Genomic DNA, 72,089 nt, shown 5'->3' with positions numbered 1-72,089 from the left:
ATTTCTGGGCTTTACATTCTTTGCAAATATTGTAATCTCTTGGTGATAATTGAAATGGGGTGACAAACTCCAATCATTTCCATATCCTTTCTCCTCCTCCTCACCCTGTTACATTTCTGGGTTTTTCATTATTTGCAAATATTGTAATCTCTTGGTGATAATTGAAATGGGGTGAAAACCACCTGACATTTCCATGTCCTCTCTCCTCCTCCTCACCCTGTTACATTTCTGGGCTTTACATTCTTTGCAAATATTGTAATCTCTTGGTGATAATTGAAATGGGGTGACAAATACCAGTCATTTCCATGTCCTCTCTCCTCCTCCTCAACCTCTTACATATCTGGGCTTCTGTTCTTTGTAAATATTGTAATCTCTTGGTGATAATTGAAGTGGGGTGACAGACACCAGTCATTTCCATGTCCTCTCACCTCCTCCTCACCATGTTATATTTCTGGGCTTTACATTCTTTGCAAATATTGTAATCTCTTGGTAATAATTGAAATTGTGTTACAACCACCAGTAATTTCCATGTCCTCTCTTTTCCTCCTCACCCTGTAACATTTCTGTGATTTACATTCTTTGCAAATATTGGAATCTCTTAGTGATAATTGAAATGGTGTGACAAACACCAGTCCTTTCCATGTCCTTTCTCCTCCTCCCCATCCACTTACATTTCTGGGCTTTACATTCTTTGCAAATATTGTAATCTCTTGGTAATAATTGAAATGGGGTGAAAACCACCTGACATTTCCATGTCCTCTCTCCTCCTCCTCACCCTGTTACATTTCTGGGCTTCTGTTCTTTGTAAATATTGTAATCTCTTGGTGATAATTGAAGTGGGGTGACAGACTCCAGTCATTTCCATGTCCTCTCACCTCCTCCTCACCATGTTACATTTCTGGGCTTTACATTCTTTGCAAATATTGTAATCTCTTGGTAATAATTGAAATTGTGTTACAACCACCAGTAATTTCCATGTCCTCTCTTTTCCTCCTCACAATCTTACATTTCTGGGCATTGCATTCTTTGCAAATATTGTAATCTCTTGGTGATAATTGAAATATGTTGACAAACACCAATCATTTCCATGTCCTCTCTCCTCCTCCTCACCCTGTTACATTTCTGGGCTTCTGTTCTTTGTAAATATTGTAATCTCTTGGTGATAATTGAAGTGGGGTGACAGACACCAGTCATTTCCATGTCCTCTCACCTCCTCCTCACCATGTTACATTTCTGGGCTTTACATTCTTTGCAAATATTGTAATCTCTTGGTAATAATTGAAATTGTGTTACAACCACCAGTAATTTCCATGTCCTCTCTTTTCCTCCTCACCCTGTTACATTTCTGTTATTTACATGCTTTGCAAATATTGGAATCTCTTGGTGATAATTGAAATGGTGTGACAAACACCAGTCCTTTCCATGTCCTTTCTCCTCCTCCCCATCCACTTACATTTCTGTGCTTTACATTCTTTGCAAATATTGTAATCTCTTGGTGATAATTGAAATGGGGTGACAAACTCCAATCATTTCCATATCCTTTCTCCTCCTCCTCACCCTGTTACATTTCTGGGCTTTTCATTATTTGCAAATATTGTAATCTCTTGGTGATAATTGAAATGGGGTGAAAACCACCTGACATTTCCATGTCCTCTCTCCTCCTCCTCACCCTGTTACATTTCTGGGCTTTACATTCTTTGCAAATATTGTAATCTCTTGGTGATAATTGAAATGGGGTGAAAACCACCTGACATTTCCATGTCCTCTCTCCTCCTCCTCACCCTGTTACATTTCTGGGCTTTTCATTCTTTGCAAATATTGTAATCTCTTGGTGATAATTGAAATGGGGTGAAAACCACCTGACATTTCCATGTCCTCTCTCCTCCTCCTCACCCTGTTACATTTCTGGGCTTTACATTCTTTGCAAATATTGTAATCTCTTGGTGATAATTGAAATATGTTGACAAACACCAATCATTTCCATATCCTCTCTCCTCCTCCTCACCCTGTTACATTTCTGGGCTTCTATTCTTTGTAAATATTGTAATCTCTTGGTGATAATTGAAGTGGGGTGACAAACACCAGTCATTTCCATGTCCTCTCACCTGCTCCTCACCCTGTTACATTTCTGTGCTTTACATTCTTTGCAAATATTGTAATCTCTTGGTAATAAATGAAATGGTGTTACAAACACCAGTAATTTCCATGTCCTCTAGTTTCCTCCTCACCCTGTTACATTTCTGTGCTTTAAATCCTTTGCAAATATTGGAATCTCTTGGTGATAATTGAAATGGTGTGACAAACACCAGTCCTTTCCATGTCCTTTCTCCTCCTCCCCATCCACTTACATTTCTGGGCTTTACATTCTTTGCAAATATTGTAATCTCTTGGTGATAATTGAAATGGGGTGAAAACCACCAGTCATTTCCATGTCCTCTCACCTCCACCTCACCCTGTTACATTTCTGGGCTTTACATTCTTTGCAAATATTGTAATCTCTTGGTGATAATTGAAATCAGGTGACAAACACCAGTCATTTCCATGTCCTGTCACCTCCTCCTCACCCTGTTACATTTGTGTGCTTTACATTCTTTGCAAATATTGTAATCTCTTGGTGTTCATTGAAATGGGGTGACAAACACCAGTCATTTGCATGTCCTTTCACCTCCTCCTCACCCTCTTACATTTCTGGGCTTTACATTCTTTTATCCTCTCTCCTTCTCCTCACCCTCTTTCATGTCTGGGCTATACATTTTATGCAAATATTGTAATCTCTTGGTTATAATTGAAATGGGTTGACAAACACCAGTATTTTCCATGTCCTCTCTCCTCCTCCTCACACTCTTACATTTCTGGGCATTGCATTCTTTGCAAATATTGTAATCTCTTGGTGATAATTGAAATCGGGTGACAAACACCAGTCATTTCCATTTGCACTCTCCTCCTCCTCACTCTGTTACATTTCTGGGCTTTACATTCTTTGAAATTATTGTAATCTCTTGGTGATAATTGAAGTATGGTGACAAACACCAATCATTGTCATGTCCTCTCTCCTCCTCCTCACAATCTTACATTTCTAGGCATTGCATTCTTTGCAAATATTGTAATCTCTTGGTGATAATTGAAATCGGGTGACAAACACCAGTCATTTACATTTCCTCTCTCCTCCTCCTCACTCTGTTACATTTCTGGGCTTTACATTCTTTGCAAATATTGTAATCTCTTGGTGATAATTGAAATCGGGTGACAAACACCAATCATTTCCATGTCCTCTCTCCTCCTCCTCACACTTTTACATTTCTGGTCATTGCATTCTTTGCAAATATTGTAATCTCTTGGTGATAATTGAAATCGGGTGACAAACATCAGACATTTCCATGTCCTCTCACCTCCTCCTCACGCTCTTACATTTTTGGGCTTTACATTCTTTGCAAATATTGTAATCTCTTGGTGATAATTGAAGTATGGTGACAAACACCAATCATTTTCATGTCCTCTCTCCTGTTCCTCACCCTCTTACATTTCTGGGCTTTACATTCTTTGCAAATATTGTAATATCTTGGTGATAATTGAAATGGGGTGACAAACACCAGTCATTTCCATGTACTCTCTCCTCCTCCTCAACCTCTTACATTTCTGGGCCTTACATTCTTTGCAAATATTATAATTTCTTGGTGATAATTGAAAAGGGGTGACAAATATCAGTCATTTCCATGTCCTCTCTCCTCCTCCTCACAATCTTACATTTCTGGGCATTGCATACTTTGCAAATATTGTAATCTCTTGGTGATAATTGAAATCGGGTGACAAACACCAGTCATTTCCATTTCCTCTCTCCTCCTCCTCACCCTGTTACATTTCTGGGCTTTACAATCTTTGCAAATATTGTAATCTCTTGGTGATAATTGAAGTATGGTGACAAACACCAATCATTTCCATGTCCTCTCTCCTCCTCCTCACAATCTTACATTTCTGGGCATTGCATTCTTTGCAAATATTGTAATCTCTTGGTGATAATTGAAATTGGTTGACAAACACCAGTCATTTCCATTTCCTCTCTCCTCCTCCTCACTCTGTTACATTTCTGGGCTTTACATTCTTTGCAAATATTGTAATCTCTTGGTGATAATTGAAGTATGGTGACAAACACCAATCATTTTCATGTCCTCTCTCCTCCTCCTCACCCTGTTACATTTCTGGACTTTACAATCTTTGCAAATATTGTAATCTTTGGTGATAATTGAAATGGGATGACAAACACCAGTAATTTCCATGTCCTCTGTCCTCCTCCTCACACTTTGACATTTCTGGGCTTTACATTCTTTGCAAATATTGTTATCTCTTGGTAATAATTGAAATAGGGTGTCAAACACCAGTCATTTCAATGTCCTCACTTCTCCTCCTCACCCTGTTAAATTTCTGGGTTTTACATTCTTTGCAAATATTTTAATCTCTTGGTTACAATTGAAATGTGGTGAAAACCACCAGTCATTTCCATGTCCTCTCTCCTCCTCCTCACCCTGTTACATTTCTGGGCTTTTCATTCTTTGCAAATATTGTAATCTCTTGGTGATAATTGAAATGGGGTGAAAACCACCTGACATTTCCATGTCCTCTCACCTCCTCCTCACCCTGTTACATTTCTGGGCTTTACATTCTTTGCAAATATTGTAATCACTTGGTGATAATTGAAATGGGGTGACAAACACCAGTCATTTCCATGTCCTCTCTCCTCTTCCTCATCCTCTTACAATTCTGGGCTTTACGTTCTTTGCAAATATTGTAATCTCTTGGTGATAATTGAAATGGTTGACAAACACCAATCATTTCCATGTTCTCCATCCTCCTCCACACCATCTTACATTTCTGGGCTTTACATTCTTTGCAAATATTGTAATCTCTTGGTGATAATTGAAAAGGGATGACAAATACCAGTCATTTCCATGTCCTTTCTCCTCCTCCTCAACCTCTTACATATCAGGGCTTCTGTTCTTTGTAAATATTGTAATCTCTTGGTGATAATTGAAGTGGGGTGACAGACACCAGTCATTTCCATGTCCTCTCACCTCCTCCTCACCATGTTACATTTCTGGGCTTTACATTCTTTGCAAATATTGTAATCTCTTGGTAATAATTGAAATTGTGTTACAACCACCAGTAATTTCCATGTCCTCTCTTTTCCTCCTCACCCTGTTACATTTCTGTGATTTACATGCTTTGCAAATATTGGAATCTCTTGGTGATAATTGAAATGGTGTGACAAACACCAGTCCTTTCCATGTCCTTTCTCCTCCTCCCCATCCACTTACATTTCTGGGCTTTACATTCTTTGCAAATATTGTAATCTCTTGGTGATAATTGAAATGGGGTGACAAACTCCAATCATTTCCATATCCTTTCTCCTCCTCCTCACCCTGTTAGATTTCTGGGCTTTTCATTATTTGCAAATATTGTAATCTCTTGGTGATAATTGAAATGGGGTGAAAACCACCTGACATTTCCATGTCCTCTCTCCTCCTCCTCACCCTGTTACATTTCTGGGCTTTACATTCTTTGCAAATATTGTAATCACTTGGTGATAATTGAAATGGGGTGACAAACACCAGTCATTTCCATGTCCTCTCTCCTCTTCCTCATCCACTTACATTTCTGGGCTTTACATTCTTTGCAAATATTGTAATCTCTTGGTAATAATTGAAATGGGGTGAAAACCACCTGACATTTCCATGTCCTCTCTCCTCCTCCTCACCCTGTTACATTTCTGGGCTTCTGTTCTTTGTAAATATTGTAATCTCTTGGTGATAATTGAAGTGGGGTGACAGACTCCAGTCATTTCCATGTCCTCTCACCTCCTCCTCACCATGTTACATTTCTGGGTTTTACATTCTTTGCAAATATTGTAATCTCTTGGTAATAATTGAAATTGTGTTACAACCACCAGTAATTTCCATGTCCTCTCTTTTCCTCCTCACAATCTTACATTTCTGGGCATTGCATTCTTTGCAAATATTGTAATCTCTTGGTGATAATTGAAATATGTTGACAAACACCAATCATTTCCATGTCCTCTCTCCTCCTCCTCACCCTGTTACATTTCTGGGCTTCTGTTCTTTGTAAATATTGTAATCTCTTGGTGATAATTGAAGTGGGGTGACAGACACCAGTCATTTCCATGTCCTCTCACCTCCTCCTCACCATGTTACATTTCTGGGCTTTACATTCTTTGCAAATATTGTAATCTCTTGGTAATAATTGAAATTGTGTTACAACCACCAGTAATTTCCATGTCCTCTCTTTTCCTCCTCACCCTGTTACATTTCTGTGATTTACATGCTTTGCAAATATTGGAATCTCTTGGTGATAATTGAAATGGTGTGACAAACACCAGTCCTTTCCATGTCCTTTCTCCTCCTCCCCATCCACTTACATTTCTGGGCTTTACATTCTTTGCAAATATTGTAATCTCTTGGTGATAATTGAAATGGGGTGACAAACTCCAATCATTTCCATGTCCTCTCTCCTCCTCCTCATCCTGTTACATTTCTGGGCTTTACATTCTTTGCAAATATTGTAATCACTTGGTGATAATTGAAATGGGGTGAAAACCACCTGACATTTCCATGTCCACTCTCCTCCTCCTCACCCTGTTACATTTCTGGGCTTTTCATTCTTTGCAAATATTGTAATCTCTTGGTGATAATTGAAATGGGGTGAAAACCACCTGACATTTCCATGTCCTCTCTACTCCTCCTCACCCTGTTACATTTCTGGGCTTTACATTCTTTGCAAATATTGTAATCTCTTGGTGATAATTGAAATATGTTGACAAACACCAATCATTTCCATATCCTCTCTCCTCCTCCTCACCCTGTTACATTTCTGGGCTTCTATTCTTTGTAAATATTGTAATCTCTTGGTGATAATTGAAGTGGGGTGACAAACACCAGTCATTTCCATGTCCTCTCACCTGCTCCTCACCCTGTTACATTTCTGGGCTTTTCATTCTTTGCAAATATTGTAATCTCTTGGTGATAATTGAAATGGGGTGACAAACACCAGTCATTTCCATGTCCTCTCTCCTCTTCCTCATCCTCTTACATTTCTGGGCTTTACGTTCTTTGCAAATATTGTAATCTCTTGGTGATAATTGAAATGGTTGACAAACACCAATCATTTCCATGTTCTCCATCCTCCTCCACACCATCTTACATTTCTGGGCTTTACATTCTTTGCAAATATTGTAATCTCTTGGTGATAATTGAAAAGGGATGACAAATACCAGTCATTTCCATGTCCTCTCTCCTCCTCCTCAACCTCTTACATATCAGGGCTTCTGTTCTTTGTAAATATTGTAATCTCTTGGTGATAATTGAAGTGGGGTGACAGACACCAGTCATTTCCATGTCCTCTCACCTCCTCCTCACTATGTTACATTTCTGGGCTTTACATTCTTTGCAAATATTGTAATCTCTTGGTAATAATTGAAATTGTGTTACAACCACCAGTAATTTCCATGTCCTCTCTTTTCCTCCTCACCCTGTAACATTTCTGTGATTTACATTCTTTGCAAATATTGGAATCTCTTTGTGATAATTGAAATGGTGTGACAAACACCAGTCCTTTCCATGTCCTTTCTCCTCCTCCCCATCCACTTACATTTCTGGGCTTTACATTCTTTGCAAATATTGTAATCTCTTGGTAATAATTGAAATGGGGTGAAAACCACCTGACAATTCCATGTCCTCTCTCCTCCTCCTCACCCTGTTACATTTCTGGGCTTCTGTTCTTTGTAAATATTGTAATCTCTTGGTGATAATTGAAGTGGGGTGACAGACTCCAGTCATTTCCATGTCCTCTCACCTCCTCCTCACCATGTTACATTTCTGGGTTTTACATTCTTTGCAAATATTGTAATCTCTTGGTAATAATTGAAATTGTGTTACAACCACCAGTAATTTCCATGTCCTCTCTTTTCCTCCTCACAATCTTACATTTCTGGGCATTGCATTCTTTGCAAATATTGTAATCTCTTGGTGATAATTGAAATATGTTGACAAACACCAATCATTTCCATGTCCTCTCTCCTCCTCCTCACCCTGTTACATTTCTGGGCTTCTGTTCTTTGTAAATATTGTAATCTCTTGGTGATAATTGAAGTGGGGTGACAGACACCAGTCATTTCCATGTCCTCTCACCTCCTCCTCACCATGTTACATTTCTGGGCTTTATATTCTTTGCAAATATTGTAATCTCTTGGTAATAATTGAAATTGTGTTACAACCACCAGTAATTTCCATGTCCTCTCTTTTCCTCCTCACCCTGTTACATTTCTGTGATTTACATGCTTTGCAAATATTGGAATCTCTTGGTGATAATTGAAATGGTGTGACAAACACCAGTCCTTTCCATGTCCTTTCTCCTCCTCCCCATCCACTTACATTTCTGGGCTTTACATTCTTTGCAAATATTGTAATCTCTTGGTGATAATTGAAATGGGGTGACAAACTCCAATCATTTCCATATCCTTTCTCCTCCTCCTCACCCTGTTACATTTCTGGGCTTTTCATTATTTGCAAATATTGTAATCTCTTGGTGATAATTGAAATGGGGTGAAAACCACCTGACATTTCCATGTCCTCTCTCCTCCTCCTCACCCTGTTACATTTCTGGGCTTTACATTCTTTGCAAATATTGTAATCTCTTGGTGATAATTGAAATGGGGTGAAAACCACCTGACATTTCCATGTCCTCTCTCCTCCTCCTCACCCTGTTACATTTCTGGGCTTTTCATTCTTTGCAAATATTGTAATCTCTTGGTGATAATTGAAATGGGGTGAAAACCACCTGACATTTCCATGTCCTCTCTCCTCCTCCTCACCCTGTTACATTTCTGGGCTTTACATTCTTTGCAAATATTGTAATCTCTTGGTGATAATTGAAATATGTTGACAAACACCAATCATTTCCATATCCTCTCTCCTCCTCCTCACCCTGTTACATTTCTGGGCTTCTATTCTTTGTAAATATTGTAATCTCTTGGTGATAATTGAAGTGGGGTGACAAACACCAGTCATTTCCATGTCCTCTCACCTGCTCCTCACCCTGTTACATTTCTGTGCTTTACATTCTTTGCAAATATTGTAATCTCTTGGTAATGAATGAAATGGTGTTACAAACACCAGTAATTTCCATGTCCTCTCGTTTCCTCCTCACCCTGTTACATTTCTGTGCTTTAAATCCTTTGCAAATATTGTAATCTCTTCGTGATAATTGAAATGGTGTGACAAACACCAGTCCTTTCCATGACCTTTCTCCTCCTCCCCACCCACTTACATTTCTGGGCTTTACATTCTTTGCAAATATTGTAATCTCTTGGTGATAATTGAAATGGGGTGACAAACACCAGTCATTTCCATGTCCTGTCACCTCCTCCTCACACTATTACATTTCTGTGCTTTACATTCTTTGCAAATATTGTAATATCTTGGTGATAATTGAAATGGGGTGACAAACACCAATCATTTACATGTCCTCTCACCTCCTCCTCACCCTCTTACATTTCTGGGCTTTACATTCTTTGCAAATATTGTAATCTCTTGGTGATAATTGAAATCGGGTGACAAACACCAATCATTTCCATGTCCTCTCTCATCCTCCTCAACCTCATACATTTCTGGGCCTTACATTCTTTGCAAATATTGTAATTTCTTGGTGATAATTGAAAAGGGGTGACAAATATCAGTCATTTCCATTTCCACTCTCCTCCTCCTCACTCTGTTACATTTCTGGGCTTTACATTCTTTGCAAATATTGTAATCTCTTGGTGATAATTGAAATCGGGTGACAAACACCAGTCATTTCCATTTCCTCTCTCCTCCTCCTCACACTTTTACATTTCTGGTCATTGCATTCTTTGCAAATATTGTAATCTCTTGGTGATAATTGAAATTGGGTGACAAACATCAGACATTTCCATGTCCTCTCACCTCCTCCTCACGCTCTTACATTTTTGGGCTTTACATTCTTTGCAAATATTGTAATCTCTTGGTGATAATTGAAGTATGGTGACAAACACCAATCATTTTCATGTCCTCTCTCCTGTTCCTCACCCTCTTACATTTCTGGGCTTTACATTCTTTGCAAATATTGTAATATCTTGGTGATAATTGAAATGGGGTGACAAACACCAGTCATTTCCATGTACTCTCTCCTCCTCCTCAACCTCTTACATTTCTGGGCCTTACATTCTTTGCAAATATTATAATTTCTTGGTGATAATTGAAAAGGGGTAACAAATATCAGTCATTTCCATGTCCTCTCTCCTCCTCCTCACAATCTTAAATTTCTGGGCATTGCATACTTTGCAAATATTGTAATCTCTTGGTGATAATTGAAATCGGGTGACAAACACCAGTCATTTCCATTTCCTCTCTCCTCCTCCTCACCCTGTTACATTTCTGGGCTTTACAATCTTTGCAAATATTGTAATCTCTTGGTGATAATTGAAGTATGGTGACAAACGCCAATCATTTCCATGTCCTCTCTCTTCCTCCTCACAATCTTACATTTCTGGGCATTGCATTCTTTGCAAATATTGTAATCTCTTGGTGATAATTGAAATTGGTTGACAAACACCAGTCATTTCCATTTCCTCTCTCCTCCTCCTCACTCTGTTACATTTCTGGGCTTTACATTCTTTGCAAATATTGTAATCTCTTGGTGATAATTGAAGTATGGTGACAAACACCAATCATTTTCATGTCCTCTCTCCTCCTCCTCACCCTGTTACATTTCTGGACTTTACAATCTTTGTAAATATTGTAATCTTTGGTGATAATTGAAATGGGATGACAAACACCAGTAATTTCCATGTCCTCTGTCCTCCTCCTCACACTTTGACATTTCTGGGCTTTACATTCTTTGCAAATATTGTTATCTCTTGGTAATAATTGAAATAGGGTGTCAAACACCAGTCATTTCAATGTCCTCACTTCTCCTCCTCACCCTGTTAAATTTCTGGGTTTTACAATCTTTGCAAATATTTTAATCTCTTGGTTACAATTGAAATGTGGTGAAAACCACCAGTCATTTCCATGTCCTCTCTCCTCCTCCTCACCCTGTTACATTTCTGGGCTTTTCATTCTTTGCAAATATTGTAATCTCTTGGTGATAATTGAAATGGGGTGAAAACCACCTGACATTTCCATGTCCTCTCACCTCCTCCTCACCCTGTTACATTTCTGGGCTTTACATTCTTTGCAAATATTGTAATCACTTGGTGATAATTGAAATGGGGTGACAAACACCAGTCATTTCCATGTCCTCTCTCCTCTTCCTCATCCTCTTACATTTCTGGGCTTTACGTTCTTTGCAAATATTGTAATCTCTTGGTGATAATTGAAATGGTTGACAAACACCAATCATTTCCATGTTCTCCATCCTCCTCCACACCATCTTACATTTCTGGGCTTTACATTCTTTGCAAATATTGTAATCTCTTGGTGATAATTGAAAAGGGATGACAAATACCAGTCATTTCCATGTCCTTTCTCCTCCTCCTCAACCTCTTACATATCAGGGCTTCTGTTCTTTGTAAATATTGTAATCTCTTGGTGATAATTGAAGTGGGGTGACAGACACCAGTCATTTCCATGTCCTCTCACCTCCTCCTCACCATGTTACATTTCTGGGCTTTACATTCTTTGCAAATATTGTAATCTCTTGGTAATAATTGAAATTGTGTTACAACCACCAGTAATTTCCATGTCCTCTCTTTTCCTCCTCACCCTGTAACATTTCTGTGATTTACATTCTTTGCAAATATTGGAATCTCTTAGTGATAATTGAAATGGTGTGACAAACACCAGTCCTTTCCATGTCCTTTCTCCTCCTCCCCATCCACTTACATTTCTGGGCTTTACATTCTTTGCAAATATTGTAATCTCTTGGTAATAATTGAAATGGGGTGAAAACCACCTGACATTTCCATGTCCTCTCTCCTCCTCCTCACCCTGTTACATTTCTGGGCTTCTGTTCTTTGTAAATATTGTAATCTCTTGGTGATAATTGAAGTGGGGTTACAGACTCCAGTCATTTCCATGTCCTCTCACCTCCTCCTCACCATGTTACATTTCTGGGTTTTACATTCTTTGCAAATATTGTAATCTCTTGGTAATAATTGAAATTGTGTTACAACCACCAGTAATTTCCATGTCCTCTCTTTTCCTCCTCACAATCTTACATTTCTGGGCATTGCATTCTTTGCAAATATTGTAATCTCTTGGTGATAATTGAAATATGTTGACAAACACCAATCATTTCCATGTCCTCTCTCCTCCTCCTCACCCTGTTACATTTCTGGGCTTCTGTTCTTTGTAAATATTGTAATCTCTTGGTGATAATTGAAGTGGGGTGACAGACACCAGTCATTTCCATGTCCTCTCACCTCCTCCTCACCATGTTACATTTCTGGGCTTTACATTCTTTGCAAATATTGTAATCTCTTGGTAATAATTGAAATTGTGTTACAACCACCAGTAATTTCCATGTCCTCTCTTTTCCTCCTCACCCTGTTACATTTCTGTGATTTACATGCTTTGCAAATATTGGAATCTCTTGGTGATAATTGAAATGGTGTGACAAACACCAGTCCTTTCCATGTCCTTTCTCCTCCTCCCCATCCACTTACATTTCTGGGCTTTACATTCTTTGCAAATATTGTAATCTCTTGGTGATAATTGAAATGGGGTGACAAACTCCAATCATTTCCATATCCTTTCTCCTCCTCGTCACCCTGTTACATTTCTGGGCTTTTCATTATTTGCAAATATTGTAATCTCTTGGTGATAATTGAAATGGGGTTAAAACCACCTGACATTTCCATGTCCTCTCTCCTCCTCCTCACCCTGTTACATTTCTGGGCTTTACATTCTTTGCAAATATTGTAATCACTTGGTGATAATTGAAATGGGGTGAAAACCACCTGACATTTCCATGTCCTCTCTCCTCCTCCTCACCCTGTTACATTTCTGGGCTTTTCATTCTTTGCAAATATTGTAATCTCTTGGTGATAATTGAAATGGGGTGAAAACCACCTGACATTTCCATGTCCTCTCTACTCCTCCTCACCCTGTTACATTTCTGGGCTTTACATTCTTTGCAAATATTGTAATCTCTTGGTGATAATTGAAATATGTTGACAAACACCAATCATTTCCATATCCTCTCTCCTCCTCCTCACCCTGTTACATTTCTGGGCTTCTATTCTTTGTAAATATTGTAATCTCTTGGTGATAATTGAAGTGGGGTGACAAACACCAGTCATTTCCATGTCCTCTCACCTGCTCCTCACCCTGTTACATTTCTGGGCTTTTCATTCTTTGCAAATATTGTAATCTCTTGGTGATAATTGAAATGGGGTGAAAACCACCTGACATTTCCATGTCCTCTCACCTCCTCCTCACCCTGTTACATTTCTGGGCTTTACATTCTTTGCAAATATTGTAATCACTTGGTGATAATTGAAATGGGGTGACAAACACCAGTCATTTCCATGTCCTCTCTCCTCTTCCTCATCCTCTTACATTTCTGGGCTTTACGTTCTTTGCAAATATTGTAATCTCTTGGTGATAATTGAAATGGTTGACAAACACCAATCATTTCCATGTTCTCCATCCTCCTCCACACCATCTTACATTTCTGGGCTTTACATTCTTTGCAAATATTGTAATCTCTTGGTGATAATTGAAAAGGGATGACAAATACCAGTCATTTCCATGTCCTCTCTCCTCCTCCTCAACCTCTTACATATCAGGGCTTCTGTTCTTTGTAAATATTGTAATCTCTTGGTGATATTTGAAGTGGGGTGACAGACACCAGTCATTTCCATGTCCTCTCACCTCCTCCTCACCATGTTACATTTCTGGGCTTTACATTCTTTGCAAATATTGTAATCTCTTGGTAATAATTGAAATTGTGTTACAACCACCAGTAATTTCCATGTCCTCTCTTTTCCTCCTCACCCTGTAACATTTCTGTGATTTACATTCTTTTCAAATATTGGAATCTCTTTGTGATAATTGAAATGGTGTGACAAACACCAGTCCTTTCCATGTCCTTTCTCCTCCTCCCCATCCACTTACATTTCTGGGCTTTACATTCTTTGCAAATATTGTAATCTCTTGGTAATAATTGAAATGGGGTGAAAACCACCTGACATTTCCATGTCCTCTCTTTTCCTCCTCACCCTGTTACATTTCTGGGCTTCTGTTCTTTGTAAATATTGTAATCTCTTGGTGATAATTGAAGTTGGGTGACAGACTCCAGTCATTTCCATGTCCTCTCACCTCCGTCTCACCATGTTACATTTCTGGGTTTTACATTCTTTGCAAATATTGTAATCTCTTGGTAATAATTGAAATTGTGTTACAACCACCAGTAATTTCCATGTCCTCTCTTTTCCTCCTCACAATCTTACATTTCTGGGCATTGCATTCTTTGCAAATATTGTAATCTCTTGGTGATAATTGAAATATGTTGACAAACACCAATCATTTCCATGTCCTCTCTCCTCCTCCTCACCCTGTTACATTTCAGGGCTTCTGTTCTTTGTAAATATTGTAATCTCTTGGTGATAATTGAAGTGGGGTGACAGACACCAGTCATTTCCATGTCCTCTCACCTCCTCCTCACCATGTTACATTTCTGGGCTTTACATTCTTTGCAAATATTGTAATCTCTTGGTAATAATTGAAATTGTGTTACAACCACCAGTAATTTCCATGTCCTCTCTTTTCCTCCTCACCCTGTTACATTTCTGTGATTTACATGCTTTGCAAATATTGGAATCTCTTGGTGATAATTGAAATGGTGTGACAAACACCAGTCCTTTCCATGTCCTTTCTCCTCCTCCCCATCCACTTACATTTCTGGGCTTTACATTCTTTGCAAATATTGTAATCTCTTGGTGATAATTGAAACGGGGTGACAAACTCCAATCATTTCCATATCCTTTCTCCTCCTCCTCACCCTGTTACATTTCTGGGCTTTTCATTATTTGCAAATATTGTAATCTCTTGGTGATAATTGAAATGGGGTGAAAACCACCTGACATTTCCATGTCCTCTCTCCTCCTCCTCACCCTGTTACATTTCTGGGCTTTACATTCTTTGCAAATATTGTAATCTCTTGGTGATAATTGAAATGGGGTGAAAACCACCTGACATTTCCATGTCCTCTCTCCTCCTCCTCACCCTGTTACATTTCTGGGCTTTTCATTCTTTGCAAATATTGTAATCTCTTGGTGATAATTGAAATGGGGTGAAAACCACCTGACATTTCCATGTCCTCTCTCCTCCTCCTCACCCTGTTACATTTCTGGGCTTTACATTCTTTGCAAATATTGTAATCTCTTGGTGATAATTGAAATATGTTGACAAACACCAATCATTTCCATATCCTCTCTCCTCCTCCTCACCCTGTTACATTTCTGGGCTTCTATTCTTTGTAAATATTGTAATCTCTTGGTGATAATTGAAGTGGGGTGACAAACACCAGTCATTTCCATGTCCTCTCGTTTCCTCCTCACACTGTTACATTTCTGTGCTTTAAATCCTTTGCAAATATTGTAATCTCTTCGTGATAATTGAAATGGTGTGACAAACACCAGTCCTTTCCATGACCTTTCTCCTCCTCCCCACCCACTTACATTTCTGGGCTTTACATTCTTTGCAAATATTGTAATCTCTTGGTGATAATTGAAATGGGGTGACAAACACCAGTCATTTCCATGTCCTGTCACCTCCTCCTCACACTATTACATTTCTGTGCTTTACATTCTTTGCAAATATTGTAATATCTTGGTGATAATTGAAATGGGGTGACAAACACCAATCATTTACATGTCCTCTCACCTCCTCCTCACCCTCTTACATTTCTGGGCTTTACATTCTTTGCAAATATTGTAATCTCTTGGTGATAATTGAAATCGGGTGACAAACACCAATCATTTCCATGTCCTCTCTCATCCTCCTCAACCTCATACATTTCTGGGCCTTACATTCTTTGCAAATATTGTAATTTCTTGGTGATAATTGAAAAGGGGTGACAAATATCAGTCATTTCCATTTCCACTCTCCTCCTCCTCACTCTGTTACATTTCTGGGCTTTACATTCTTTGCAAATATTGTAATCTCTTGGTTATAATTGAAGTATGGTGACAAACACCAATCATTTTCATGTCCTCTCTCCTCCTCCTCACAATCTTACATTTCTGGGCATTGCATTCTTTGCAAATATTGTAAACACTTGGTGATAATTGAAATCGGGTGACAATCACCAGTCATTTCCATTTCCTCTCTCCTCCTCCTCCTCAACCTCTTACATTTCTGGGCTTTACATTCTTTGCAAATATTGTAATCTCTTGGTGATAATTGAAATCGGGTGACAAACACCAGTCATTTCTATGTCCTCTCACCTCCTCCTCACCCTCTTACATTTCTGGGCATTACATTCTTTGCAAATATTGTAATCTCTTGGTGATAATTGAAATAGGGTGACAAACACCAGTCATTTCCATGTCCTCTCAACTCCTCCTCACCCTCTTACATTTCTGGGCTTTACATTCTTTTATCCTCTCTCCTCCTCCTCACCCTGTTACATTTCTGGGCTTTACATTCTTTGCAAATATTGTAATATCTTGGTGATAATTGAAATTGTGTTACAACCACCAGTAATTTCCATGTCCTCTCTTTTCCTCCTCACCCTGTAACATTTCTGTGATTTACATTCTTTGCAAATATTGGAATCTCTTAGTGATAATTGAAATGGTGTGACAAACACCAGTCCTTTCCATGTCCTTTCTCCTCCTCCCCATCCACTTACATTTCTGGGCTTTACATTCTTTGCAAATATTGTAATCTCTTGGTAATAATTGAAATGGGGTGAAAACCACCTGACATTTCCATGTCCTCTCTCCTCCTCCTCACCCTGTTACATTTCTGGGCTTCTGTTCTTTGTAAATATTGTAATCTCTTGGTGATAATTGAAGTGGGGTGACAGACTCCAGTCATTTCCATGTCCTCTCACCTCCTCCTCACCATGTTACATTTCTGGGTTTTACATTCTTTGCAAATATTGTAATCTCTTGGTAATAATTGAAATTGTGTTACAACCACCAGTAATTTCCATGTCCTCTCTTTTCCTCCTCACAATCTTACATTTCTGGGCATTGCATTCTTTGCAAATATTGTAATCTCTTGGTGATAATTGAAATATGTTGACAAACACCAATCATTTCCATGTCCTCTCTCCTCCTCCTCACCCTGTTACATTTCTGGGCTTCTGTTCTTTGTAAATATTGTAATCTCTTGGTGATAATTGAAGTGGGGTGACAGACACCAGTCATTTCCATGTCCTCTCACCTCCTCCTCACCATGTTACATTTCTGGGCTTTACATTCTTTGCAAATATTGTAATCTCTTGGTAATAATTGAAATTGTGTTACAACCACCAGTAATTTCCATGTCCTCTCTTTTCCTCCTCACCCTGTTACATTTCTGTGATTTACATGCTTTGCAAATATTGGAATCTCTTGGTGATAATTGAAATGGTGTGACAAACACCAGTCCTTTCCATGTCCTTTCTCCTCCTCCCCATCCACTTACATTTCTGGGCTTTACATTCTTTGCAAATATTGTAATCTCTTGGTGATAATTGAAATGGGGTGACAAACTCCAATCATTTCCATATCCTTTCTCCTCCTCCTCACCCTGTTACATTTCTGGGCTTTTCATTATTTGCAAATATTGTAATCTCTTGGTGATAATTGAAATGGGGTGAAAACCACCTGACATTTCCATGTCCTCTCTCCTCCTCCTCACCCTGTTACATTTCTGGGCTTTACATTCTTTGCAAATATTGTAATCTCTTGGTGATAATTGAAATGGGGTGAAAACCACCTGACATTTCCATGTCCTCTCTCCTCCTCCTCACCCTGTTACATTTCTGGGCTTTTCATTCTTTGCAAATATTGTAATCTCTTGGTGATAATTGAAATGGGGTGAAAACCACCTGACATTTCCATGTCCTCTCTCCTCCTCCTCACCCTGTTACATTTCTGGGCTTTACATTCTTTGCAAATATTGTAATCTCTTGGTGATAATTGAAATATGTTGACAAACACCAATCATTTCCATATCCTCTCTCCTCCTCCTCACCCTGTTACATTTCTGGGCTTCTATTCTTTGTAAATATTGTAATCTCTTGGTGATAATTGAAGTGGGGTGACAAACACCAGTCATTTCCATGTCCTCTCACCTGCTCCTCACCCTGTTACATTTCTGTGCTTTACATTCTTTGCAAATATTGTAATCTCTTGGTAATGAATGAAATGGTGTTACAAACACCAGTAATTTCCATGTCCTCTCGTTTCCTCCTCACCCTGTTACATTTCTGTGCTTTAAATCCTTTGCAAATATTGTAATCTCTTCGTGATAATTGAAATGGTGTGACAAACACCAGTCCTTTCCATGACCTTTCTCCTCCTCCCCACCCACTTACATTTCTGGGCTTTACATTCTTTGCAAATATTGTAATCTCTTGGTGATAATTGAAATGGGGTGACAAACACCAGTCATTTCCATGTCCTGTCACCTCCTCCTCACACTATTACATTTCTGTGCTTTACATTCTTTGCAAATATTGTAATATCTTGGTGATAATTGAAATGGGGTGACAAACACCAATCATTTACATGTCCTCTCACCTCCTCCACACCCTCTTACATTTCTGGGCTTTACATTCTTTGCAAATATTGTAATCTCTTGGTGATAATTGAAATCGGGTGACAAACACCAATCATTTCCATGTCCTCTCTCATCCTCCTCAACCTCATACATTTCTGGGCCTTACATTCTTTGCAAATATTGTAATTTCTTTGTGATAATTGAAAAGGGGTGACAAATATCAGTCATTTCCATTTCCACTCTCCTCCTCCTCACTCTGTTACATTTCTGGGCTTTACATTCTTTGCAAATATTGTAATCTCTTGGTTATAATTGAAGTATGGTTACAAACACCAATCATTTTCATGTCCTCTCTCCTCCTCCTCACAATCTTACATTTCTGGGCATTGCCTTCTTTGCAAATATTGTAAACACTTGGTGATAATTGAAATCGGGTGACAATCACCAGTCATTTCCATTTCCTCTCTCCTCCTCCTCCTCAACCTCTTACATTTCTGGGCTTTACATTCTTTTCAAATATTGTAATCTCTTGGTGATAATTGAAATCGGGTGACAAACACCAGTCATTTCTATGTCCTCTCACCTCCTCCTCACCCTCTTACATTTCTGGGCATTACATTCTTTGCAAATATTGTAATCTCTTGGTGATAATTGAAATAGGGTGACAAACACCAGTCATTTCCATGTCCTCTCACCTCCTCCTCACCCTCTTACATTTCTGGGCTTTACATTCTTTTATCCTCTCTCCTCCTCCTCACCCTGTTACATTTCTGGGCTTTACATTCTTTGCAAATATTGTAATATCTTGGTGATAATTGAAATGGGGTAACAAACACCAATCATTTCCATGTCCTCTCACCTCCTCCTCACCCTCTTACATTTCTGGGTTTTACATTCTTTTATCCTTTCTCCTCCTCCTCACCCTCTTTCATTTCTGGGCTTTATATTCTTAGCAAATATTGTAATCTCTTGGTGATAATTGAAATGGGGTGACAAACACCAGTCATTTCCATGTCCTCTCTCCTCCTCCTCACCCTGTTACATGTCTGGGCTTTACATTCTTTGCAAATATTGTAATCTCTTGGTGATAATTGAAATGCGGTGACAAATACCAGTCATTTCCATGTCCTCTCTCATCCTCCTCAACCTCTTACATTTCTGGGCCTTACATTCTTTGCAAATATTATAATTTCTTGGTGATAATTGAAAAGGGGTGACAAATATCAGTCATTTCCATGTCCTCCCTCCTCCTCCTCACAATCTTACATTTCTGGGCATTGCATACTTTGCAAATATTGAAATCTCTTGGTGATAATTGAAATCGGGTGACAAACACCAGTCATTTCCATTTCCTCTCTCCTCCTCCTCACCCTGTTACATTTCTGGGCTTTACAATCTTTGCAAATATTGTAATCTCTTGGTGATAATTGAAGTATGGTGACAAACACCAATCATTTCCATGTCCTCTCTCCTCCTCCTCACAATCTTACATTTCTGGGCATTGCATTCTTTGCAAATATTGTAATCTCTTGGTGATAATTGAAATTGGTTGACAAACACCAGTCATTTCCATTTCCTCTCTCCTCCTCCTCACTCTGTTACATTTCTGGGCTTTACATTCTTTGCAAATATTGTAATCTCTTGGTGATAATTGAAGTATGGTGACAAACACCAATCATTTTCATGTCCTCTCTCCTCCTCCTCACCCTGTTACATTTCTGGACTTTACAATCTTTGCAAATATTGTAATCTTTGGTGATAATTGAAATGGGATGACAAACACCAGTAATTTCCATGTCCTCTGTCCTCCTCCTCACACTTTGACATTTCTGGGCTTTACATTCTTTGCAAATATTGTTATCTCTTGGTAATAATTGAAATAGGGTGTCAAACACCAGTCATTTCAATGTCCTCACTTCTCCTCCTCACCCTGTTAAATTTCTGGGTTTTACATTCTTTGCAAATATTTTAATCTCTTGGTTACAATTGAAATGGGGTGAAAACCACCAGTCATTTCCATGTCCTCTCTCCTCCTCCTCACCCTGTTACATTTCTGGGCTTTTCATTCTTTGCAAATATTGTAATCTCTTGGTGATAATTGAAATGGGGTGAAAACCACCTGACATTTCCATGTCCTCTCTCCTCTTCCTCATCCTCTTACATTTCTGGGCTTTACGTTCTTTGCAAATATTGTAAACTCTTGGTGATAATTGAAATGGTTGACAAACACCAATCATTTCCATGTTCTCCATCCTCCTCCACACCATCTTACATTTCTGGGCTTTACATTCTTTGCAAATATTGTAATCTCTTGGTGATAATTGAAAAGGGATGACAAATACCAGTCATTTCCATGTCCTCTCTCCTCCTCCTCAACCTCTTACATATCTGGGCTTCTGTTCTTTGTAAATATTGTAATCTCTTGGTGATAATTGAAGTGGGGTGACAGACACCAGTCATTTCCATGTCCTCTCACCTCCTCCTCACCATGTTACATTTCTGGGCTTTACATTCTTTGCAAATATTGTAATCTCTTGGTAATAATTGAAATTGTGTTACAACCACCAGTAATTTCCATGTCCTCTCTTTTCCTCCTCACCCTGTAACATTTCTGTGATTTACATTCTTTGCAAATATTGGAATCTCTTAGTGATAATTGAAATGGTGTGACAAACACCAGTCCTTTCCATGTCCTTTCTCCTCCTCCCCATCCACTTACATTTCTGGGCTTTACATTCTTTGCAAATATTGTAATCTCTTGGTAATAATTGAAATGGGGTGAAAACCACCTGACATTTCCATGTCCTCTCTCCTCCTCCTCACCCTGTTACATTTCTGGGCTTCTGTTCTTTGTAAATATTGTAATCTCTTGGTGATAATTGAAGTGGGGTGACAGACTCCAGTCATTTCCATGTCCTCTCACCTCCTCCTCACCATGTTACATTTCTGGGTTTTACATTCTTTGCAAATATTGTAATCTCTTGGTAATAATTGAAATTGTGTTACAACCACCAGTAATTTCCATGTCCTCTCTTTTCCTCCTCACAATCTTACATTTCTGGGCATTGCATTCTTTGCAAATATTGTAATCTCTTGGTGATAATTGAAATATGTTGACAAACACCAATCATTTCCATGTCCTCTCTCCTCCTCCTCACCCTGTTACATTTCTGGGCTTCTGTTCTTTGTAAATATTGTAATCTCTTGGTGATAATTGAAGTGGGGTGACAGACACCAGTCATTTCCATGTCCTCTCACCTCCTCCTCACCATGTTACATTTCTGGGCTTTACATTCTTTGCAAATATTGTAATCTCTTGGTAAAAATTGAAATTGTGTTACAACCACCAGTAATTTCCATGTCCTCTCTTTTCCTCCTCACCCTGTTACATTTCTGTGATTTACATGCTTTGCAAATATTGGAATCTCTTGGTGATAACTGAAATGGTGTGACAAACACCAGTCCTTTCCATGACCTTTCTCCTCCTCCCCACCCACTTACATTTCTGGGCTTTACATTCTTTGCAAATATTGTAATCTCTTGGTGATAATTGAAATGGGGTGACAAACACCAGTCATTTCCATGTCCTGTCACCTCCTCCTCACACTATTACATTTCTGTGCTTTACATTCTTTGAAAATATTGTAATATCTTGGTGATAATTGAAATGGGGTGACAAACACCAATCATTTACATGTCCTCTCACCTCCTCCTCACCCTCTTACATTTCTGGGCTTTACATTCTTTGCAAATATTGTAATCTCTTGGTGATAATTGAAATCGGGTGACAAACACCAATCATTTCCATGTCCTCTCTCATCCTCCTCAACCTCATACATTTCTGGGCCTTACATTCTTTGCAAATATTGTAATTTCTTGGTGATAATTGAAAAGGGGTGACAAATATCAGTCATTTCCATGTCCTCTCTCCTCCTCCTCACACTCTTACATTTCTGGGCATTGCATTATTTGCAAATATTGTAATCTCTTGGTGATAGTTGAAATCGGTTAACAAACACCAGTCATTTCCATTTCCACTCTCCTCCTCCTCACACTGTTACATTTCTGGGCTTTACATTCTTTGCAAATATTGTAATCTCTTGGTGATAATTGAAATGGGGTGACAAACACCAATCATTTCCATGTCCTCTCACCTCCTCCTCACCCTCTTACATTTCTGGGTTTTACATTCTTTTATCCTTTCTCCTCCTCCTCACCCTCTTTCATTTCTGGGCTTTATATTCTTAGCAAATATTGTAATCTCTTGGTGATAATTGAAATGGGGTGACAAACACCAGTCATTTCCATGTCCTCTCTCCTCCTCCTCACCCTGTTACATGTCTGGGCTTTACATTCTTTGCAAATATTGTAATCTCTTGGTGATAATTGAAATGCGGTGACAAATACCAGTCATTTCCATGTCCTCTCTCATCCTCCTCAACCTCTTACATTTCTGGGCCTTACATTCTTTGCAAATATTATAATTTCTTGGTGATAATTGAAAAGGGGTGACAAATATCAGTCATTTCCATGTCCTCCCTCCTCCTCCTCACAATCTTACATTTCTGGGCATTGCATACTTTGCAAATATTGAAATCTCTTGGTGATAATTGAAATCGGGTGACAAACACCAGTCATTTCCATTTCCTCTCTCCTCCTCCTCACCCTGTTACATTTCTGGGCTTTACAATCTTTGCAAATATTGTAATCTCTTGGTGATAATTGAAGTATGGTGACAAACACCAATCATTTCCATGTCCTCTCTCCTCCTCCTCACAATCTTACATTTCTGGGCATTGCATTCTTTGCAAATATTGTAATCTCTTGGTGATAATTGAAATTGGTTGACAAACACCAGTCATTTCCATTTCCTCTCTCCTCCTCCTCACTCTGTTACATTTCTGGGCTTTACATTCTTTGCAAATATTGTAATCTCTTGGTGATAATTGAAGTATGGTGACAAACACCAATCATTTTCATGTCCTCTCTCCTCCTCCTCACCCTGTTACATTTCTGGACTTTACAATCTTTGCAAATATTGTAATCTTTGGTGATAATTGAAATGGGATGACAAACACCAGTAATTTCCATGTCCTCTGTCCTCCTCCTCACACTTTGACATTTCTGGGCTTTACATTCTTTGCAAATATTGTTATCTCTTGGTAATAATTGAAATAGGGTGTCAAACACCAGTCATTTCAATGTCCTCACTTCTCCTCCTCACCCTGTTAAATTTCTGGGTTTTACATTCTTTGCAAATATTTTAATCTCTTGGTTACAATTGAAATGGGGTGAAAACCACCAGTCATTTCCATGTCCTCTCTCCTCCTCCTCACCCTGTTACATTTCTGGGCTTTTCATTCTTTGCAAATATTGTAATCTCTTGGTGATAATTGAAATGGGGTGAAAACCACCTGACATTTCCATGTCCTCTCTCCTCTTCCTCATCCTCTTACATTTCTGGGCTTTACGTTCTTTGCAAATATTGTAAACTCTTGGTGATAATTGAAATGGTTGACAAACACCAATCATTTCCATGTTCTCCATCCTCCTCCACACCATCTTACATTTCTGGGCTTTACATTCTTTGCAAATATTGTAATCTCTTGGTGATAATTGAAAAGGGATGACAAATACCAGTCATTTCCATGTCCTCTCTCCTCCTCCTCAACCTCTTACATATCTGGGCTTCTGTTCTTTGTAAATATTGTAATCTCTTGGTGATAATTGAAGTGGGGTGACAGACACCAGTCATTTCCATGTCCTCTCACCTCCTCCTCACCATGTTACATTTCTGGGCTTTACATTCTTTGCAAATATTGTAATCTCTTGGTAATAATTGAAATTGTGTTACAACCACCAGTAATTTCCATGTCCTCTCTTTTCCTCCTCACCCTGTAACATTTCTGTGATTTACATTCTTTGCAAATATTGGAATCTCTTAGTGATAATTGAAATGGTGTGACAAACACCAGTCCTTTCCATGTCCTTTCTCCTCCTCCCCATCCACTTACATTTCTGGGCTTTACATTCTTTGCAAATATTGTAATCTCTTGGTAATAATTGAAATGGGGTGAAAACCACCTGACATTTCCATGTCCTCTCTCCTCCTCCTCACCCTGTTACATTTCTGGGCTTCTGTTCTTTGTAAATATTGTAATCTCTTGGTGATAATTGAAGTGGGGTGACAGACTCCAGTCATTTCCATGTCCTCTCACCTCCTCCTCACCATGTTACATTTCTGGGTTTTACATTCTTTGCAAATATTGTAATCTCTTGGTAATAATTGAAATTGTGTTACAACCACCAGTAATTTCCATGTCCTCTCTTTTCCTCCTCACAATCTTACATTTCTGGGCATTGCATTCTTTGCAAATATTGTAATCTCTTGGTGATAATTGAAATATGTTGACAAACACCAATCATTTCCATGTCCTCTCTCCTCCTCCTCACCCTGTTACATTTCTGGGCTTCTGTTCTTTGTAAATATTGTAATCTCTTGGTGATAATTGAAGTGGGGTGACAGACACCAGTCATTTCCATGTCCTCTCACCTCCTCCTCACCATGTTACATTTCTGGGCTTTACATTCTTTGCAAATATTGTAATCTCTTGGTAATAATTGAAATTGTGTTACAACCACCAGTAATTTCCATGTCCTCTCTTTTCCTCCTCACCCTGTTACATTTCTGTGATTTACATGCTTTGCAAATATTGGAATCTCTTGGTGATAATTGAAATGGTGTGACAAACACCAGTCCTTTCCATGACCTTTCTCCTCCTCCCCACCCACTTACATTTCTGGGCTTTACATTCTTTGCAAATATTGTAATCTCTTGGTGATAATTGAAATGGGGTGACAAACACCAGTCATTTCCATGTCCTGTCACCTCCTCCTCACACTATTACATTTCTGTGCTTTACATTCTTTGCAAATATTGTAATATCTTGGTGATAATTGAAATGGGGTGACAAACACCAATCATTTACATGTCCTCTCACCTCCTCCTCACCCTCTTACATTTCTGGGCTTTACATTCTTTGCAAATATTGTAATCTCTTGGTGATAATTGAAATCGGGTGACAAACACCAATCATTTCCATGTCCTCTCTCATCCTCCTCACACTCTTACACTTCTGGGCCTTACATTCTTTGCAAATATTGTAATCTCTTGGTTATAATTGAAATGGGTTGACAAACACCAGTATTTTCCATGTCCTCTCTCCTCCTCCTCACACTCTTACACTTCTGGGCCTTACATTCTTTGCAAATATTGTAATTTCTTGGTGATAATTGAAAAGGGGTGATAAATATCAGTCATTTCCATGTCCTCTCTCCTCCTCCTCACACTCTTACATATCTGGGCATTGCATTCTTTGCAAATATTGTAATCTCTTGGTGATAATTGAAATCGGGTGACAATCACCAGTCATTTCCATTTCTTCTCTCCTCCTCCTCACTCTGTTACATTTCTGGGCTTTACATTCTTTGCAAATATTGTAATCTCTTGGTGATAATTGAAGTATGGTGACAAACACCAATCATTTCCATGTCCTCTCTCCTCCTCCTCACACTCTTACATTTCTGGGCATTGCATTCTTTGCAAATATTGTAATCTCTTGGTGATAATTGAAATCGGGCGACAAACACCAGTCATTTCCATGTCCTCTCTCCTCCTCCTCCTCAACCTCTTACATTTCTGTGCTTTACATTCTTTGCAAATATTGTAATTTCTTGGTGATAATTGAAATCGGGTGACAAACACCAGTCATTTCCATGACCTCTCACCTCCTCCTCACACTCTTACGTTTCTGGGCTTTACATTCTTTGCAAATATTGTAATCTCTTGGTGATAATTGAAATGGGGTGACAAACACCAGTCATTTCCATGTCCTCTCACCTCCTCCTCACCCTCTTACATTTCTGGGCTTTACATTCTTTTATCCTCTCTCCTCCTCCTCACCCTGTTACATTTCTGTGCTTTATATTCTTTGCAAATATTGTAATATCTTGGTGATAATTGAAGTATGGTGACAAACACCAATCATTTCCATGTCCTCTCTCCTCCTCCTCACAATCTTACATTTCTGGGCATTGCATTCTTTGCAAATATTGTAATCTCTTGGTGATAATTGAAATCGGGTGACAAACACCAGTCATTTCCATTTCCTCTCTCCTCCTCCTAACTCTGTTACATTTCTGTGCTTTACATTCTTTGCAAATATTGTAATCTCTTGGTGATAATTGAAGTATGGTGACAAACACCAATCATTTCCATGTCCTCTCTCCTCTACCTCACACTCTTACATTTCTGGGCATTGCATTCTTTGCAAATATTGTAATCTCTTGGTGTTAATTGAAATCGGGTGACAAACACCAGTCATTTCCATTTCCTCTCTCCTCCTCCTCCTCACTCTGTTACATTTCTGGGCTTTACATTCTTTGCAAATATTGTAATCTCTTGGTGATAATTGAAGTATGGTGACAAACACCAATCATTTTCATGTCCTCTCTCCTCCTCCTCACCCTGTTACATTTCTGGACTTTACAATCTTTGCAAATATTGTAATCTTTGGTGATAATTGAAATGGGATGACAAACACCAGTAATTTCCATGTCCTCTGTCCTCCTCCTCACACTTTGACATTTCTGGGCTTTACATTCTTTGCAAATATTGTTATCTCTTGGTAATAATTGAAATAGGGTGTCAAACACCAGTCATTTCAATGTCCTCACTTCTCCTCCTCACCCTGTTAAATTTCTGGGTTTTACATTCTTTGCAAATATTTTAATCTCTTGGTTACAATTGAAATGGGGTGAAAACCACCAGTCATTTCCATGTCCTCTCTCCTCCTCCTCACCCTGTTACATTTCTGGGCTTTTCATTCTTTGCAAATATTGTAATCTCTTGGTGATAATTGAAATGGGGTGAAAACCACCTGACATTTCCATGTCCTCTCTCCTCTTCCTCATCCTCTTACATTTCTGGGCTTTACGTTCTTTGCAAATATTGTAAACTCTTGGTGATAATTGAAATGGTTGACAAACACCAATCATTTCCATGTTCTCCATCCTCCTCCACACCATCTTACATTTCTGGGCTTTACATTCTTTGCAAATATTGTAATCTCTTGGTGATAATTGAAAAGGGATGACAAATACCAGTCATTTCCATGTCCTCTCTCCTCCTCCTCAACCTCTTACATATCTGGGCTTCTGTTCTTTGTAAATATTGTAATCTCTTGGTGATAATTGAAGTGGGGTGACAGACACCAGTCATTTCCATGTCCTCTCACCTCCTCCTCACCATGTTACATTTCTGGGCTTTACATTCTTTGCAAATATTGTAATCTCTTGGTAATAATTGAAATTGTGTTACAACCACCAGTAATTTCCATGTCCTCTCTTTTCCTCCTCACCCTGTAACATTTCTGTGATTTACATTCTTTGCAAATATTGGAATCTCTTAGTGATAATTGAAATGGTGTGACAAACACCAGTCCTTTCCATGTCCTTTCTCCTCCTCCCCATCCACTTACATTTCTGGGCTTTACTTTCTTTGCAAATATTGTAATCTCTTGGTAATAATTGAAATGGGGTGAAAACCACCTGACATTTCCATGTCCTCTCTCCTCCTCCTCACCCTGTTACATTTCTGGGCTTCTGTTCTTTGTAAATATTGTAATCTCTTGGTGATAATTGAAGTGGGGTGACAGACTCCAGTCATTTCCATGTCCTCTCACCTCCTCCTCACCATGTTACATTTCTGGGTTTTACATTCTTTGCAAATATTGTAATCTCTTGGTAATAATTGAAATTGTGTTACAACCACCAGTAATTTCCATGTCCTCTCTTTTCCTCCTCACAATCTTACATTTCTGGGCATTGCATTCTTTGCAAATATTGTAATCTCTTGGTGATAATTGAAATATGTTGACAAACACCAATCATTTCCATGTCCTCTCTCCTCCTCCTCACCCTGTTACATTTCTGGGCTTCTGTTCTTTGTAAATATTGTAATCTCTTGGTGATAATTGAAGTGGGGTGACAGACACCAGTCATTTCCATGTCCTCTCACCTCCTCCTCACCATGTTACATTTCTGGGCTTTACATTCTTTGCAAATATTGTAATCTCTTGGTAATAATTGAAATTGTGTTACAACCACCAGTAATTTCCATGTCCTCTCTTTTCCTCCTCACCCTGTTACATTTCTGTGATTTACATGCTTTGCAAATATTGGAATCTCTTGGTGATAATTGAAATGGTGTGACAAACACCAGTCCTTTCCATGACCTTTCTCCTCCTCCCCACCCACTTACATTTCTGGGCTTTACATTCTTTGCAAATATTGTAATCTCTTGGTGATAATTGAAATGGGGTGACAAACACCAGTCATTTCCATGTCCTGTCACCTCCTCCTCACACTATTACATTTCTGTGCTTTACATTCTTTGCAAATATTGTAATATCTTGGTGATAATTGAAATGGGGTGACAAACACCAATCATTTACATGTCCTCTCACCTCCTCCTCACCCTCTTACATTTCTGGGCTTTACATTCTTTGCAAATATTGTAATCTCTTGGTGATAATTGAAATCGGGTGACAAACACCAATCATTTCCATGTCCTCTCTCATCCTCCTCACACTCTTACACTTCTGGGCCTTACATTCTTTGCAAATATTGTAATCTCTTGGTTATAATTGAAATGGGTTGACAAACACCAGTATTTTCCATGTCCTCTCTCCTCCTCCTCACACTCTTACACTTCTGGGCCTTACATTCTTTGCAAATATTGTAATTTCTTGGTGATAATTGAAAAGGGGTGATAAATATCAGTCATTTCCATGTCCTCTCTCCTCCTCCTCACACTCTTACATATCTGGGCATTGCATTCTTTGCAAATATTGTAATCTCTTGGTGATAATTGAAATCGGGTGACAATCACCAGTCATTTCCATTTCTTCTCTCCTCCTCCTCACTCTGTTACATTTCTGGGCTTTACATTCTTTGCAAATATTGTAATCTCTTGGTGATAATTGAAGTATGGTGACAAACACCAATCATTTCCATGTCCTCTCTCCTCCTCCTCACACTCTTACATTTCTGGGCATTGCATTCTTTGCAAATATTGTAATCTCTTGGTGATAATTGAAATCGGGCGACAAACACCAGTCATTTCCATGTCCTCTCTCCTCCTCCTCCTCAACCTCTTACATTTCTGTGCTTTACATTCTTTGCAAATATTGTAATTTCTTGGTGATAATTGAAATCGGGTGACAAACACCAGTCATTTCCATGACCTCTCACCTCCTCCTCACACTCTTACGTTTCTGGGCTTTACATTCTTTGCAAATATTGTAATCTCTTGGTGATAATTGAAATGGGGTGACAAACACCAGTCATTTCCATGTCCTCTCACCTCCTCCTCACCCTCTTACATTTCTGGGCTTTACATTCTTTTATCCTCTCTCCTCCTCCTCACCCTGTTACATTTCTGTGCTTTATATTCTTTGCAAATATTGTAATATCTTGGTGATAATTGAAGTATGGTGACAAACACCAATCATTTCCATGTCCTCTCTCCTCCTCCTCACAATCTTACATTTCTGGGCATTGCATTCTTTGCAAATATTGTAATCTCTTGGTGATAATTGAAATCGGGTGACAAACACCAGTCATTTCCATTTCCTCTCTCCTCCTCCTAACTCTGTTACATTTCTGTGCTTTACATTCTTTGCAAATATTGTAATCTCTTGGTGATAATTGAAGTATGGTGACAAACACCAATCATTTCCATGTCCTCTCTCCTCTACCTCACACTCTTACATTTCTGGGCATTGCATTCTTTGCAAATATTGTAATCTCTTGGTGTTAATTGAAATCGGGTGACAAACACCAGTCATTTCCATTTCCTCTCTCCTCCTCCTCCTCACTCTGTTACATTTCTGGGCTTTACATTCTTTGCAAATATTGTAATCTCTTGGTGATAATTGAAGTATGGTGACAAACACCAATCATTTTCATGTCCTCTCTCCTCCTCCTCACCCTGTTACATTTCTGGACTTTACATTCTTTGCAAATATTGTAATCTTTGGTGATAATTGAAATGGGATGACAAACACCAGTAATTTCCATGTCCTCTGTCCTCCTCCTCACACTTTGAAATTTCTCAGCTTTACATTCTTTGCAAATATTGTAATCTCTTGGTAATAATTGAAATAGGGTGTCAAACACCAGTCATTTCAATGTCCTCTCTTCTCCTCCTCACCCTGTTAAATTTCTGGGCTTTACATTCATTGCAAATATTTTAATCTCTTGGTGATAATTGAAATGGGGTGAAAACCACCTGACATTTCCATGTCCTTTCTCCTCCTCCCCACCCACTTACATTTCTGGGCTTTACATTCTTTGCAAATATTGTAATCTCTTGTTGATAATTGAAATGGGTTGACAAACACCAGTCATTTCCATGTCCTTTCTCCTCCTCGCCACCCACTTACATTTCTGGGATTTACATTCTTTGCAAATATTGTAATCTCTTGGTGATAATTGAAATCGGGTGACAAACACCAGTCATTTCCATGTCCTCTCACCTCCTCCTCACCCTTTTTACAATTCTGGGCTTTACATTCTTTGCAAATATTGTAATCTCTTGGTGTTAATTGAAATGGGGTGACAAATACCAGTCATTTCAATGTCCTCCCTTCTCCTCCTCAATCTGATACATTTCTGGGCTTTACATTCTTTGCAAGTATTGTAATCTCTTGGTGATAATTGAAAAGGGATGACAAATACCAGTCATGTCCATGTCCTCTCTCCTCCTCCTCAACCTCTTACATTTCTGGGCATTGCATTCTTTGCAAATATTGTAATCTCTTGGTGATAATTGAAATATGTTGACAAACACCAATCATTTCCATTTCCTCTCTCCTCCTCCTCACCCTGTTATATTTCTGGGCTTCTGTTCTTTGTAAATATTGTAATCTCTTGGTGATAATTGAAGTATGGTGACAAACACCAATCATTTTCATGTCCTCTCTCCTCCTCCTCACAATCTTAAATTTCTGGGCATTGCATTCTTTGCAAATATTGTAAACTCTTGGTGATAATTGAAATCGGGTGACAATCACCAGTCATTTCCATTTCCTCTCTCCTCCTCCTCCTCAACCTCTTACATTTCTGGGCTTTACATTCTTTGCAAATATTGTAATCTCTTGGTGATAATTGAAATCGGGTGACAAACACCAGTCATTTCCATGTCCTCTCACCTCCTCCTCACCCTCTTACATTTCTGGGCTTTACATTCTTTTATCCTCTCTCCTCCTCCTCACCCCGTTACATTTCTGGGCTTTACATTCTTTGCAAATATTGTAATATCTTGGTGATAATTGAAATGGGGTGACAAACACCAATCATTTCCAAGTCCTCTCACCTCCTCCTCACCCTCTTTCATTTCTGGGCTTTACATTCTTTAATCCTCTCTCCTCCTCCTCACCCTGTTACATGTCTGGCTTTACATTCTTTGCAAATATTGTAATCTCTTGGTGATAATTGAAATGCGTTGACAAATACCAGTCATTTCCATGTCCTCTCTCCTCCTCCTCACACTCTTACATTTCTGGGCTTTACATTCTTTAATCCTCTCTCCTCCTCCTCACCCTCTTTCATTTCTGGGCTTTACATTCTTTGCAAATATTGTAATCTCTTGGTGATAATTGAAATGGGGTGACAAACACCAGTCATTTCCATGTCCTCTCACCTCCTCCTCACCCTCTTACATTTCTGGGCTTTACATTCTTTTATCCTCTCTCCTCCTCCTCACCCTGTTACATTTCTGTGCTTTATATTCTTTGCAAATATTGTAATATCTTGGTGATAATTGAAGTATGGTGACAAACACCAATCATTTCCATGTCCTCTCTCCTCCTCCTCACAATCTTACATTTCTGGGCATTGCATTCTTTGCAAATATTGTAATCTCTTGGTGATAATTGAAATCGGGTGACAAACACCAGTCATTTCCATTTCCTCTCTCCTCCTCCTCACTCTGTTACATTTCTGGGCTTTACATTCTTTGCAAATATTGTAATCTCTTGGTGATAATTGAAGTATGGTGACAAACACCAATCATTTCCATGTCCTCTCTCCTCCACCTCACACTCTTACATTTCTGGGCATTGCATTCTTTGCAAATATTGTAATCTCTTGGTGTTAATTGAAATCGGGTGACAAACACCAGTCATTTCCATTTCCTCTCTCCTCCTCCTCACTCTGTTACATTTCTGGGCTTTACATTCTTTGCAAATATTGTAATCTCTTGGTGATAATTGAAGTATGGTGACAAACACCAATCATTTTCATGTCCTCTCTCCTCCTCCTCACCCTGTTACATTTCTGGACTTTACATTCTTTGCAAATATTGTAATCTTTGGTGATAATTGAAATGGGATGACAAACACCAGTAATTTCCATGTCCTCTGTCCTCCTCCTCACACTTTGACATTTCTCAGCTTTACATTCTTTGCAAATATTGTAATCTCTTGGTAATAATTGAAATAGGGTGTCAAACACCAGTCATTTCAATTTCCTCTCTTCTCCTCCTCACCCTGTTAAATTTCTGGGCTTTACATTCATTGCAAATATTTTAATCTCTTGGTGATAATTGAAATGGGGTGAAAACCACCTGACATTTCCATGTCCTTTCTCCTCCTCCCCACCCACTTACATTTCTGGGCTTTACATTCTTTGCAAATATTGTAATCTCTTGTTGATAATTGAAATGGGTTGACAAACACCAGTCATTTCCATGTCCTTTCTCCTCCTCCCCACCCACTTACATTTCTGGGATTTACATTCTTTGCAAATATTGTAATCTCTTGGTGATAATTGAAATCGGGTGACAAACACCAGTCATTTCCATGTCCTCTCACCTCCTCCTCACCCTTTTTACAATTCTGGGCTTTACATTCTTTGCAAATATTGTAATCTCTTGGTAATAATTGAAATGGGGTGAAAACCACCTGACATTTCCATGTCCTCTCTCCTCCTCCTCACCCTGTTACATTTCTGGGCTTCTGTTCTTTGTAAATATTGTAATCTCTTGGTGATAATTGAAGTGGGGTGACAGACTCCAGTCATTTCCATGTCCTCTCACCTCCTCCTCACCATGTTACATTTCTGGGTTTTACATTCTTTGCAAATATTGTAATCTCTTGGTAATAATTGAAATTGTGTTACAACCGCCAGTAATTTCCATGTCCTCTCTTTTCCTCCTCACAATCTTACATTTCTGGGCATTGCATTCTTTGCAAATATTGTAATCTCTTGGTGATAATTGAAATATGTTGACAAACACCAATCATTTCCATGTCCTCTCTCCTCCTCCTCACCCTGTTACATTTCTGGGCTTCTGTTCTTTGTAAATATTGTAATCTCTTGGTGATAATTGAAGTGGGGTGACAGACACCAGTCATTTCCATGTCCTCTCACCTCCTCCTCACCATGTTACATTTCTGGGCTTTACATTCTTTGCAAATATTGTAATCTCTTGGTAATAATTGAAATTGTGTTACAACCACCAGTAATTTCCATGTCCTCTCTTTTCCTCCTCACCCTGTTACATTTCTGTGATTTACATGCTTTGCAAATATTGGAATCTCTTGGTGATAATTGAAATGGTGTGACAAACACCAGTCCTTTCCATGACCTTTCTCCTCCTCCCCACCCACTTACATTTCTGGGCTTTACATTCTTTGCAAATATTGTAATCTCTTGGTGATAATTGAAATGGGGTGACAAACACCAGTCATTTCCATGTCCTGTCACCTCCTCCTCACACTATTACATTTCTGTGCTTTACATTCTTTGCAAATATTGTAATATCTTGGTGATAATTGAAATGGGGTGACAAACACCAATCATTTACATGTCCTCTCACCTCCTCCTCACCCTCTTACATTTCTGGGCTTTACATTCTTTGCAAATATTGTAATCTCTTGGTGATAATTGAAATCGGGTGACAAACACCAATCATTTCCATGTCCTCTCTCATCCTCCTCACACTCTTACACTTCTGGGCCTTACATTCTTTGCAAATATTGTAATCTCTTGGTTATAATTGAAATGGGTTGACAAACACCAGTATTTTCCATGTCCTCTCTCCTCCTCCTCACACTCTTACACTTCTGGGCCTTACATTCTTTGCAAATATTGTAATTTCTTGGTGATAATTGAAAAGGGGTGATAAATATCAGTCATTTCCATGTCCTCTCTCCTCCTCCTCACACTCTTACATTTCTGGGCATTGCATTCTTTGCAAATATTGTAATCTCTTGGTGATAATTGAAATCGGGTGACAATCACCAGTCATTTCCATTTCTTCTCTCCTCCTCCTCACTCTGTTACATTTCTGGGCTTTACATTCTTTGCAAATATTGTAATCTCTTGGTGATAATTGAAGTATGGTGACAAACACCAATCATTTCCATGTCCTCTCTCCTCCTCCTCACACTCTTACATTTCTGGGCATTGCATTCTTTGCAAATATTGTAATCTCTTGGTGATAATTGAAATCGGGCGACAAACACCAGTCATTTCCATGTCCTCTCTCCTCCTCCTCCTCAACCTCTTACATTTCTGTGCTTTACATTCTTTGCAAATATTGTAATTTCTTGGTGATAATTGAAATCGGGTGACAAACACCAGTCATTTCCATGACCTCTCACCTCCTCCTCACACTCTTACGTTTCTGGGCTTTACATTCTTTGCAAATATTGTAATCTCTTGGTGATAATTGAAATGGGGTGACAAACACCAGTCATTTCCATGTCCTCTCACCTCCTCCTCACCCTCTTACATTTCTGGGCTTTACATTCTTTTATCCTCTCTCCTCCTCCTCACCCTGTTACATTTCTGTGCTTTATATTCTTTGCAAATATTGTAATATCTTGGTGATAATTGAAGTATGGTGACAAACACCAATCATTTCCATGTCCTCTCTCCTCCTCCTCACAATCTTACATTTCTGGGCATTGCATTCTTTGCAAATATTGTAATCTCTTGGTGATAATTGAAATCGGGTGACAAACACCAGTCATTTCCATTTCCTCTCTCCTCCTCCTAACTCTGTTACATTTCTGTGCTTTACATTCTTTGCAAATATTGTAATCTCTTGGTGATAATTGAAGTATGGTGACAAACACCAATCATTTCCATGTCCTCTCTCCTCTACCTCACACTCTTACATTTCTGGGCATTGCATTCTTTGCAAATATTGTAATCTCTTGGTGTTAATTGAAATCGGGTGACAAACACCAGTCATTTCCATTTCCTCTCTCCTCCTCCTCCTCACTCTGTTACATTTCTGGGCTTTACATTCTTTGCAAATATTGTAATCTCTTGGTGATAATTGAAGTATGGTGACAAACACCAATCATTTTCATGTCCTCTCTCCTCCTCCTCACCCTGTTACATTTCTGGACTTTACATTCTTTGCAAATATTGTAATCTTTGGTGATAATTGAAATGGGATGACAAACACCAGTAATTTCCATGTCCTCTGTCCTCCTCCTCACACTTTGAAATTTCTCAGCTTTACATTCTTTGCAAATATTGTAATCTCTTGGTAATAATTGAAATAGGGTGTCAAACACCAGTCATTTCAATGTCCTCTCTTCTCCTCCTCACCCTGTTAAATTTCTGGGCTTTACATTCATTGCAAATATTTTAATCTCTTGGTGATAATTGAAATGGGGTGAAAACCACCTGACATTTCCATGTCCTTTCTCCTCCTCCCCACCCACTTACATTTCTGGGCTTTACATTCTTTGCAAATATTGTAATCTCTTGTTGATAATTGAAATGGGTTGACAAACACCAGTCATTTCCATGTCCTTTCTCCTCCTCGCCACCCACTTACATTTCTGGGATTTACATTCTTTGCAAATATTGTAATCTCTTGGTGATAATTGAAATCGGGTGACAAACACCAGTCATTTCCATGTCCTCTCACCTCCTCCTCACCCTTTTTACAATTCTGGGCTTTACATTCTTTGCAAATATTGTAATCTCTTGGTGTTAATTGAAATGGGGTGACAAATACCAGTCATTTCAATGTCCTCCCTTCTCCTCCTCAATCTGATACATTTCTGGGCTTTACATTCTTTGCAAGTATTGTAATCTCTTGGTGATAATTGAAAAGGGATGACAAATACCAGTCATGTCCATGTCCTCTCTCCTCCTCCTCAACCTCTTACATTTCTGGGCATTGCATTCTTTGCAAATATTGTAATCTCTTGGTGATAATTGAAATATGTTGACAAACACCAATCATTTCCATTTCCTCTCTCCTCCTCCTCACCCTGTTATATTTCTGGGCTTCTGTTCTTTGTAAATATTGTAATCTCTTGGTGATAATTGAAGTATGGTGACAAACACCAATCATTTTCATGTCCTCTCTCCTCCTCCTCACAATCTTAAATTTCTGGGCATTGCATTCTTTGCAAATATTGTAAACTCTTGGTGATAATTGAAATCGGGTGACAATCACCAGTCATTTCCATTTCCTCTCTCCTCCTCCTCCTCAACCTCTTACATTTCTGGGCTTTACATTCTTTGCAAATATTGTAATCTCTTGGTGATAATTGAAATCGGGTGACAAACACCAGTCATTTCCATGTCCTCTCACCTCCTCCTCACCCTCTTACATTTCTGGGCTTTACATTCTTTTATCCTCTCTCCTCCTCCTCACCCCGTTACATTTCTGGGCTTTACATTCTTTGCAAATATTGTAATATCTTGGTGATAATTGAAATGGGGTGACAAACACCAATCATTTCCAAGTCCTCTCACCTCCTCCTCACCCTCTTTCATTTCTGGGCTTTACATTCTTTAATCCTCTCTCCTCCTCCTCACCCTGTTACATGTCTGGCTTTACATTCTTTGCAAATATTGTAATCTCTTGGTGATAATTGAAATGCGTTGACAAATACCAGTCATTTCCATGTCCTCTCTCCTCCTCCTCACACTCTTACATTTTTGGGCTTTACATTCTTTAATCCTCTCTCCTCCTCCTCACCCTCTTTCATTTCTGGGCTTTACATTCTTTGCAAATATTGTAATCTCTTGGTGATAATTGAAATGGGGTGACAAACACCAGTCATTTCCATGTCCTCTCACCTCCTCCTCACCCTCTTACATTTCTGGGCTTTACATTCTTTTATCCTCTCTCCTCCTCCTCACCCTGTTACATTTCTGTGCTTTATATTCTTTGCAAATATTGTAATATCTTGGTGATAATTGAAGTATGGTGACAAACACCAATCATTTCCATGTCCTCTCTCCTCCTCCTCACAATCTTACATTTCTGGGCATTGCATTCTTTGCAAATATTGTAATCTCTTGGTGATAATTGAAATCGGGTGACAAACACCAGTCATTTCCATTTCCTCTCTCCTCCTCCTCACTCTGTTACATTTCTGGGCTTTACATTCTTTGCAAATATTGAAATCTCTTGGTGATAATTGAAGTATGGTGACAAACACCAATCATTTCTATGTCCTCTCTCCTCCACCTCACACTCTTACATTTCTGGGCATTGCATTCTTTGCAAATATTGTAATCTCTTGGTGTTAATTGAAATCGGGTGACAAACACCAGTCATTTCCATTTCCTCTCTCCTCCTCCTCACTCTGTTACATTTCTGGGCTTTACATTCTTTGCAAATATTGTAATCTCTTGGTGATAATTGAAGTATGGTGACAAACACCAATCATTTTCATGTCCTCTCTCCTCCTCCTCACCCTGTTACATTTCTGGACTTTACATTCTTTGCAAATATTGTAATCTTTGGTGATAATTGAAATGGGATGACAAACACCAGTAATTTCCATGTCCTCTGTCCTCCTCCTCACACTTTGACATTTCTCAGCTTTACATTCTTTGCAAATATTGTAATCTCTTGGTAATAATTGAAATAGGGTGTCAAACACCAGTCATTTCAATTTCCTCTCTTCTCCTCCTCACCCTGTTAAATTTCTGGGCTTTACATTCATTGCAAATATTTTAATCTCTTGGTGATAATTGAAATGGGGTGAAAACCACCTGACATTTCCATGTCCTTTCTCCTCCTCCCCACCCACTTACATTTCTGGGCTTTACATTCTTTGCAAATATTGTAATCTCTTGTTGATAATTGAAATGGGTTGACAAACACCAGTCATTTCCATGTCCTTTCTCCTCCTCCCCACCCACTTACATTTCTGGGATTTACATTCTTTGCAAATATTGTAATCTCTTGGTGATAATTGAAATCGGGTGACAAACACCAGTCATTTCCATGTCCTCTCACCTCCTCCTCACCCTTTTTACAATTCTGGGCTTTACATTCTTTGCAAATATTGTAATCTCTTGGTGTTAATTGAAATGGGGTGACAAATACCAGTCATTTCCATGTCCTCTCTCCTCCTCCTCAACCTCTTACATATCTGGGCTTCTGTTCTTTGTAAATATTGTAATCTCTTGGTGATAATTGAAGTGGGGTGACAGACACCAGTCATTTCCATGTCCTCTCACCTCCTCCTCACCATGTTACATTTCTGGGCTTTACATTCTTTGCAAATATTGTAATCTCTTGGTAATAATTGAAATTGTGTTACAACCACCAGTAATTTCCATGTCCTCTCTTTTCCTCCTCACCCTGTAACATTTCTGTGATTTACATTCTTTGCAAATATTGGAATCTCTTAGTGATAATTGAAATGGTGTGACAAACACCAGTCCTTTCCATGTCCTTTCTCCTCCTCCCCATCCACTTACATTTCTGGGCTTTACATTCTTTGCAAATATTGTAATCTCTTGGTAATAATTGAAATGGGGTGAAAACCACCTGACATTTCCATGTCCTCTCTCCTCCTCCTCACCCTGTTACATTTCTGGGCTTCTGTTCTTTGTAAATATTGTAATCTCTTGGTGATAATTGAAGTGGGGTGACAGACTCCAGTCATTTCCATGTCCTCTCACCTCCTCCTCACCATGTTACATTTCTGGGTTTTACATTCTTTGCAAATATTGTAATCTCTTGGTAATAATTGAAATTGTGTTACAACCACCAGTAATTTCCATGTCCTCTCTTTTCCTCCTCACAATCTTACATTTCTGGGCATTGCATTCTTTGCAAATATTGTAATCTCTTGGTGATAATTGAAATATGTTGACAAACACCAATCATTTCCATGTCCTCTCTCCTCCTCCTCACCCTGTTACATTTCTGGGCTTCTGTTCTTTGTAAATATTGTAATCTCTTGGTGATAATTGAAGTGGGGTGACAGACACCAGTCATTTCCATGTCCTCTCACCTCCTCCTCACCATGTTACATTTCTGGGCTTTACATTCTTTGCAAATATTGTAATCCCTTGGTAATAAATCAAATTGTGTTACAACCACCAGTAATTTCCATGTCCTCTCTTTTCCTCCTCACCCTATTACATTTCTGTGATTTACATGCTTTGCAAATATTGGAATCTCTTGGTGATAATTGAAATGGTGTGACAAACACCAGTCCTTTCCATGTCCTTTCTCCTCCTCCCCATCCACTTAAATTTCTAGGCTTTACATTCTTTGCAAATATTGTAATCTCTTGGTGATAATTGAAATGGGGTGACAAACTCCAATCATTTCCATATCCTTTCTCCTCCTCCTCACCCTGTTACATTTCTGGGCTTTTTATTATTTGCAAATATTGTAATCTCTTGGTGATAATTGAAATGGGGTGAAAACCACCTGACATTTCCATGTCCTCTCTCCTCCTCCTCACCCTGTTACATTTCTGGGCTTTTCATTCTTTGCAAATATTGTAATCTCTTGGTGATAATTGAAATGGGGTGAAAACCACCTGACATTTCCATGTCCTCTCTCCTCCTCCTCACCCTGTTACATTTCTGGGCTTTACATTCTTTGCAAATATTGTAATCTCTTGGTGATAATTGAAATATGTTGACAAACACCAATCATTTCCATATCCTCTCTCCTCCTCCTCACCCTGTTACATTTCTGGGCTTCTATTCTTTGTAAATATTGTAATCTCTTGGTGATAATTGAAGTGGGGTGACAAACACCAGTCATTTCCATGTCCTCTCACCTCCTCCTCACCCTTTTTACAATTCTGGGCTTTACATTCTTTGCAAATATTGTAATCTCTTGGTGTTAATTGAAATGGGGTGACAAATACCAGTCATTTCAATGTCCTCCCTTCTCCTCCTCAATCTGATACATTTCTGGGCTTTACATTCTTTGCAAGTATTGTAATCTCTTGGTGATAATTGAAAAGGGATGACAAATACCAGTCATTTCCATGTCCTCTCTCCTCCTCCTCAACCTCTTACATATCTGGGCTTCTGTTCTTTGTAAATATTGTAATCTCTTGGTGATAATTGAAGTGGGGTGACAGACACCAGTCATTTCCATGTCCTCTCACCTCCTCCTCACCATGTTACATTTCTGGGCTTTACATTCTTTGCAAATATTGTAATCTCTTGGTAATAATTGAAATTGTGTTACAACCACCAGTAATTTCCATGTCCTCTCTTTTCCTCCTCACCCTGTAACATTTCTGTGATTTACATTCTTTGCAAATATTGGAATCTCTTAGTGATAATTGAAATGGTGTGACAAACACCAGTCCTTTACATGTCCTTTCTCCTCCTCCCCATCCACTTACATTTCTGGGCTTTACATTCTTTGCAAATATTGTAATCTCTTGGTAATAATTGAAATGGGGTGAAAACCACCTGACATTTCCATGTCCTCTCTCCTCCTCCTCACCCTGTTACATTTCTGGGCTTCTGTTCTTTGTAAATATTGTAATCTCTTGGTGATAATTGAAGTGGGGTGACAGACTCCAGTCATTTCCATGTCCTCTCACCTCCTCCTCACCATGTTACATTTCTGGGTTTTACATTCTTTGCAAATATTGTAATCTCTTGGTAATAATTGAAATTGTGTTACAACCACCAGTAATTTCCATGTCCTCTCTTTTCCTCCTCACAATCTTACATTTCTGGGCATTGCATTCTTTGCAAATATTGTAATCTCTTGGTGATAATTGAAATATGTTGACAAACACCAATCATTTCCATGTCCTCTCTCCTCCTCCTCACCCTGTTACATTTCTGGGCTTCTGTTCTTTGTAAATATTGTAATCTCTTGGTGATAATTGAAGTGGGGTGACAGACACCAGTCATTTCCATGTCCTCTCACCTCCTCCTCACCATGTTACATTTCTGGGCTTTACATTCTTTGCAAATATTGTAATCTCTTGGTAATAATTGAAATTGTGTTACAACCACCAGTAATTTCCATGTCCTCTCTTTTCCTCCTCACCCTGTTACATTTCTGTGATTTACATGCTTTACAAATATTGGAATCTCTTGGTGATAATTGAAATGGTGTGACAAACACCAGTCCTTTCCATGTCCTTTCTCCTCCTCCCCATCCACTTACATTTCTAGGCTTTACATTCTTTGCAAATATTGTAATCTCTTGGTGATAATTGAAATGGGGTGACAAACTCCAATCATTTCCATATCCTTTCTCCTCCTCCTCACCCTGTTACATTTCTGGGCTTTTCATTATTTGCAAATATTGTAATCTCTTGGTGATAATTGAAATGGGGTGAAAACCACCTGACATTTCCATGTCCTCTCTCCTCCTCCTCACCCTGTTACATTTCTGGGCTTTTCATTCTTTGCAAATATTGTAATCTCTTGGTGATAATTGAAATGGGGTGAAAACCACCTGACATTTCCATGTCCTCTCTCCTCCTCCTCACCCTGTTACATTTCTGGGCTTTACATTCTTTGCAAATATTGTAATCTCTTGGTGATAATTGAAATATGTTGACAAACACCAATGATTTCCATATCCTCTCTCCTCCTCCTCACCCTGTTACATTTGTGGGCTTCTATTCTTTGTAAATATTGTAATCTCTTGGTGATAATTGAAGTGGGGTGACAAACACCAGTCATTTCCATGTCCTCTCACCTGCTCCTCACCCTGTTACATTTCTGTGCTTTACATTCTTTGCAAATATTGTAATCTCTTGGTAATGAATGAAATGGTGTTACAAACACCAGTAATTTCCATGTCCTCTCGTTTCCTCCTCACCCTGTTACATTTCAGTGCTTTAAATCCTTTGCAAATATTGTAATCTCTTCGTGATAATTGAAATGGTGTGACAAACACCAGTCCTTTCCATGACCTTTCTCCTCCTCCCCACCCACTTACATTTCTGGGCTTTACATTCTTTGCAAATATTGTAATCTCTTGGTGATAATTGAAATGGGGTGACAAACACCAGTCATTTCCATGTCCTGTCACCTCCTCCTCACACTATTACATTTCTGTGCTTTACATTCTTTGCAAATATTGTAATATCTTGGTGATAATTGAAATGGGGTGACAAACACCAATCATTTACATGTCCTCTCACCTCCTCCTCACCCTCTTACATTTCTGGGCTTTACATTCTTTGCAAATATTGTAATCTCTTGGTGATAATTGAAATCGGGTGACAAACACCAATCATTTCCATGTCCTCTCTCATCCTCCTCAACCTCATACATTTCTGGGCCTTACATTCTTTGCAAATATTGTAATTTCTTGGTGATAATTGAAAAGGGGTGACAAATATCAGTCATTTCCATGTCCTCTCTCCTCCTCCTCACACTCTTACATTTCTGGGCACTGCATTATTTGCAAATATTGTAATCTCTTGGTGATAGTTGAAATCGGTTAACAAACACCAGTCATTTCCATTTCCACTCTCCTCCTCCTCACTCTGTTACATTTCTGGGCTTTACATTCTTTGCAAATATTGTAATCTCTTGGTTATAATTGAAGTATGGTGACAAACACCAATCATTTTCATGTCCTCTCTCCTCCTCCTCACAATCTTACATTTCTGGGCATTGCTTTCTTTGCAAATATTGTAAACACTTGGTGATAATTGAAATCGGGTGACAATCACCAGTCATTTCCATTTCCTCTCTCCTCCTCCTCCTCAACCTCTTACATTTCTGGGCTTTACATTCTTTGCAAATATTGTAATCTCTTGGTGATAATTGAAATCGGGTGACAAACACCAGTCATTTCTATGTCCTCTCACCTCCTCCTCACCCTCTTACATTTCTGGGCATTACATTCTTTGCAAATATTGTAATCTCTTGGTGATAATTGAAATAGGGTGACAAACACCAGTCATTTCCATGTCCTCTCACCTCCTCCTCACCCTCTTACATTTCTGGGCTTTACATTCTTTTATCCTCTCTCCTCCTCCTCACCCTGTTACATTTCTGGGCTTTACATTCTTTGCAAATATTGTAATATCTTGGTGATAATTGAAATGGGGTGACAAACACCAATCATTTCCAAGTCCTCTCACCTCCTCCTCACCCTCTTTCATTTCTGGGCTTTACATTCTTTAATCCTCTCTCCTCCTCCTCACCCTCTTTCATTTCTGGGCTTTACATTCTTTGCAAATATTGTAATCTCTTGGTGATAATTGAAATGGGGTGACAAACACCAGTCATTTCCATGTCCTCTCTCCTCCTCCTCACCCTGTTACATGTCTGGCTTTACATTCTTTGCAAATATTGTAATCTCTTGGTGATAATTGAAATGCGTTGACAAATACCAGTCATTCCCATGTCCTCTCTCCTCCTCCTCACACTCTTACATTTCTGGGCATTCCATTCTTTGCAAATATTGAAATCTCTTGGTGATAATTGAAATCGGGTGACAAACACCAGTCATTTCCATTTCCACTCTCCTCCTCCTCACTCTGTTACATTTCTGGGCTTTACATTCTTTCAAAATATTGTAATCTCTTGGTGATAATTGAAGTATGGTGACAAACACCAATCATTTTCATGTCCTCTCTCCTCCTCCTCACAATCTTACATTTCTGGGCATTGCATTCTTTGCAAATATTGTAATCTCTTGGTGATAATTGAAATCGGGTGACAAACACCAGTCATTTCCATTTCCTCTCTCCTCCTCCTCACTCTGTTACATTTCTGGGCTTTACATTCTTTGCAAATATTGTAATCTCTTGGTGATAATTGAAGTATGGTGACAAACACCAATCATTTCCATGTCCTCCCTCCTCCACCTCACACTCTTACATTTCTGGGCATTGCATTCTTTGCAAATATTGTAATCTCTTGGTGATAATTGAAATCGGGTGAAAAACACCAGTCATTACCATTTACTCTCACCTCCTCCTCACTCTGTTACATTTCTGGGCTTTACATTCTTTGCAAATATTGTAATCTCTTGGTGATAATTGAAGTATGGTGACAAACACCAATCATTTCCATGTCCTCTCTCCTCCTCACAATCTTACATTTCTGGGCATTGCATTCTTTGCAAATATTGTAATCTCTTGGTGATAATTGAAGTGTGGTGACAAACACCAATCATTTCCATGTCCTCTCTCCTCCTCCTCACACTCTTACATTTCTGGGCATTGCATTCTTTGCAAACATTGTAATCTCTTGGTGATAATTGAAATCGGGTGACAAACACCAGTCATTTCCATTTCCTCTCTCCTCCTCCTCACTCTGTTACATTTCTGGGCTTTACATTCTTTGCAAATATTGTAATCTCTTGGTGATAATTGAAGTATGGTGACAAACACCAATCATTTTCATGTCCTCTCTCCTCCTCCTCACCCTGTTACATTTCTGGACTTTACATTCTTTGCAAATATTGTAATCTTTGGTGATAATTGAAATGGGATGACAAACACCAGTAATTTCCATGTCCTCTGTCCTCCTCCTCACACTTTGACATTTCTCGGCTTTACATTCTTTGCAAATATTGTAATCTCTTGGTAATAATTGAAATAGGGTGTCAAACACCAGTCATTTCTATGTCCTCTCTTCTCCTCCTCACCCTGTTAAATTTCTGGGCTTTACATTCATTGCAAATATTTTAATCTCTTGGTGATAATTGAAATGGGGTGAAAACCACCTGACATTTCCATGACCTTTCTCCTCCTCCCCACCCACTTACATTTCTGGGCTTTACATTCTTTGCAAATATTGTAATCTCTTGTTGATAATTGAAATGGGTTGACAAACACCAGTCATTTCCATGTCCTTTCTCCTCCTCCCCACCCACTTACATTTCTGGGATTTACATTCTTTGCAAATATTGTAATCTCTTGTAGATAATTGAAGTGGGGTGACAAACACCAGTCATTTCCATGTCCTCTCACCTCCTCCTCACCCTTTTACAATTCTGGGCTTTACATTCTTTGCAAATATTGTAATCTCTTGGTGTTAATTGAAATGGGGTGATAAATACCAGTCATTTCAATGTCCTCCCTTCTCCTCCTCAATCTGATACATTTCTGGGCTTTACATTCTTTGCAAGTATTGTAATCTCTTGGTGATAATTGAAAAGGGATGACAAATACCAGTCATGTCCATGTCCTCTCTCCTCCTCCTCAACCTCTTACATTTCTGGGCATTGCATTCTTTGCAAATATTGTAATCTCTTGGTGATAATTGAAATATGTTGACAAACACCAATCATTTCCAAGTCCTCTCTCCTCCTCCTCACCCTGTTATATTTCTGGGCTTCTATTCTTTGTAAATATTGTAATCTCTTGGTGATAATAGAAGTGGGGTGACAAACACCAGTCATTTCCATGTCCTCTCACCTCCTCCTCACCCTGTTACATTTCTGGGCTTTTCATTCTTTGCAAATATTGTAATCTCTTGGTGATAATTGAAATCGGGTGACAAACACCAGTCATTTCCATGTCCTCTCACCTCCTCCTCACCCTCTTACATTTCTGGGCTTTACATTCTTTTATCCTCTCTCCTTCTCCTCACCCTCTTTCATTTCTGGGCTTTACATTTTTTGCAAATATTGTAATCTCTTGGTTATAATTGAAATGGGTTGACAAACACCAGTATTTTCCATGTCCTCTCTCCTCCTCCTCACACTCTTACACTTCTGGGCCTTACATTCTTTGCAAATATTGTAATTTCTTGGTGATAATTGAAAAGGGGTGATAAATATCAGTCATTTCCATGTCCTCTCTCCTCCTCCTCACACTCTTACATTTCTGGGCATTGCATTCTTTGCAAATATTGTAATCTCTTGGTGATAATTGAAATCGGGTGACAATCACCAGTCATTTCCATTTCTTCTCTCCTCCTCCTCACTCTGTTACATTTCTGGGCTTTACATTCTTTGCAAATATTGTAATCTCTTGGTGATAATTGAAGTATGGTGACAAACACCAATCATTTCCATGTCCTCTCTCCTCCTCCTCACACTCTTACATTTCTGGGCATTGCATTCTTTGCAAATATTGTAATCTCTTGGTGATAATTGAAATCGGGCGACAAACACCAGTCATTTCCATGTCCGCTCTCCTCCTCCTCCTCAACCTCTTACATTTCTGTGCTTTACATTCTTTGCAAATATTGTAATTTCTTGGTGATAATTGAAATCGGGTGACAAACACCAGTCATTTCCATGACCTCTCACCTCCTCCTCACACTCTTACGTTTCTGGGCTTTACATTCTTTGCAAATATTGTAATCTCTTGGTGATAATTGAAATGGGGTGAAAACCACCTGACATTTCCATGTCCTCTCTCCTCCTCCTCACCCTGTTACATTTCTGGGCTTTTCATTCTTTGCAAATATTGTAATCTCTTGGTGATAATTGAAATGGGGTGAAAACCACCTGACATTTCCATGTCCTCTCTCCTCCTCCTCACCCTGTTACATTTCTGGGCTTTACATTCTTTGCAAATATTGTAATCTCTTGGTGATAATTGAAATATGTTGACAAACACCAATGATTTCCATATCCTCTCTCCTCCTCCTCACCCTGTTACATTTGTGGGCTTCTATTCTTTGTAAATATTGTAATCTCTTGGTGATAATTGAAGTGGGGTGACAAACACCAGTCATTTCCATGTCCTCTCACCTGCTCCTCACCCTGTTACATTTCTGTGCTTTACATTCTTTGCAAATATTGTAATCTCTTGGTAATGAATGAAATGGTGTTACAAACACCAGTAATTTCCATGTCCTCTCGTTTCCTCCTCACCCTGTTACATTTCAGTGCTTTAAATCCTTTGCAAATATTGTAATCTCTTCGTGATAATTGAAATGGTGTGACAAACACCAGTCCTTTCCATGACCTTTCTCCTCCTCCCCACCCACTTACATTTCTGGGCTTTACATTCTTTGCAAATATTGTAATCTCTTGGTGATAATTGAAATGGGGTGACAAACACCAGTCATTTCCATGTCCTGTCACCTCCTCCTCACACTATTACATTTCTGTGCTTTACATTCTTTGCAAATATTGTAATATCTTGGTGATAATTGAAATGGGGTGACAAACACCAATCATTTACATGTCCTCTCACCTCCTCCTCACCCTCTTACATTTCTGGGCTTTACATTCTTTGCAAATATTGTAATCTCTTGGTGATAATTGAAATCGGGTGACAAACACCAATCATTTCCATGTCCTCTCTCATCCTCCTCAACCTCATACATTTCTGGGCCTTACATTCTTTGCAAATATTGTAATTTCTTGGTGATAATTGAAAAGGGGTGACAAATATCAGTCATTTCCATGTCCTCTCTCCTCCTCCTCACACTCTTACATTTCTGGGCACTGCATTATTTGCAAATATTGTAATCTCTTGGTGATAGTTGAAATCGGTTAACAAACACCAGTCATTTCCATTTCCACTCTCCTCCTCCTCACTCTGTTACATTTCTGGGCTTTACATTCTTTGCAAATATTGTAATCTCTTGGTTATAATTGAAGTATGGTGACAAACACCAATCATTTTCATGTCCTCTCTCCTCCTCCTCACAATCTTACATTTCTGGGCATTGCTTTCTTTGCAAATATTGTAAACACTTGGTGATAATTGAAATCGGGTGACAATCACCAGTCATTTCCATTTCCTCTCTCCTCCTCCTCCTCAACCTCTTACATTTCTGGGCTTTACATTCTTTGCAAATATTGTAATCTCTTGGTGATAATTGAAATCGGGTGACAAACACCAGTCATTTCTATGTCCTCTCACCTCCTCCTCACCCTCTTACATTTCTGGGCATTACATTCTTTGCAAATATTGTAATCTCTTGGTGATAATTGAAATAGGGTGACAAACACCAGTCATTTCCATGTCCTCTCACCTCCTCCTCACCCTCTTACATTTCTGGGCTTTACATTCTTTTATCCTCTCTCCTCCTCCTCACCCTGTTACATTTCTGGGCTTTACATTCTTTGCAAATATTGTAATATCTTGGTGATAATTGAAATGGGGTGACAAACACCAATCATTTCCAAGTCCTCTCACCTCCTCCTCACCCTCTTTCATTTCTGGGCTTTACATTCTTTAATCCTCTCTCCTCCTCCTCACCCTCTTTCATTTCTGGGCTTTACATTCTTTGCAAATATTGTAATCTCTTGGTGATAATTGAAATGGGGTGACAAACACCAGTCATTTCCATGTCCTCTCTCCTCCTCCTCACCCTGTTACATGTCTGGCTTTACATTCTTTGCAAATATTGTAATCTCTTGGTGATAATTGAAATGCGTTGACAAATACCAGTCATTCCCATGTCCTCTCTCCTCCTCCTCACACTCTTACATTTCTGGGCATTCCATTCTTTGCAAATATGTAATCTCTTGGTGATAATTGAAATCGGGTGACAAACACCAGTCATTTCCATTTCCACTCTCCTCCTCCTCACTCTGTTACATTTCTGGGCTTTACATTCTTTCAAAATATTGTAATCTCTTGGTGATAATTGAAGTATGGTGACAAACACCAATCATTTTCATGTCCTCTCTCCTCCTCCTCACAATCTTACATTTCTGGGCATTGCATTCTTTGCAAATATTGTAATCTCTTGGTGATAATTGAAATCGGGTGACAAACACCAGTCATTTCCATTTCCTCTCTCCTCCTCCTCACTCTGTTACATTTCTGGGCTTTACATTCTTTGCAAATATTGTAATCTCTTGGTGATAATTGAAGTATGGTGACAAACACCAATCATTTCCATGTCCTCCCTCCTCCACCTCACACTCTTACATTTCTGGGCATTGCATTCTTTGCAAATATTGTAATCTCTTGGTGATAATTGAAATCGGGTGAAAAACACCAGTCATTACCATTTACTCTCACCTCCTCCTCACTCTGTTACATTTCTGGGCTTTACATTCTTTGCAAATATTGTAATCTCTTGGTGATAATTGAAGTATGGTGACAAACACCAATCATTTCCATGTCCTCTCTCCTCCTCACAATCTTACATTTCTGGGCATTGCATTCTTTGCAAATATTGTAATCTCTTGGTGATAATTGAAGTGTGGTGACAAACACCAATCATTTCCATGTCCTCTCTCCTCCTCCTCACACTCTTACATTTCTGGGCATTGCATTCTTTGCAAACATTGTAATCTCTTGGTGATAATTGAAATCGGGTGACAAACACCAGTCATTTCCATTTCCTCTCTCCTCCTCCTCACTCTGTTACATTTCTGGGCTTTACATTCTTTGCAAATATTGTAATCTCTTGGTGATAATTGAAGTATGGTGACAAACACCAATCATTTTCATGTCCTCTCTCCTCCTCCTCACCCTGTTACATTTCTGGACTTTACATTCTTTGCAAATATTGTAATCTTTGGTGATAATTGAAATGGGATGACAAACACCAGTAATTTCCATGTCCTCTGTCCTCCTCCTCACACTTTGACATTTCTCGGCTTTACATTCTTTGCAAATATTGTAATCTCTTGGTAATAATTGAAATAGGGTGTCAAACACCAGTCATTTCTATGTCCTCTCTTCTCCTCCTCACCCTGTTAAATTTCTGGGCTTTACATTCATTGCAAATATTTTAATCTCTTGGTGATAATTGAAATGGGGTGAAAACCACCTGACATTTCCATGACCTTTCTCCTCCTCCCCACCCACTTACATTTCTGGGCTTTACATTCTTTGCAAATATTGTAATCTCTTGTTGATAATTGAAATGGGTTGACAAACACCAGTCATTTCCATGTCCTTTCTCCTCCTCCCCACCCACTTACATTTCTGGGATTTACATTCTTTGCAAATATTGTAATCTCTTGTAGATAATTGAAGTGGGGTGACAAACACCAGTCATTTCCATGTCCTCTCACCTCCTCCTCACCCTTTTACAATTCTGGGCTTTACATTCTTTGCAAATATTGTAATCTCTTGGTGTTAATTGAAATGGGGTGACAAATACCAGTCATTTCAATGTCCTCCCTTCTCCTCCTCAATCTGATACATTTCTGGGCTTTACATTCTTTGCAAGTATTGTAATCTCTTGGTGATAATTGAAAAGGGATGACAAATACCAGTCATGTCCATGTCCTCTCTCCTCCTCCTCAACCTCTTACATTTCTGGGCATTGCATTCTTTGCAAATATTGTAATCTCTTGGTGATAATTGAAATATGTTGACAAACACCAATCATTTCCAAGTCCTCTCTCCTCCTCCTCACCCTGTTATATTTCTGGGCTTCTATTCTTTGTAAATATTGTAATCTCTTGGTGATAATAGAAGTGGGGTGACAAACACCAGTCATTTCCATGTCCTCTCACCTCCTCCTCACCCTGTTACATTTCTGGGCTTTTCATTCTTTGCAAATATTGTAATCTCTTGGTGATAATTGAAATCGGGTGACAAACACCAGTCATTTCCATGTCCTCTCACCTCCTCCTCACCCTCTTACATTTCTGGGCTTTACATTCTTTTATCCTCTCTCCTTCTCCTCACCCTCTTTCATTTCTGGGCTTTACATTTTTTGCAAATATTGTAATCTCTTGGTTATAATTGAAATGGGTTGACAAACACCAGTATTTTCCATGTCCTCTCTCCTCCTCCTCACACTCTTACACTTCTGGGCCTTACATTCTTTGCAAATATTGTAATTTCTTGGTGATAATTGAAAAGGGGTGATAAATATCAGTCATTTCCATGTCCTCTCTCCTCCTCCTCACACTCTTACATTTCTGGGCATTGCATTCTTTGCAAATATTGTAATCTCTTGGTGATAATTGAAATCGGGTGACAATCACCAGTCATTTCCATTTCTTCTCTCCTCCTCCTCACTCTGTTACATTTCTGGGCTTTACATTCTTTGCAAATATTGTAATCTCTTGGTGATAATTGAAGTATGGTGACAAACACCAATCATTTCCATGTCCTCTCTCCTCCTCCTCACACTCTTACATTTCTGGGCATTGCATTCTTTGCAAATATTGTAATCTCTTGGTGATAATTGAAATCGGGCGACAAACACCAGTCATTTCCATGTCCGCTCTCCTCCTCCTCCTCAACCTCTTACATTTCTGTGCTTTACATTCTTTGCAAATATTGTAATTTCTTGGTGATAATTGAAATCGGGTGACAAACACCAGTCATTTCCATGACCTCTCACCTCCTCCTCACACTCTTACGTTTCTGGGCTTTACATTCTTTGCAAATATTGTAATCTCTTGGTGATAATTGAAATGGGGTGACAAACACCAGTCATTTCCATGTCCTCTCACCTCCTCCTCACCCTCTTACATTTCTGGGCTTTACATTCTTTTATCCTCTCTCCTCCTCCTCACCCTGTTACATTTCTGTGCTTTATATTCTTTGCAAATATTGTAATATCTTGGTGATAATTGAAGTATGGTGACAAACACCAATCATTTCCATGTCCTCTCTCCTCCTCCTCACAATCTTACATTTCTGGGCATTGCATTCTTTGCAAATATTGTAATCTCTTGGTGATTATTGAAATCGGGTGACAAACACCAGTCATTTCCATTTCCTCTCTCCTCCTCCTCACTCTGTTACATTTCTGGGCTTTACATTCTTTGCAAATATTGTAATCTCTTGGTGATAATTGAAGTATGGTGACAAACACCAATCATTTCCATGTCCTCTCTCCTCCACCTCACACTCTTACATTTCTGGGCATTGCATTCTTTGCAAATATTGTAATCTCTTGGTGTTAATTGAAATCGGGTGACAAACACCAGTCATTTCCATTTCCTCTCTCCTCCTCCTCACTCTGTTACATTTCTGGGCTTTACATTCTTTGCAAATATTGTAATCTCTTGGTGATAATTGAAGTATGGTTACAAACACCAATCATTTTCATGTCCTCTCTCCTCTTCCTCACCCTGTTACATTTCTGGACTTTACATTCTTTGCAAATATTGTAATCTTTGGTGATAATTGAAATGGGATGACAAACAGCAGTAATTTCCATGTCCTCTGTCCTCCTCCTCACACTTTGACATTTCTCAGCTTTACATTCTTTGCAAATATTGTAATCTCTTGGTAATAATTGAAATAGGGTGTCAAACACCAGTCATTTCAAAGTCCTCTCTTCTCCTCCTCACCCTGTTAAATTTCTGGGCTTTACATTCATTGCAAATATTTTAATCTCTTGGTGATAATTGAAATGGGGTGAAAACCACCTGACATTTCCATGTCCTTTCTCCTCCTCCCCACCCACTTACATTTCTGGGCTTTACATTCTTTGCAAATATTGTAATCTCTTGTTGATAATTGAAATGGGTTGACAAACACCAGTCATTTCCATGTCCTTTCTCCTCCTCCCCACCCACTTACATTTCTGGGATTTACATTATTTGCAAATATTGTAATCTCTTGGTGATAATTGAAATCGGGTGACAAACACCAGTCATTTCCATGTCCTCTCACCTCCTCCTCACCCTTTTTACAATTCTGGGCTTTACATTCTTTGCAAATATTGTAATCTCTTGGTGTTAATTGAAATGGGGTGACAAATACCAGTCATTTCAATGTCCTCCCTTCTCCTCCTCAATCTGATACATTTCTGGGCTTTACATTCTTTGCAAGTATTGTAATCTCTTGGTGATAATTGAAAAGGGATGACAAATACCAGTCATGTCCATGTCCTCTCTCCTCCTCCTCAACCTCTTACATTTCTGGGCATTGCATTCTTTGCAAATATTGTAATCTCTTGGTGATAATTGAAATATGTTGACAAACACCAATCATTTCCATTTCCTCTCTCCTCCTCCTCACCCTGTTATATTTCTGGGCTTCTGTTCTTTGTAAATATTGTAATCTCTTGGTGATAATTGAAGTATGGTGACAAACACCAATCATTTTCATGTCCTCTCTCCTCCTCCTCACAATCTTACATTTCTGGGCATTGCATTCTTTGCAAATATTGTAATCTCTTGGTGATAATTGAAATCGGGTGACAATCACCAGTCATTTCCATTTCCTCTCTCCTCCTCCTCCTCAACCTCTTACATTTCTGGGCTTTACATTCTTTGCAAATATTGTAATCTCTTGGTGATAATTGAAATCGGGTGACAAACACCAGTCATTTCCATGTCCTCTCACCTCCTCCTCACCCTCTTACATTTCTGGGCTTTACATTCTTTTATCCTCTCTCCTCCTCCTTACCCCGTTACATTTCTTGGCTTTACATTCTTTGCAAATATTGTAATATCTTGGTGATAATTGAAATGGGGTGACAAACACCAATCATTTCCAAGTCCTCTCACCTCCTCCTCACCCTCTTTCATTTCTGGGCTTTACATTCTTTAATCCTCTCTCCTCCTCCTCACCCTCTTTCATTTCTGGGCTTTACATTCTTTGCAAATATTGTAATCTCTTGGTGATAATTTAAATGGGGTGACAAACACCTGTCATTTCCATGTCCTCTCTCCTCCTCCTCACCCTGTTACATGTCTGGCTTTACATTCTTTGCAAATATTGTAATCTCTTGGTGATAATTGAAATGCGTTGACAAATACCAGTCATTTCCATGTCCTCTCTCCTCCTCATCACACTCTTACATTTCTGGGCATTGCATTCTTTGCAAATATTGTAATCTCTTGGTGATAATTGAAATCGGGTGACAAACACCAGTCATTTCCATTTCCACTCTCCTCCTCCTCACTCTGTTACATTTCTGGGCTTTACATTCTTTCAAAATATTGTAATCTCTTGGTGATAATTGAAGTATGGTGACAAACAGCAATCATTTTCATGTCCTCTCTCCTCCTCCTCAGAATCTTACATTTCTGGGCATTGCATTCTTTGCAAATATTGTAATCTCTTGGTGATAATTGAAATCGGGTGACAAACACCAGTCATTTCCATTTCCTCTCTCCTCCTCCTCACTCTGTTACATTTCTGGGCTTTACATTCTTTGCAAATATTGTAATCTCTTGGTGATAATTGAAGTATGGTGACAAACACCAATCATTTCCATGTCCTCTCTCCTCCACCTCACACTCTTACATTTCTGGGCATTGCATTCTTTGCAAATATTGTAATCTCTTGGTGATAATTGAAATCGGGTGACAAACACCAGTCATTACCATTTCCTCTCACCTCCTCCTCACTCTGTTACATTTCTGGGCTTTACATTCTTTGCAAATATTGTAATCTCTTGGTGATAATTGAAGTATGGTGACAAACACCAATCATTTCCATGTCCTCTCTCCTCCTCCTCACAATCTTACATTTCTGGGCATTGCATTCTTTGCAAATATTGTAATCTCTTGGTGATAATTGAAGTATGGTGACAAACACCAATCATTTCCATGTCCTCTCTCCTCCTCCTCACACTCTTACATTTCTGGGCATTGCATTCTTTGCAAACATTGTAATCTCTTGGAGATAATTGAAATCGGGTGACAAACACCAGTCATTTCCATTTCCTCTCTCCTCCTCCTCACTCTGTTACATTTCTGGGCTTTACATTCTTTGCAAATATTGTAATCTCTTGGTGGTAATTGAAGTATGGTGACAAACACCAATCATTTTCATGTCCTCTCTCCTCCTCCTCACCCTGTTACATTTCTGGACTTTACATTCTTTGCAAATATTGTAATCTTTGGTGATAATTGAAATGGGATGACAAACACCAGTAATTTCCATGTCCTCTGTCCTCCTCCTCACACTTTGACATTTCTCGGCTTTACATTCTTTGCAAATATTGTAATCTCTTGGTAATAATTGAAATCGGGTGACAAACACCAGTCATTTCCATTTCCTCTCTCCTCCTCCTCACCCTGTTAAATTTCTGGGCTTTACATTCATTGCAAATATTTTAATCTCTTGGTGATAATTGAAATGGGGTGAAAACCACCTGACATTTCCATGTCCTTTCTCCTCCTCCCCACCCACTTACATTTCTGGGCTTTACATTCTTTGCAAATATTGTAATCTCTTGTTGATAATTGAAATGGGTTGACAAACACCAGTCATTTCCATGTCCTTTCTCCTCCTCCCCACCCACTTACATTTCTGAGATTTACATTCTTTGCAAATATTGTAATCTCTTGGTGATAATTGAAGTGGGGTGACAAACACCAGTCATTTCCATGTCCTCTCACCTCCTCCTCACCCTTTTACAATTCTGGGCTTTACATTCTTTGCAAATATTGCAATCTCTTGGTGTTAATTGAAATGGGGTGACAAATACCAGTCATTTCAATGTCCTCCCTTCTCCTCCTCAATCTGATACATTTCTGGGCTTTACATTCTTTTCAAGTATTGTAATCTGTTGGTGATAATTGAAAAGGTATGACAAATACCAGTCATGTCCATGTCCTCTCTCCTCCTCCTCAACCTCTTACATTTCTGGGCATTGCATTCTTTGCAAATATTGTAATATCTTGGTGATAATTGAAATATGTTGACAAACACCAATCATTTCCATGTCCTCTCTCCTCCTCCTCACCCTGTTATATTTCTGGGCTTCTATTCTTTGTAAATATTGTAATCTCTTGGTGATAATTGAAGTGGGGTGACAAACACCAGTCATTTCCATGTCCTCTCACCTCCTCCTCACCCTGTTACATTTCTGGGCTTTTCATTCTTTGCAAATATTGTAATCTCTTGGTGATAATTGAAATTTGGTGACAAACACCAGTCATTTCCATGTCCTCTCACCTCCTCCTCACCCTCTTACATTTCTGGGCTTTACATTCTTTTATCCTCTCTCCTTCTCCTCACCCTCTTTCATTTCTGGGCTTTACATTTTTTCCAAATATTGTAATCTCTTGGTTATAATTGAAATGGGTTGACAAACACCAGTAATTTCCATGTCCTCTGTCCTCCTCCTCACACTTTGAAATTTCTCAGCTTTACATTCTTTGCAAATATTGTAATCTCTTGGTAATAATTGAAATAGGGTGTCAAACACCAGTCATTTCAATGTCCTCTCTTCTCCTCCTCACCCTGTTAAATTTCTGGGCTTTACATTCATTGCAAATATTTTAATCTCTTGGTGATAATTGAAATGGGTTGACAAACACCAGTCATTTCCATGTCCTTTCTCCTCCTCCCCACCCACTTATATTTCTGGGATTTACATTCTTTGCAAATATTGTAATCTCTTGGTGATAATTGAAATCGGGTGACAAACACCAGTCATTTCCATGTCCTCTCACCTCCTCCTCACCCTTTTTACAATTCTGGGCTTTACATTCTTTGCAAATATTGTAATCTCTTGGTGTTAATTGAAATGGGGTGACAAATACCAGTCATTTCAATGTCCACCCTTCTCCTCCTCAATCTGATACATTTCTGGGCTTTACATTCTTTGCAAGTATTGTAATCTCTTGGTGATAATTGAAAAGGGATGACAAATACCAGTCATGTCCATGTCCTCTCTCCTCCTCCTCAACCTCTTACATTTCTGGGCTTTACATTCTTTTATACTCTCTCCTCCTCCTCACCCTGTTACATTTCTGTGCTTTATATTCTTTGCAAATATTGTAATATCTTGGTGATAATTGAAGTATGGTGACAAACACCAATCATTTCCATGTCCTCTCTCCTCCTCCTCACACTCTTACACTTCTGGGCCTTACATTCTTTGCAAATATTGTAATTTCTTGGTGATAATTGAAAAGGGGTGATAAATATCAGTCATTTCCATGTCCTCTCTCCTCCTCCTCACACTCTTACATTTCTGGGCATTGCATTCTTTGCAAATATTGTAATCTCTTGGTGATAATTGAAATCGGGTGACAATCACCAGTCATTTCCATTTCTTCTCTCCTCCTCCTCACTCTGTTACATTTCTGGGCTTTACATTCTTTGCAAATATTGTAATCTCTTGGTGATAATTGAAGTATGGTGACAAACACCAATCATTTCCATGTCCTCTCTCCTCCTCCTCACACTCTTACATTTCTGGGCATTGCATTCTTTGCAAATATTGTAATCTCTTGGTGATAATTGAAATCGGGCGACAAACACCAGTCATTTCCATGTCCGCTCTCCTCCTCCTCCTCAACCTCTTACATTTCTGTGCTTTACATTCTTTGCAAATATTGTAATTTCTTGGTGATAATTGAAATCGGGTGACAAACACCAGTCATTTCCATGACCTCTCACCTCCTCCTCACACTCTTACGTTTCTGGGCTTTACATTCTTTGCAAATATTGTAATCTCTTGGTGATAATTGAAATGGGGTGACAAACACCAGTCATTTCCATGTCCTCTCACCTCCTCCTCACCCTCTTACATTTCTGGGCTTTACATTCTTTTATCCTCTCTCCTCCTCCTCACCCTGTTACATTTCTGTGCTTTATATTCTTTGCAAATATTGTAATATCTTGGTGATAATTGAAGTATGGTGACAAACACCAATCATTTCCATGTCCTCTCTCCTCCTCCTCACAATCTTACATTTCTGGGCATTGCATTCTTTGCAAATATTGTAATCTCTTGGTGATTATTGAAATCGGGTGACAAACACCAGTCATTTCCATTTCCTCTCTCCTCCTCCTCACTCTGTTACATTTCTGGGCTTTACATTCTTTGCAAATATTGTAATCTCTTGATGATAATTGAAGTATGGTGACAAACACCAATCATTTCCATGTCCTCTCTCCTCCACCTCACACTCTTACATTTCTGGGCATTGCATTCTTTGCAAATATTGTAATCTCTTGGTGTTAATTGAAATCGGGTGACAAACACCAGTCATTTCCATTTCCTCTCTCCTCCTCCTCACTCTGTTACATTTCTGGGCTTTACATTCTTTGCAAATATTGTAATCTCTTGGTCATAATTGAAGTATGGTTACAAACACCAATCATTTTCATGTCCTCTCTCCTCTTCCTCACCCTGTTACATTTCTGGACTTTACATTCTTTGCAAATATTGTAATCTTTGGTGATAATTGAAATGGGATGACAAACAGCAGTAATTTCCATGTCCTCTGTCCTCCTCCTCACACTTTGACATTTCTCAGCTTTACATTCTTTGCAAATATTGTAATCTCTTGGTAATAATTGAAATAGGGTGTCAAACACCAGTCATTTCAAAGTCCTCTCTTCTCCTCCTCACCCTGTTAAATTTCTGGGCTTTACATTCATTGCAAATATTTTAATCTCTTGGTGATAATTGAAATGGGGTGAAAACCACCTGACATTTCCATGTCCTTTCTCCTCCTCCCCACCCACTTACATTTCTGGGCTTTACATTCTTTGCAAATATTGTAATCTCTTGTTGATAATTGAAATGGGTTGACAAACACCAGTCATTTCCATGTCCTTTCTCCTCCTCCCCACCCACTTACATTTCTGGGATTTACATTCTTTGCAAATATTGTAATCACTTGGTGATAATTGAAATCGGGTGACAAACACCAGTCATTTCCATGTCCTCTCACCTCCTCCTCACCCTTTTTACAATTCTGGGCTTTACATTCTTTGCAAATATTGTAATCTCTTGGTGTTAATTGAAATGGGGTGACAAATACCAGTCATTTCAATGTCCTCCCTTCTCCTCCTCAATCTGATACATTTCTGGGCTTTACATACTTTGCAAGTATTGTAATCTCTTGGTGATAATTGAAAAGGGATGACAAATACCAGTCATGTCCATGTCCTCTCTCCTCCTCCTCAACCTCTTACATTTCTGGGCATTGCATTCTTTGCAAATATTGTAATCTCTTGGTGATAATTGAAATATGTTGACAAACACCAATCATTTCCATTTCCTCTCTCCTCCTCCTCACCCTGTTATATTTCTGGGCTTCTGTTCTTTGTAAATATTGTAATCTCTTGGTGATAATTGAAGTATGGTGACAAACACCAATCATTTTCATGTCCTCTCTCCTCCTCCTCACAATCTTACATTTCTGGGCATTGCATTCTTTGCAAATATTGTAAACTCTTGGTGATAATTGAAATCGGGTGACAATCACCAGTCATTTCCATTTCCTCTCTCCTCCTCCTCCTCAACCTCTTACATTTCTGGGCTTTACATTCTTTGCAAATATTGTAATCTCTTGGTGATAATTGAAATCGGGTGACAAACACCAGTCATTTCCATGTCCTCTCACCTCCTCCTCACCCTCTTACATTTCTGGGCTTTACATTCTTTTATCCTCTCTCCTCCTCCTCACCCCGTTACATTTCTGGGCTTTACATTCTTTGCAAATATTTTAATATCTTGGTGATAATTGAAATGGGGTGACAAACACCAATCATTTCCAAGTCCTCTCACCTCCTCCTCACCCTCTTTCATTTCTGGGCTTTACATTCTTTAATCCTCTCTCCTCCTCCTCACCCTCTTTCATTTCTGGGCTTTACATTCTTTGCAAATATTGTAATCTCTTGGTGATAATTGAAATGGGGTGACAAACACCTGTCATTTCCATGTCCTCTCTCCTCCTCCTCACCCTGTTACATGTCTGGCTTTACATTCTTTGCAAATATTGTAATCTCTTGGTGATAATTGAAATGCGTTGACAAATACCAGTCATTTCCATGTCCTCTCTCCTCCTCATCACACTCTTACATTTCTGGGCATTGCATTCTTTGCAAATATTGTAATCTCTTGGTGATAATTGAAATCGGGTGACAAACACCAGTCATTTCCATTTCCACTCTCCTCCTCCTCACTCTGTTACATTTCTGGGCTTTACATTCTTTCAAAATATTGTAATCTCTTGGTGATAATTGAAGTATGGTGACAAACAGCAATCATTTTCATGTCCTCTCTCCTCCTCCTCACAATCTTACATTTCTGGGCATTGCATTCTTTGCAAATATTGTAATCTCTTGGTGATAATTGAAATCGGGTGACAAACACCAGTCATTTCCATTTCCTCTCTCCTCCTCCTCACTCTGTTACATTTCTGGGCTTTACATTCTTTGCAAATATTGTAATCTCTTGGTGATAATTGAAGTATGGTGACAAACACCAATCATTTCCATGTCCTCTCTCCTCCACCTCACACTCTTACATTTCTGGGCATTGCATTCTTTGCAAATATTGTAATCTCTTGGTGATAATTGAAATCGGGTGACAAACACCAGTCATTACCATTTCCTCTCACCTCCTCCTCACTCTGTTACATTTCTGGGCTTTACATTCTTTGCAAATATTGTAATCTCCTGGTGATAATTGAAGTATGGTGACAAACACCAATCATTTCCATGTCCTCTCTCCTCCTCCTCACAATCTTACATTTCTGGGCATTGCATTCTTTGCAAATATTGTAATCTCTTGGTGATAATTGAAGTATGGTGACAAACACCAATCATTTCCATGTCCTCTCTCCTCCTCCTCACACTCTTACATTTCTGGGCATTGCATTCTTTGCAAACATTGTAATCTCTTGGAGATAATTGAAATCGGGTGACAAACACCAGTCATTTCCATTTCCTCTCTCCTCCTCCTCACTCTGTTACATTTCTGGGCTTTACATTCTTTGCAAATATTGTAATCTCTTGGTGGTAATTGAAGTATGGTGACAAACACCAATCATTTTCATGTCCTCTCTCCTCCTCCTCACCCTGTTACATTTCTGGACTTTACATTCTTTGCAAATATTGTAATCTTTGGTGATAATTGAAATGGGATGACAAACACCAGTAATTTCCATGTCCTCTGTCCTCCTCCTCACACTTTGACATTTCTCGGCTTTACATTCTTTGCAAATATTGTAATCTCTTGGTAATAATTGAAATAGGGTGTCAAACACCAGTCATTTCAATGTCCTCTCTTCTCCTCCTCACCCTGTTAAATTTCTGGGCTTTACATTCATTGCAAATATTTTAATCTCTTGGTGATAATTGAAATGGGGTGAAAACCACCTGACATTTCCATGTCCTTTCTCCTCCTCCCCACCCACTTACATTTCTGGGCATTACATTCTTTGCAAATATTGTAATCTCTTGTTGATAATTGAAATGGGTTGACAAACACCAGTCATTTCCATGTCCTTTCTCCTCCTCCCCACCCACTTACATTTCTGAGATTTGCATTCTTTGCAAATATTGTAATCTCTTGGTGATAATTGAAGTGGGGTGACAAACACCAGTCATTTCCATGTCCTCTCACCTCCTCCTCACCCTTTTACAATTCTGGGCTTTACATTCTTTGCAAATATTGTAATCTCTTGGTGTTAATTGAAATGGGGTGACAAATACCAGTCATTTCAATGTCCTCCCTTCTCCTCCTCAATCTGATACATTTCTGGGCTTTACATTCTTTGCAAGTATTGTAATCTCTTGGTGATAATTGAAAAGGGATGACAAATACCAGTCATGTCCATGTCCTCTCTCCTCCTCCTCAACCTCTTACATTTCTGGGCATTGCATTCTTTGCAAATATTGTAATCTCTTGGTGATAATTGAAATATGTTGACAAACACCAATCATTTCCAAGTCCTCTCTCCTCCTCCTCACCCTGTTATATTTCTGGGCTTCTATTCTTTGTAAATATTGTAATCTCTTGGTGATAATAGAAGTGGGGTGACAAACACCAGTCATTTCCATGTCCTCTCACCTCCTCCTCACCCTGTTACATTTCTGGGCTTTTCATTCTTTGCAAATATTGTAATCTCTTGGTGATAATTGAAATCGGGTGACAAACACCAGTCATTTCCATGTCCTCTCACCTCCTCCTCACCCTCTTACATTTCTGGGCTTTACATTCTTTTATCCTCTCTCCTTCTCCTCACCCTCTTTCATTTCTGGCCTTTACATTTTTTGCAAATATTGTAATCTCTTGGTTATAATTGAAATGGGTTGACAAACACCAGTAATTTCCATGTCCTCTGTCCTCCTCCTCACACTTTGAAATTTCTCAGCTTTACATTCTTTGCAAATATTGTAATCTCTTGGTAATAATTGAAATAGGGTGTCAAACACCAGTCATTTCAATGTCCTCTCTTCTCCTCCTCACCCTGTTAAATTTCTGGGCTTTACATTCATTGCAAATATTTTAATCTCTTGGTGATAATTGAAATGGGGTGAAAACCACCTGACATTTCCATGTCCTTTCTCCTCCTCCCCACCCACTTACATTTCTGGGCTTTACATTCTTTGCAAATATTGTAATCTCTTGTTGATAATTGAAATGGGTTGACAAACACCAGTCATTTCCATGTCCTTTCTCCTCCTCCCCACCCACTTACATTTCTGGGATTTACATTCTTTGCAAATATTGTAATCTCTTGGTGATAATTGAAATCGGGTGACAAACACCAGTCATTTCCATGTCCTCTCACCTCCTCCTCACCCTTTTTACAATTCTGGGCTTTACATTCTTTGCAAATATTGTAATCTCTTGGTGTTAATTGAAATGGGGTGACAAATACCAGTCATTTCAATGTCCTCCCTTCTCCTCCTCAATCTGATACATTTCTGGGCTTTACATTCTTTGCAAGTATTGTAATCTCTTGGTGATAATTGAAAAGGGATGACAAATACCAGTCATGTCCATGTCCTCTCTCCTCCTCCTCAACCTCTTACATTTCTGGGCATTGCATTCTTTGCAAATATTGTAATCTCTTGGTGATAATTGAAATATGTTGACAAACACCAATCATTTCCATTTCCTCTCTCCTCCTCCTCACCCTGTTATATTTCTGGGCTTCTGTTCTTTGTAAATATTGTAATCTCTTGGTGATAATTGAAGTATGGTGACAAACACCAATCATTTTCATGTCCTCTCTCCTCCTCCTCACAATCTTAAATTTCTGGGCATTGCATTCTTTGCAAATATTGTAAACTCTTGGTGATAATTGAAATCGGGTGACAATCACCAGTCATTTCCATTTCCTCTCTCCTCCTCCTCCTCAACCTCTTACATTTCTGGGCTTTACATTCTTTGCAAATATTGTAATCTCTTGGTGATAATTGAAATCGGGTGACAAACACCAGTCATTTCCATGTCCTCTCACCTCCTCCTCACCCTCTTACATTTCTGGGCTTTACATTCTTTTATCCTCTCTCCTCCTCCTCACCCCGTTACATTTCTGGGCTTTACATTCTTTGCAAATATTGTAATATCTTGGTGATAATTGAAATGGGGTGACAAACACCAATCATTTCCAAGTCCTCTCACCTCCTCCTCACCCTCTTTCATTTCTGGGCTTTACATTCTTTAATCCTCTCTCCTCCTCCTCACCCTCTTTCATTTCTGGGCTTTACATTCTTTGCAAATATTGTAATCTCTTGGTGATAATTGAAATGGGGTGACAAACACCTGTCATTTCCATGTCCTCTCTCCTCCTCCTCACCCTGTTACATGTCTGGCTTTACATTCTTTGCAAATATTGTAATCTCTTGGTGATAATTGAAATGCGTTGACAAATACCAGTCATTTCCATGTCCTCTCTCCTCCTCCTCACACTCTTACATTTCTGGGCTTTACATTCTTTAATCCTCTCTCCTCCTCCTCACCCTCTTTCATTTCTGGGCTTTACATTCTTTGCAAATATTGTAATCTCTTGGTGATAATTGAAATGGGGTGACAAACACCAGTCATTTCCATGTCCTCTCACCTCCTCCTCACCCTCTTACATTTCTGGGCTTTACATTCTTTTATCCTCTCTCCTCCTCCTCACCCTGTTACATTTCTGTGCTTTATATTCTTTGCAAATATTGTAATATCTTGGTGATAATTGAAGTATGGTGACAAACACCAATCATTTCCATGTCCTCTCTCCTCCTCCTCACAATCTTACATTTCTGGGCATTGCATTCTTTGCAAATATTGTAATCTCTTGGTGATAATTGAAATCGGGTGACAAACACCAGTCATTTCCATTTCCTCTCTCCTCCTCCTCACTCTGTTACATTTCTGGGCTTTACATTCTTTGCAAATATTGTAATCTCTTGGTGATAATTGAAGTATGGTGACAAACACCAATCATTTCCATGTCCTCTCTCCTCCACCTCACACTCTTACATTTCTGGGCATTGCATTCTTTGCAAATATTGTAATCTCTTGGTGTTAATTGAAATCGGGTGACAAACACCAGTCATTTCCATTTCCTCTCTCCTTCTCCTCACTCTGTTACATTTCTGGGCTTTACATTCTTTGCAAATATTGTAATCTCTTGGTGATAATTGAAGTATGGTGACAAACACCAATCATTTTCATGTCCTCTCTCCTCCTCCTCACCCTGTTACATTTCTGGACTTTACATTCTTTGCAAATATTGTAATCTTTGGTGATAATTGAAATGGGATGACAAACACCAGTAATTTCCATGTCCTCTGTCCTCCTCCTCACACTTTGACATTTCTCAGCTTTACATTCTTTGCAAATATTGTAATCTCTTGGTAATAATTGAAATAGGGTGTCAAACACCAGTCATTTCAATGTCCTCTCTTCTCCTCCTCACCCTGTTAAATTTCTGGGCTTTACATTCATTGCAAATATTTTAATCTCTTGGTGATAATTGAAATGGGGTGAAAACCACCTGACATTTCCATGTCCTTTCTCCTCCTCCCCACCCACTTACATTTCTGGGCTTTACATTCTTTGCAAATATTGTAATCTCTTGTTGATAATTGAAATGGGTTGACAAACACCAGTCATTTCCATGTCCTTTCTCCTCCTCCCCACCCACTTACATTTCTGGGATTTACATTCTTTGCAAATATTGTAATCTCTTGGTGATAATTGAAATCGGGTGACAAACACCAGTCATTTCCATGTCCTCTCACCTCCTCCTCACCCTTTTTACAATTCTGGGCTTTACATTCTTTGCAAATATTGTAATCTCTTGGTGTTAATTGAAATGGGGTGACAAATACCAGTCATTTCAATGTCCTCCCTTCTCCTCCTCAATCTGATACATTTCTGGGCTTTACATTCTTTGCAAGTATTGTAATCTCTTGGTGATAATTGAAAAGGGATGACAAATACCAGTCATTTCCATGTCCTCTCTCCTCCTCCTCAACCTCTTACATATCTGGGCTTCTGTTCTTTGTAAATATTGTAATCTCTTGGTGATAATTGAAGTGGGGTGACAGACACCAGTCATTTCCATGTCCTCTCACCTCCTCCTCACCATGTTACATTTCTGGGCTTTACATTCTTTGCAAATATTGTAATCTCTTGGTAATAATTGAAATTGTGTTACAACCACCAGTAATTTCCATGTCCTCTCTTTTCCTCCTCACCCTGTAACATTTCTGTGATTTACATTCCTTGCAAATATTGGAATCTCTTAGTGATAATTGAAATGGTGTGACAAACACCAGTCCTTTCCATGTCCTTTCTCCTCCTCCCCATCCACTTACATTTCTGGGCTTTACATTCTTTGCAAATATTGTAATCTCTTGGTAATAATTGAAATGGGGTGAAAACCACCTGACATTTCCATGTCCTCTCTCCTCCTCCTCACCCTGTTACATTTCTGGGCTTCTGTTCTTTGTAAATATTGTAATCTCTTGGTGATAATTGAAGTGGGGTGACAGACTCCAGTCATTTCCATGTCCTCTCACCTCCTCCTCACCATGTTACATTTCTGGGTTTTACATTCTTTGCAAATATTGTAATCTCTTGGTAATAATTGAAATTGTGTTACAACCACCAGTAATTTCCATGTCCTCTCTTTTCCTCCTCACAATCTTACATTTCTGGGCATTGCATTCTTTGCAAATATTGTAATCTCTTGGTGATAATTGAAATATGTTGACAAACACCAATCATTTCCATGTCCTCTCTCCTCCTCCTCACCCTGTTACATTTCTGGGCTTCTGTTCTTTGTAAATATTGTAATCTCTTGGTGATAATTGAAGTGGGGTGACAGACACCAGTCATTTCCATGTCCTCTCACCTCCTCCTCACCATGTTACATTTCTGGGCTTTACATTCTTTGCAAATATTGTAATCTCTTGGTAATAATTGAAATTGTGTTACAACCACCAGTAATTTCCATGTCCTCTCTTTTCCTCCTCACCCTGTTACATTTCTGTGATTTACATGCTTTGCAAATATTGGAATCTCTTGGTGATAATTGAAATGGTGTGACAAACACCAGTCCTTTCCATGTCCTTTCTCCTCCTCCCCATCCACTTAAATTTCTAGGCTTTACATTCTTTGCAAATATTGTAATCTCTTGGTGATAATCGAAATGGGGTGACAAACTCCAATCATTTCCATATCCTTTCTCCTCCTCCTCACCCTGTTACATTTCTGGGCTTTTCATTATTTGCAAATATTGTAATCTCTTGGTGATAATTGAAATGGGGTGAAAACCACCTGACATTTCCATGTCCTCTCTCCTCCTCCTCACCCTGTTACATTTCTGGGCTTTTCATTCTTTGCAAATATTGTAATCTCTTGGTGATAATTGAAATGGGGTGAAAACCACCTGACATTTCCATGTCCTCTCTCCTCCTCCTCACCCTGTTACATTTCTGGGCTTTACATTCTTTGCAAATATTGTAATCTCTTGGTGATAATTGAAATATGTTGACAAACACCAATCATTTCCATATCCTCTCTCCTCCTCCTCACCCTGTTACATTTCTGGGCTTCTATTCTTTGTAAATATTGTAATCTCTTGGTGATAATTGAAGTGGGGTGACAAACACCAGTCATTTCCATGTCCTCTCACCTGCTCCTCACCCTGTTACATTTCTGTGCTTTACATTCTTTGCAAATATTGTAATCTCTTGGTAATGAATGAAATGGTGTTACAAACACCAGTAATTTCCATGTCCTCTCGTTTCCTCCTCACCCTGTTACATTTCTGTGCTTTAAATCCTTTGCAAATATTGTAATCTCTTCGTGATAATTGAAATGGGGTGACAAACACCAATCATTTACATGTCCTCTCACCTCCTCCTCACCCTATTACTTTTCTGGGCTTTACATTCTTTGCAAATATTGTAATCTCTTGGTGATAATTGAAATCGGGTGACAAACACCAATCATTTCCATGTCCTCTCTCATCCTCCTCAACCTCATACATTTCTGGGCCTTACATTCTTTGCAAATATTGTAATTTCTTGGTGATAATTGAAAAGGGGTGACAAATATCAGTCATTTCCATGTCCTCTCTCCTCCTCCTCACACTCTTACATTTCTGGGCATTGCATTATTTGCAAATATTGTAATCTCTTGGTGATAGTTGAAATCGGTTAACAAACACCAGTCATTTCCATTTCCACTCTCCTCCTCCTCACTCTGTTACATTTCTGGGCTTTACATTCTTTGCAAATATTGTAATCTCTTGGTTATAATTGAAGTATGGTGACAAACACCAATCATTTTCATGTCCTCTCTCCTCCTCCTCACAATCTTACATTTCTGGGCATTGCTTTCTTTGCAAATATTGTAAACACTTGGTGATAATTGAAATCGGGTGACAATCACCAGTCATTTCCATTTCCTCTCTCCTCCTCCTCCTCAACCACTTACATTTCTGGGCTTTACATTCTTTGCAAATATTGTAATCTCTTGGTGATAATTGAAATCGGGTGACAAACACCAGTCATTTCTATGTCCTCTCACCTCCTCCTCACCCTCTTACATTTCTGGGCATTACATTCTTTGCAAATATTGTAATCTCTTGGTGATAATTGAAATAGGGTGACAAACACCAGTCATTTCCATGTCCTCTCACCTCCTCCTCACCCTCTTACATTTCTGGGCTTTACATTCTTTTATCCTCTCTCCTCCTCCTCACCCTGTTACATTTCTGGGCTTTACATTCTTTGCAAATATTGTAATATCTTGGTGATAATTGAAATGGGGTGACAAACACCAATCATTTCCAAGTCCTCTCACCTCCTCCTCACCCTCTTTCATTTCTGGGCTTTACATTCTTTAATCCTCTCTCCTCCTCCTCACCCTCTTTCATTTCTGGGCTTTACATTTTTTGCAAATATTGTAATCTCTTGGTGATAATTGAAATGGGGTGACAAACACCAGTCATTTCCATGTCCTCTCTCCTCCTCCTCACCCTGTTACATGTCTGGCTTTACATTCTTTGCAAATATTGTAATCTCTTGGTGATAATTGAAATGCGTTGACAAATACCAGTCATTTCCATGTCCTCTCTCCTCCTCCTCACACTCTTACATTTCTGGGCATTCCATTCTTTGCAAATATTGTAATCTCTTGGTGATAATTGAAATCGGGTGACAAACACCAGTCATTTCCATTTCCACTCTCCTCCTCCTCACTCTGTTACATTTCTGGGCTTTACATTCTTTCAAAATATTGTAATCTCTTGGTGATAATTGAAGTATGGTGACAAACACCAATCATTTTCATGTCCTCTCTCCTCCTCCTCACAATCTTACATTTCTGGGCATTGCATTCTTTGCAAATATTGTAATCTCTTGGTGATAATTGAAATCGGGTGACAAACACCAGTCATTTCCATTTCCTCTCTCCTCCTCCTCACTCTGTTACATTTCTGGGCTTTACATTCTTTGCAAATATTGTAATCTCTTGGTGATAATTGAAGTATGGTGACAAACACCAATCATTTCCATGTCCTCTCTCCTCCACCTCACACTCTTACATTTCTGGGCATTGCATTCTTTGCAAATATTGTAATCTCTTGGTGATAATTGAAATCGGGTGACAAACACCAGTCATTACCATTTACTCTCACCTCCTCCTCACTCTGTTACATTTCTGGGCTTTACATTCTTTGCAAATATTGTAATCTCTTGGTGATAATTGAAGTATGGTGACAAACACCAATCATTTCCATGTCCTCTCTCCTCCTCCTCACAATCTTACATTTCTGGGCATTGCATTCTTTGCAAATATTGTAATCTCTTGGTGATAATTGAAGTATGGTGACAAACACCAATCATTTCCATGTCCTCTCTCCTCCTCCTCACACTCTTACATTTCTGGGCATTGCATTCTTTGCAAACATTGTAATCTCTTGGTGATAATTGAAATCGGGTGACAAACACCAGTCATTTCCATTTCCTCTCTCCTCCTCCTCACTCTGTTACATTTCTGGGCTTTACATTCTTTGCAAATATTTTAATCTCTTGGTGATAATTGAAGTATGGTGACAAACACCAATCATTTTCATGTCCTCTCTCCTCCTCCTCACCCTGTTACATTTCTGGACTTTACATTCTTTGCAAATATTGTAATCTTTGGTGATAATTGAAATGGGATGACAAACACCAGTAATTTCCATGTCCTCGATCCTCCTCCTCACACTTTGACATTTCTCGGCTTTACATTCTTTGCAAATATTGTAATCTCTTGGTAATAATTGAAATAGGGTGTCAAACACCAGTCATTTCAATGTCCTCTCTTCTCCTCCTCACCCTGTTAAATTTCTGGGCTTTACATTCATTGCAAATATTTTAATCTCTTGGTGATAATTGAAATGGGGTGAAAACCACCTGACATTTCCATGACCTTTCTCCTCCTCCCCACCCACTTACATTTCTGGGCTTTACATTCTTTGCAAATATTGTAATCTCTTGTTGATAATTGAAATGGGTTGACAAACACCAGTCATTTCCATGTCCTTTCTCCTCCTCCCCACCCACTTACATTTCTGGGATTTACATTCTTTGCAAATATTGTAATCTCTTGTAGATAATTGAAGTGGGGTGACAAACACCAGTCATTTCCATGTCCTCTCACCTCCTCCTCACCCTTTTACAATTCTGGGCTTTACATTCTTTGCAAATATTGTAATCTCTTGGTGTTAATTGAAATGGGGTGACAAATACCAGTCATTTTAATGTCCTCCCTTCTCCTCCTCAATCTGATACATTTCTGGGCTTTACATTCTTTGCAAGTATTGTAATCTCTTGGTGATAATTGAAAAGGGATGACAAATACCAGTCATGTCCATGTCCTCTCTCCTCCTCCTCAACCTCTTACATTTCTGGGCATTGCATTCTTTGCAAATATTGTAATCTCTTGGTGATAATTGAAATATGTTGACAAACACCAATCATTTCCAAGTCCTCTCTCTTCCTCCTCACCCTGTTATATTTCTGGGCTTCTATTCTTTGTAAATATTGTAATCTCTTGGTGATAATTGAAGTGGGGTGACAAACACCAGTCATTTCCATGTCCTCTCACCTCCTCCTCACCCTGTTACATTTCTGGGCTTTTCATTCTTTGCAAATATTGTAATCTCTTGGTGATAATTGAAATCGGGTGACAAACACCAGTCATTTCCATGTCCTCTCACCTCCTCCTCACCCTCTTACATTTCTGGGCTTTACATTCTTTTATCCTCTCTCCTTCTCCTCACCCTCTTTCATTTCTGGGCTTTACATTTTATGCAAATATTGTAATCTCTTGGTTATAATTGAAATGGGTTGACAAACACCAGTATTTTCCATGTCCTCTCTCCTCCTCCTCACACTCTTACACTTCTGGGCCTTACATTCTTTGCAAATATTGTAATTTCTTGGTGACAATTGAAAAGGGGTGATAAATATCAGTCATTTCCATGTCCTCTCTCCTCCTCCTCACGCTCTTACATTTCTGGGCATTGCATTCTTTGCAAATATTGTAATCTCTTGGTGATAATTGAAATCGGGTGACAATCACCAGTCATTTCCATTTCTTCTCTCCACCTCCTCACTCTGTTACATTTCTGGGCTTTACATTCTTTGCAAATATTGTAATCTCTTGGTGATAATTGAAGTATGGTGACAAACACCAATCATTTCCATGTCCTCTCTCCTCCTCCTCACACTCTTACATTTCTGGGCATTGCATTCTTTGCAAATATTGTAATCTCTTGGTGATAACTGAAATCGGGCGACAAACACCAGTCATTTCCATGTCCTCTCTCCTCCTCCTCCTCAACCTCTTACATTTCTGTGCTTTACATTCTTTGCAAATATTGTAATCTTTGGTGATAATTGAAATGGGATGACAAACACCAGTAATTTCCATGTCCTCTGTCCTCCTCCTCACACTTTGACATTTCTCAGCTTTACATTCTTTGCAAAT

Source organism: Narcine bancroftii, chromosome 10 (assembly GCF_036971445.1).
Source record: "Narcine bancroftii isolate sNarBan1 chromosome 10, sNarBan1.hap1, whole genome shotgun sequence".
Taxonomy (NCBI): Eukaryota; Metazoa; Chordata; class Chondrichthyes; order Torpediniformes; family Narcinidae; genus Narcine; species Narcine bancroftii.
This window is presented reverse-complemented; position numbering follows the sequence as displayed.